Here is a 72089-nt window from a genome sequence, read left to right as displayed (position 1 = left end):
CTTATACTAGAGAATGGGACGAAGGGCTTCTCTAATCATGAAGACAATTTCATATGGGACCAAATGAATGTTTTGAGATATATGAGCTGTGCAATGGGTGGGAACATTTACTCTTCCCCTAACCACTCATGTTCAGAAGCCTGGGTACCTACTTGCTCCATTTAGCTTTATTACTGAATCACTTTGGATGGGCTATTAGACAAACAGATCACCAAAGAGATGATAAGCTTTTTGGATGCTGGCTGCAATTATCAGCTACAGCCAACATGACTACAAGGTGCTTCAAGGTGCTACTCACCATCCATAAAGCCCTCCATGGTAGTGGGTCTGAGTACTTGAGAGACCGCCTTCTGCCGATTACCTCCCTTCGACCCATCAGATCGCACAGATTGGGCCTCCTCCGAGTTCCATCCGCCAGTCAGTGCCGACTGGCGACTACGCGGAGGAGAGCCTTCTCAGTAGCAGCTCCGACCCTTTGGAACGATCTCCCCGTAGAGATTCGCACCCTCACCACCGTCCAGACCTTCCGCGCAGCCCTTAAGATCTGGCTATCCCGTCAGGCCTGGGGATAAGATTTTCATCCGCCCCATCCGAATGTTGAATGAATGTTGTGTTTTGTTTTATTTTATTCACATATTATTTCATGCTTTGTCTTGCACTCCTTTCCCACGAATTGTAAGCCGCCCTGAGTCCCTTCAGGGAAAAGGGCGGCCTATAAATGACAATAAAATCTAAATCTAAAAATCTAAGAGTCTTGCCACACTGTTCAGCCTTATTTGTAATACTTATGAGAAAGTTAAAAGTCAACTTTGGGACTCCAGGGCACTGGAGTAAAAGCCAAACTAAAATGAATTTATAAGGTCCATTCTATTAAGACCACCTAACCTGGCCAGCCACTGGTGGGTTTACCTGTGCAACCCATGCTGTATCAACAGAGCCTCTGCAGTAATTTTTTATGTGTGAACAATTGCCATAATGCTGCAACATTTGTAATTTCAGGACTGTGTCATAAGTACTTGGGTGGGATTAGGCCGTAATCTTTGAATAGACAGGAATGAGGTGCTGTACTGTGCCAAGGAAAGAGACATCTTTGGTACAACACAAACCATCTTACTATCTTTTAAAAGAATTAATGAAGCCATGTTTCTCATACAACATGGGAAGAGAATTCATGGTGGTTTTAGAACCAAAAAGTAACAGAAGAGAGGTGGTCAAATTAATTTTCTCTCCCTTTGCCTAGGATACCACATACAAGACAACAATTAGAGTAATTTGCAAACACAACTGTGAGCAATTCTGGATGTATTTTAAAAATAATTGTTTGAGACTGTGAAATGAAGCACCAATATTTTATGCACATCAATGAAAAAAGAAACCAATGTGATAAAAGTGTTGATTTCTTTCCTCTTTATACCGCAGTCAGTTTCAACATTCTGTTTTCCAGAAATCTTATTAATAAACTAAAGAAAGGAAATACTTTTCAGTGGAAATTCCCTTACAATGGATACCATAATACAATTTGGAATTATCATGGTCATGATAGGTATCCTGGTCAGAAAGGTAATCAGACAATCTTTATCCATGATAACTAACAGCTAGATTATGGCTATTATTGAGTGTGTGTGTGGGGGGGGGGGGATTTACTTGGTTATTAAATCACTCTTTTTTTTTAACAGCAGAAATAAGCCAATAAGCATCTCCAGTGATAGAAACTGGCCATTTAAGGAAAATACCACCTCTTCCAATTAACATCAAGATACAGAGAAAGAAACAACCAATCCAATTGTTCCTCTAATTACAGGTACATCCCATAACAATGATTTAAAAGGCTGAATGGAACAGACCTTCTAGGCCACTTTTGGTGACTGGACTAGAGAAGACTTAAGCAGTTGCTTTGAACTCGCCATAACTATGAAGCCTTGGTTTGTCCTCCTTTTCTTCACCTTTCTGTTTCTTTCTGATCTGGGTAAGTCAATTGTGATGAAACTTTTATACTATCATTCATGTTGAAGCAGCAGGCACTTCAGAAATAAACATTTATTTAATCCAAATAGACCTACCAAACTAAACAAGAAATTGGATACTTTATTTTGCATGCTTTATTCAATACTCTAGGGTTGGCTTTATAAACTGCTTTAATCTACTATATTCTTGGAAGTTTTCTGTATATTTTTTCAAGACTGGGAACCAATACTCAAATGTTTTAACCAGAAAGTAAATAAATAACCAACTTCTTAAACATCATGTAAAGAATCTAAGATTCTAGTTAAAATATTGTCTGGAAAAATATATATTCTATTTTTTTTATTTTTTAACAAGGAGTTCTTTTCTATAAGTGTTCTTCCTAAAACAATACTCTTTAGTGACTACACTTTTTCCTAGGAATTCAGATCTACAAACTTTGAAAAGGGTATGATTAGCTTCTCTTTCTCTTCCTTCTCCAGGGGAAGCAGACGTGATATTGCAATCGAGATCATGCATTAAAGCTAAAGGAACTTGCAGAAAAGGATCATGTAAATCCTCTGAAAAGAAGATAGGCCTTTGTCACGTCAATGAGCCTTGCTGCAAATCGTAAGATGCAGAAACTGAAATATTCGTAGCATTTATTTCATTTTCTCTCATAAAAATCAGACAATTTTTCCATGTTATGTCCATGCCAGTTCTCCTCATAAGCATGTACCTCTTTAGTGTCAAACTCATGTGGCTAAAATGAGTGGCTAAAATAAGCTCCACTTTCTTGGAGCAGCCCCCACAAAATCCTTGTAACAGAAGCATCTATCGGGCTACACTAAGCAAGCCTTTGTGTGTCTACCAGATGAGCATTGCCTTCCATGCAAATTTAAATCCAGTTGCATCAGACATTGAACTTGCGAAGGCCTCTTCAAGGTATATAACTTCACTGAATGAGTGGGTGCCTCTTTTACTGGGAAGTCACAAGTGTGGTTTGGGGCAACTCTCTTCCACCAGCCACCGCCACCTTCGATTTTATTTACATGACATATAAATTCATTTTCCATCAAACAATGTGTGATCTGGGTACAATTGTTTTTAAGAAGTCATAATCAAAATGTTTGCAATAGTATTCATCACAGTAACATTGATAATATAATAGCAATAATATTTAACATTATCTACTTTAACAACTGTCTATTTTAACATTTCCTCTTTATATGTCTCCCATTTCTAAATTGTTTCTGTTATCTAACCATTGATAAAATAAGTCTCATATCAAAAAATATTCAGTTTCTTAATAGTAAGTGTTCTGCACATTCTAATCTTTTCTTAATTATACTCTCATATACACAAATGTTCTTTATATGCATTTGACATAGTCAATTTAACATTTCTATCCCATAGTTTCTGCCATTTATCTAATCTATTGCATATCCAAAAAATTTATCCCAATCATTTTCATCTTTACCAGCTCACTTTCAAGTTTAATACCTAATAAATAACAATATATTTTCTTTATCAATTTCCCATCTGTTACAGTTAATATCTGGGCAACTCTTAACAGGGTGACAATATGCCCAGGATTTTTAGACTTGGGACTAAATGTCCTTATACTCCCCATCATACTTTGCTTTTTGACTCGAGATGAATATCACTGAGAACCAAACAAACACACACACAGACAGTGACACTCACATGCATACAAACAGATATACAACGTACAACAATTTCTCACCCCATAAGTAATTGCCTCTTAAAGGAAACACTGTGGCAATGGTTTGAGTGTACTTGAAACATGATGAATAGAAAAGAAATCTGAAATATTTTCAGATATTGCTGGCATGATTTAATAGGAATTATACTATTAGAAAAGAAGAAAGCATTTGGAGGAAGAAGAAAAATGAAGAGGTTATGGACTTCCTTTCCATTAACACTGGAAGCAAAATGGTCTATGGAGACCCATAGATGCTTTGCCTCTTTACTACCCATATAAAACTATGAGTGGAATGGAGGGACAATGTGCCATAATATTTAACATGTGAACTTGAGGCTGCAGAAAAAAGAATAAGGTGACTTCAGAAACCAACCCTGATGGATTAGAAGTTTTTAGATCCATTCATAGAAACAATGTAAAAGATCCATTCATAGAAACAATGTATAATATTTTGTAGTTATATCTGTAGGGAACAACCAAAAATAATTGAATGATTGCATTATATCAATATATTTTAAACTATTTCCAACCGTTTTTCCAACAGCTAAGAGAAAGTCTTCTGATCAACACATGGAAAACCCATTAATCTTCTACGTGAATGCCTGATGGAATCTGGATTATAGAAGCTTTTAAAAAAATGAGAAAAATCCTTGCTGCTTTGAATTTTTCAAACAATTATTCTTATTAAAATTATCCAGCTTTACAAATGACTATGTGTGCTCCTCTGTGTCTGAAAGTCATTGAAATACATTCTTGGAATATTGAACGTAGTTCAATTTATCTCCAAATCCCAATTGATTAATCTAATCAATGATAATCATGAAACACTCATGGTTTACACAATGACTCACAATTCCTTCTTGTGGATTTGAAGTTGCTGCTGAACAACACAATGACTTCAACTCTAGATGAACCAATAAACTGAGCCCTTCCTATCACTAATATATAGTATGTATTTCAAATGTTGAAACTTAAAAAATGGAACTAGAATTAATAACCAATAAATCTAGATTATTAAAATATATTAGGCTAGCAATCCAAAAGACTTTTCAATATAATTAATAATTTAGAGACTTTAAGCAACAGTTAGGCTAATAGCAATAGCATTTAGAATTGCATATCACTTCACATTGCTTCACATTGCTTTACAGACTTTAGAAAGTGTACAGAGAAGAGCAACAAATATGATTAGGGGACTGGAGGGTAAAACATAAATAACGGTTGCCGGAATTAGGTAGGTCTAGTTTGAGGAAAAGAAGGACTAGGGGTGAGATAATAGCAGTGTTCCAGCTATATCTCAAATTATTGTATTTTATTCCAATTTCATTTTAGACTGTATTTTATCCCATTCCATTTTAAATTGTTTTTATAAAATTTTAGTATTAATTTGTTTCTGGAACTCTGCGTTTTGATATGACCCAAGGGTTAATCAACAAATAAAGGAGTTAGCAGTGTTCCAGTATCTCAGGGGCTGCCACAAAGAAGAGGGAGTCAAGCTATTCTCCAGAGCACCTGAGGGTCAAACAAGAAATAATGGGTGGAAACTAATCAAGGAGAGAGGGAACTAGAACTAAGGAGAAATTTCCTGACAGTTAGAACAATTAATCAGTGGAACAACTTGCCTCCAGAAGTTGTGAATGCTCCAACATTGGAGGTTTTTAAGAAGATGTTGGGTAACCATTTGTCTCAAGTGGTGTAGGGTTTCCTGCCTAGGCAGGGGGTTGGACTAGAAGACCTCCAAGGTGCCTTCCAACTCTGTTATTCTATTCAGCATACAGCCCTATGTAAGATGTTTACAGAGTCAGCATATTGCCCTCAACAATCTGGATCCTTGTTTTACCAACCTTAGAAGGATGAAAGATTGAGTCAACCTTGAGCCACTGAGACTCGAACTGCCAAACTGCTCGCAGTCACTAATCAGCCAAAGTAGCCTGCCAATTGTGCTCTAACTACTGCTCCAACACAGCTCCAATATAGAAACCTTGGGCTATAAGGGTCAAGACTCTAAACTGATTATAGAACTAGTATACATTAAGTAGCTACCAGGACCCTAAAAGGTTCAGAAAAGGAAGATGAAACACTGATTGCAGAAGATGACTCTATGGGGGGAAAGCTAAGAAAAGAACATGCAGAGAAGATAACAACTTTGGATGAATTAAAAAAGGAAACAGTATATATAAATTGGTGACAAAACATATCAGGAGAAATTGGAGGAACTGAGTATGTGCAGCCTGGAAGATGGAAGGCAAAGGGGGGACATTATTGAAACCTTTAAATAACTTAAGGGTGTGACTAAGGTTCCAGAAGATAGTATTCTCAATATTAATCAAAATAAGAAACACCGGGGGGGGGGGGAATAACCTGAAACTGACAGGACGGAATTTCAAAGAAATGTTAGAAAATATCACTTCACAGAAAAGGAGGCAAGGTGACACAGGGGCTCTGTTGCCCAGAGATAGTCAACACTTCAGCAGTTTGAACCCATGGCACTGGATGGTGGAGTGAGTGCTCATCATTTGCCCCTAGCTCTTGCCCACATAGTAAAAATGAAACTAGATAAATAGGCACCACTCTGGTGGGAAAAGCTAGCAGTGTCCCGGATACAAGGCAAGGCCAGTAGAAGAAAATCTTGGAGGGATTGATATCTCCTGACCCCTGCTAGACAGTTGGTGCAAAGCTAGTTCGACTCCTGTAGTGCTCCATGTATACCTCACATGTGTGAATAAACAAAGTAGCAATCTTATGCTGCCAGAACTACTATGTAATAAAAAAAACAACAACCCATGATTGTAGACTTCCCGGCTATGTATGGCATTTTCTAAAAAATACAACTTCACAGAAAAAAATAGTGGAAGCTTGGAATCAATTTCCAGTGGAGGTAGTGGGTCACTCATCATTTTAAATATGCTTGGGATGAAGACATGAGCATCCTCTGACAAACAATTAAAAACAAACAAACAAACAAATTAAAACAGCGTTCAAAAACTCCGTGGATCACTAGGTATTTTTCCGCCATCGGTTTTCTATGTTTCATCTGGTTAAATAGAAGGAAGGAAAAAAAGAGAGGTTTGACAACTTGTTCTTTGCTCCATTACAGTGCAATGTCTTGCATTTCAGATCCATCAAAGCAGAATTTGTGTGGGGTGTGTGTGCGTTAATGAATTGTGTGCACTGGAGACGGAATACTCCATATGAGTTCTGTTCCGTTGATTTTAAGCTTCTTGCGAGACGCTTGCTGAATAACTATGCCTCTTCTTGATAGCTATGTCGCTTAGAATTTTATAAGAATATATTAAGTGACTCTGTTGCAACATGTTATAAATGCCATTATAGTTTATAGAATAGAACACAGAATAACAGAGCTGGAAAGGTCCTTGGAGATCTTTTAGTCCAACATCCTTCTCAATCAGGAGACAATTCCATATACCATTCCAATGGCTGCCCAATCTCTTAAAAACCAGTGATAGAGTAACAATAACTTCTGGAGGAAAACCATTCCACTGATTGTTAATTGATTAATTGTTAACTAATGGATTAATCATTATCACTAACAGGAAATTTCTCCTTAATTCTAGGTTGGATCTCTCTTTGTTAAGCTTCTGTCTTGCCCTCAAGTGTTTGAGATAATAGGTTAACCCCCTCCTCTCTGAGACAGTCTCTCAAATATTGGATGACTGCTATCATGTTACCACTAGCCCTTCTTTTCATTAGCTTAGACATTTCCATTTCCCATTAATTATATGATTTAACCTCCAGTCTCCTGGTCATCTTTGTTATTGTTGTCTGGTCTCTTTCTAGAGTCTCAACATTTTTGTAGTAGTCCAAGTGTGGTCTTACTAGTGCAGTATAAAAGGGTATTATAAATTCAAGTGATCTTGATACTGTCCCTCTGTTGATGTAGCCTATGCCTGCATTGGCATTTTTGGCAGATTCATCACACTATCAGCTCATCCTTAAGTGATTGTCCCTCAGGACTCCTAGATATCTCATAAAGATGTACTCTTGCTTTTCTATGCACATTTTACTTATGTCTGTATTTTCTTGCTTTTATTTATTTTTTAAATAAGAGAGCTGCATTGAAACATTTGGATGTTCTACTAAGCTTGTTGTTTGTTTTATTTAATAGTAATATAGAGGAGAGCTCCTGTGAGAAAAAGGTGATCCAGAGAAAGAGTTCTTTACATTCACACTCTGGTCAAAGTGTGAGTGTGAATGATCACATACTATGAAGTCCTGTAGAGAAACTGAGGGCTACTGTGGGAGAATGGGATATTTGAGTTTCAGGGTCTGTTTGGCCCTATCAAAATACCCCTGAAAATATCATTATTTATCAGCTAGAGCAGTGCCCACCCCCATCCCAATCTTTTGGGAATCAGGGACCAATTCTGTGGAGAGTGGTTTTTCTACAGATTGGAATTGGCGTGCTATTGTAGTCTATGACTACTATGGGATTGAAATTTGGCAAACTTGTGACCCTTTCAATGTTGCCACACTACCATGCAGTCATAGTCGACCACAGTCACATGACAATCATTTCCAATACTCCCTGCCAGCTTCTTACAAGGAAAGTCAATGAGGGAGCCAGCAGGAAGTCAGAAGTTCGCACTGCTTTTTTGTCCTTTCCCTCTCCTTACCCTGGAAATCATTCTTTTTTAAAAAAAATATTACACAGTTTTTTTAAAACAAAAAAGAAACAACTTTAACAGTCTCCTTCTATACAACACTTCCATATCAGTATACATCCATTATATGTGCATTTCCCCCACCACTACTCCAATCTGCCATTATCTATACATTTAATCCCAGTATTTTTATACATACTGTATTTTTATAAGACGCACCTTTTTCCCCCCAAAAAGAAGGTGAAAATCTGGGTGTGTCTTATACACAGAATACAGCACTTTTGGCCTCCTGAAACCCTGCTCCCTTTGCAAAAGTGGATGTGCAGAAGATTTGGGAGGCTTGCAAAGTGCTCCTGGGAGCTTGGGAGGGCAAAAATGAGCAAAAAATGGGCCGTTATTGCTTGTTCCCCCCCAGCCCCCAAGTGCACTCTACAAGTCTCCAAAACCCTCTGCATGCTCTTTTTTGTTTGCAAAAAACAGTCCGTTTTTGCGAAAAACAGTCCGTTTTTATTGTTTTTGCCCCCCCGCCCGAGCTACCAGGAGCATTCTACAAGCCTCCCAAAACTCTACATGCCCTTTTTTTGCAAAAAACAAAAACAAAACAAAACCGCAGAGGTGCACAGAGGCCTGCAGAGTGCAAAAACTTATTTTTAATTTACCTCTTCAATCATGGTGCGTCTTATATTCCAGTGCATCTTATAGTCCAAGAAATATGGTACAAATATATACATTTCTTGAGTCATTCATTGTGTGTTGTTTCCATTTATACATATTTATTGCTAGTTTCTAACTCCTGTATCTTCTTTGTTTAATCTTTTCTTAAGCTTTACACCTCTCTTCTAACCATTTATACCATTCATTCCAGTGGTGGGTTGCAGACAGTACGCCCTGGTACGGGTGTACTGGAACCTACCCGGCCCACCGGATACCGGTACGGTACGGTGCTCCGGAGGGCCCACCCGAGTTCCTTACCAGTCTTTTAAGTCTTCAGTGTTTCCGAAGACTTAAAAGAGAGGCTTGCAGAGCTGCTAAGATGCATGCGAAGCCATGTGGACATCACCGGGCTCATTCCAACCAGTATGGTTGGGATCCAGATCCCATCACTGATTCATTCCATGCCTTATGATAATCTGTTTCTCCTTTATCTTTGATCTAATTTGTGAGGCTATCTATCTCTGCACACTCTAGGACTTTCCTTATCACCTCTTCCTCTGATGGAGCAAAATTATTCTTCCATTTTGTGCATACATAATTCTGGTTGCCCTTATGATATGTAAAATTAGATATTGTAGGGTTTTTTTTCAAATTCCCCTATTGATATTCCCAATAAAAATAGCAGGAACCAGAAGCTTGCATTGCTTTTTTATCCTTTCCCTTTCCATACCCTGGACATCATTCTATTTCATTGTTTTGGTAAAGAAATATCTCTGAAATGATGACTCATAGGCTGTCTAGTCTAATACAATAGTTTACACAATCCTATGCAAAAATACTTTCGATGTATCTTCGCATCTTTTTTTAAACTTACTTTACTGGATACACTTTAAGCTCTCCTTGAGAATAAATACTTGGATCCCCAGTTTTTATGCTTAATTTTTTTTCTATGGTATATCTTATATATACTTCCCTGGCAGTCTTTTTTGAAATTTTGTATATCTACATTTAATTAAAAATAAAATTAAATAATATAAACTGTTGCTATCTGAACACAAACACCTTTCCCTAAAAACATTCCTGAAAAATAGGTGCCATGTATGCTCAGAGTTTTCCTCCAGTAAATACTTCTGAAAGCTTGAAAGGAGACTCAAGTTGCATTCACTGGTATTCTGGACTCCTCCTGTACTAAAATAATTGCCTTTCTCATCCCAATATTCTGACATCTATTGCACAAAAATATTTTGGCTGCCACCTTGTGGCCATCCAAGCTCTTGCAGCCATAGTCAAACCTTTTTTAATATCAGGTCTATAAACCTTTTATGGTAATGTTGACTTGTTGGTGGGATCCAGTGGTGGGTTCTGGATCCCGCTGCAACCGGTACGCCCGCATCCTTACCTGTTGCAATGCCTCTGCAAGCTTCCGTGAACTCCAGCTGCTTGGCAGAGCGTCATGCAGGCGCCTTGCACTCTGTGCGCATGCATAGAAGCGCAGAAGAGCTCAAATACAGGTAAGGAGTTTGGGCGAGTGAGTCGGCCCTCCGGAGTGCCGGACCGGAACAGTAGCCGGTGCTCTGGACAGGCACCGGTACGCCTGTACTGGGGCATACCACCTGCAACCCACCGCTGGTGGGATCCATTGTTTGATACTCTTGTCTCTACCCCTCAGTGTTACTGTGGTGTACCTCGACAAAATATCCACCACATTGTGTCCAAATGTACGGAGCCGAGGTGGCGCAGTGGTTAAATGCAGCACTGCAGGCTACATCAGCTGACTGCAGTTCTGCAGTTCGGCTGTTCAAATCTCACCGGCTCAGGGTTGACTCAGCCTTCCGAGGTGGGTAAAATGAGGACCCGGATTGCTGTTGGGGGCAATATGCTGACTCTGTAAACCGCTTAGAGAGGGCTGAAAGCCCTATGAAGCGGTATATAAGTCTAACTGCTATTGCTATTGCTATGTCCATCAAGAGCTTATACAGGCCCAATGTCTGATTTTTTCAACATAGACCACCCTGTCCTAGAATGGCTGGGTGGCTGGACATTAACATTTGAACTATTATGTCCATGTATTTGCCATATACTAAATAAATAAGTAAGTGAATAATGAATGAATGAATGAATGAATGAATGAATGAATACCTTTTATGCAGTTTATGCCAACCTAGCACTTTGAAAGCATGTAAAAACGCAAGTAGAAAAATAGGGACCACCTTTGGTGGGAAGGTAACAGTGTCCCATGCGTCTTTGGTGTTTAGTCATGCTGGTTGCATGACCATGGAGACTAGAGGTGGGTTGTTCCCAGTTTGGTCCGGATCAGGCGAATCAGTAGTAGCAGCGGAGGGAGGCTCTGCTCATTCACACGGATGCTTCTGCGCATACACAGAAGCATTACAAGCACACGCAGGAGCACACCCAAACAAATAGTAGAAAAATTGGCAACCCACCTCTGATGGAGATGTCTTCAGATAGCACTGGCTCTTCGGCTTTGTAATGGAGATGAGCACCGGCCTCGAGAGTTGGGAACGACAAGCACATATGTGTGAGCGGAACTTTTACCTTTTACCTTTATGTAGTTTATAGTCCATTACATAAACTGGTCCATATGACATCTTTAATACTGGAAACAAAAACTAGAAAATGAGCATAGGTAAGATGCACTGATTATATTCTGAGTTCTGTAATTCCCAAACTATAATTCCAAACCTTTGAATGGCCCAGTAAGAGAAAGTATATTTTTTCTACTAAAGGGGGTGCTGAAGAGCTCCTTTGTAACAGCTGTCTAAAAACCTCAGAAGTTCAATTATCTCTTAACTTTCATTAGCTGTCAACAATATGTGACAAAAAAAATAGAATGAAAAATCATTTTAAATATATCATTAAATGTGCAAGATACAAAATGATGCCATATGGAATCTTCCCTATTTCAGTTTTCCTTCTTCCTAAGGTTTCTATATCTTAGTTCTATAATGTCAGTCAGTATTCTCTATGTATTAAGTACGTTTAGTTTTCACTGGATAGTTTATAACTAGAGTATTTCTTAGATGTATTTCCACTTAAGTGTGATTGATTGATTGATTATGTGCCATCAGGATAGTGTCAACTCCTAGCAACCACATAGATAGATGTTCTCCGTAATAGTCTATACCTAATCTGATCTTTCAAATCTTCAATGCTGCACCTGCTGCCACTGTTAATGAGTCCACCCATCTTCTGCTAGTCCTCCTCTTCTTTTCTTTCCCATCATTAGACCCTTCCACATAAAGGTAAAGGTAAAGGCAAGGTAAAGGTTCCCTTTGCACATCTAGGGGATGGTACTGATCTCCATTTCAAAGCCCGAGTTTTCTGAAGATGTCTCTGTGGTCATTTGGCCGGCATGACTAAATGCCGAAGGCACATGGAACACTGTTACCTTCTCACCAAAGGTGGTTCCTATTTTTCTACTTGCATTTTTACATGCTTTTGAACTGCTAGGTTGGCAGAAGCTGGGACAAGTAATGTGAGCTCTCTCCATTATGCAGCACAAGGGATTTGAACCACTGAACTGCCAACCTTTCTGATTGACAAGCTCAGCATCTTAGCCACTGAGCCACTGCATCCCTTTACAGGAGCTAGGTCTTCAAATAATGTGTTCTGACCCACCTTCCATACCCCGAGGCACTCCGACACAAAAATTACTGCTAGACAATTTATTCATAGTAAATTAATACACTGACAAGACTTTGGCAGCAATCCAGACTTTCAAGATAAGAAATACCCACAAGAGCTTCTCCAGTGTTGGTATATAAGTTGAATCCTGCAAACAGCCTCCTCCCAAAATCTTTCCTTATATACTCTCTTGGGAGGAGCCTAATTACAATCAGTGGGTCCAATTATCTTCTGTATCTGCGTAGTTGCTTTCTGCGTTTATCTGTCCGCCTTTGCCTGGCATCTGGGACCAATTCCCTTATCTCCTCCCCACTGCTCCAAGGCCTGAAGTCATGGGCACACTCCCTTTGGCTTTCACCACTGCTCCATGCCTCAGGCGCCTCCTGGTGGCCAACCAGCCTCTCTGGTCCCTGCTCGGAGTCGGAATCCTGTCCAGAGTCCTCCACATCTTCCAGAGCTGACTCATAGGATCCCTCACTATCGGAGTCTGTTTGCAGCTCCAACGGCTCCTGCTGGGCCACAACATAATGTATCAGGATAATTTGAACCTATCATTTGTGCATTGAGTAGAATTCTGGGTGGAGTTTGTATGTGTATCTCTTGAGTAAGCTCTCATTTTTTCCCCCACATGGGTGCTGCCAATAAAGCAGTATGGCAGGACAATCACCACCTGACACTGGATATTCAACTGACATCCTGCTTATTTTTGGCTATGAAATCTACTCCCATCAATATTGTTTCTCCATTTACCAGGACTTGCAAATTTGGAAAAGGAAGACAAATGCGGCAGCAAAGTATAGAATCCTCATGGCTGAACCGCTGGCAAACTATGATCTTCAGAAAAGATCAGAGAATGTGTGGAGAATGAAATTAGAAACTCTATTTATTAGATGAACATATAGGTGAAATTTATTGAATAGTTTACTTATTAATAAGTAACTGAGTTTAATGATTTGGAACACCTGTTGACGATGGGCTGTTGATTTTATGTTGCAAATACTGACCAATATATTGCATAGTGGTGCATTAAGCTTTCTAGCTATTAAGTAATTTGAATGACATCCAAGTCACATCAAGTCTTTATTTTATTTGTTTAATTATTTGATTATTTATATCCTGCCTTTATTACTTTTATAAATACCTCAAGATGGTAAATATATCCAACACACCTTCCTCCTCCTCCTATTTTACCCACAACAACAACCTTGTTAGGTGAGTCAGGTTGAGAGACCAAGTGGCCCAAAGTCATCAGCTGGCTTTCATGACTAAGGCTTGACTACAACTCCTGGTTTCTTGTTTTCTAGCCTGATGCCTTAATCTTCTTCCAAATTAAGGGAGTTTACAAAAAAGTGCTAGTCATACAGAGAAATTACTCCAATTAAGCCTACTTTATATGAATATTTGAATGTATGGAAGTTTATAACAAATGGAGGCAATGAACGGAACACCATCCATTCTTGGGGTCCCCATTTCCAGAGGTGAATCTGAAGACAAATAGTACTCACATTGACTTGAACATGAGGACAGACCTTTCTAAAATACAAGGCTCAAGCACATGTTCCAATGTCACAAAAAAGCTCTACCTACATTTAGGTAGAACATGAATTCAGCCTTTTTTTTTAGACCTCATCAGTATTTAGAAATCAAGGACCGTAAAGAGCCTCTCTATGTACTTTATTCTCTTAGCAACACTCCACTCATTCAAACCTATGAAACTGGAGGTTTTTTTTATCAAATATTGAGAGGTAAGATATCAGCCTCTATTCAATTCACATTTGAGGTCTGGAATTTAATTTAAAAAAATCTAAAAAAAAAAATTTAAGCAAAGTTGCATTCAAAACCAGTTCCAGATTTCATGCAAATTTAATTTGAAAACAGTAAGAGTTAGTTTGAAGAGATTCAGACTTTTAGATAATTACATAAAAGATTCGACTAGCATAAATAGTGAGAAAAGGGAACAGTGCAGGCTGCAGCTGCTCTTTTTTTCTCTTTATCCTTTTGTCATATTAAGATAAAAATAGGAGGGAGAATAGAATAAAAATAGTAGGAAAGGTAAAGGTTCCCCTCGCACATATGTGCCAGTTGTTCCCGACTCTAGGGGACAGTGCTCATCTCCATTTCCAAGCCAAAGAGCCAGCGCTGTCCAAAGATGTCTCTGTGGTCATATGTCTAGCATAACTAAATGCCGAAGGCGCATGGAACGCTGTTACCTTCCCACCAAAGGTGGTTCCTATTTTTTCTAATTACATTTGTACATGCTTTTGAACTGCTAGATTGTGCATAAGCTGGGACAAGTAACGGGAGCTCACCCTGTTACACGGCAGTAGGGAAACCGCCGAACTGCCGACATTTCTATCAACAAGCTCAGCGTCTTAGCCCCTGAGCCATTATTAGAAAAGATAGATCCTTTTAAACCAAATTTGTCAGATTTCAGATTGCAGAATTAGTCCTTAACTTACATCTATTCATTCAGCAATCATTCAAAGTTATGGCACACTGAGAAAAAAAATGGGCATACGATCAGTCCTCAAGGTCTTTTTATCGCAATACCTCTGCATGATCATGACTGTGATCTGGGCAAGATTGTCACTTGCAACCTTCCCTGCCATCTTCCCACAAGCAAAGTCCATAAAGAAGCTGGCAGGGAAATATGTAGGTCGCTCTGATTATTTACTATTTCTCCTTTCCACAGTGCGCACACCCACTGCCCTTGCTGTCTTTTTCTAGGACTTCTGCCTGCAAAAATTCCATTGAAAATCCAAATCTCTCCCAAGCCAATTTGACTACATGCCTTGAATCAATTCAAACATTTAATTTAAGAATGATTTGGTCAAATTTGCTTTAAACTGAATTTAATCTTCAAAGCCTGAATGTCATTATCTTAATTGTATTAATCTTACATTAAAATGATCATTTTGGTTTGAATTATTCATTGATTTATTCATCTGTATGTCTCATATTGACCATTTCAAATGGACTCCCCTAACATTCTCCTGTTCATTCTTTTCCTAAATGTCTTCACTCTTTTTTAAAACCTCAGCTCATAGATAGATTTTTCCCCATGACATTCTCCTCCTAACCTGGTCTTTCAGATCTTCCAATGGTGCACTCATCACCAATCTAATTGAGTCCATCAATTTTGCTTCTGATCATCATCTTCTTCCTTTTCCCTTCTCCAACGATAGAGCCTTCTTCAGAGTGGTAGGTTTTCACATAACATGCTTGAAGTAACATAATTTGAGCCAGGTCATCTGTACCTGAAATGATTAATCTGTTTTGTTTTGGCTGATCATCCATTTGTTCAGAATTTTTAAAAATAGTTTTACTTAGTTAATTAGCTACTTAGTTTATATGTATACAATTAGCAATACTATCATTTTATTGTAAAGAAAAAGATTTTTAAAGACTTTTAAAACAAATATTAGCCCCTTTTAGCATTAATACTAAAAACTGCACGCAGTAGCACTCTCTTTTCACGTCTTTTACTGGAAATTATTATTATTATGTGGTTAATCTTTGGTGAGATTCACAGCCTTTGGGGCTGGTTGGTAGCTCAACAGCTCAAGTCCTAACCAAGGACCTAGGAACTGTTAAGGTAATGTTGGAGGATATAAGCTGCTCCAAGTAGGGTGGTTTTTTGTACAATCAGAATGTTCAAGTCTGATAAATTTAAATTTTCCAAATAGCGAGGTAGCCCTTTAGATATTGCTCCAAAGGCTCCAATTAAAATTGGGACAACACACAATTTCTTTTTCCACAGTCATTCAACTTCACTTTGCAAGTCCCAGTACTTTGTATTTTTTCTTGCTGTTTATCTTCAATTTGTGCATCTCCAGGTTGTTGTTGTTGTTGTTGTTGTTGTTACTTCTAGAGTGTTTTCTTTATCTAACCTAGATGCTAATGTGACTATCACATTTAAAAAAATCTTTAAAAAAGAAAAAACATAAAAATATCTTATATTTTACGTATATCGGTAATCACTGGTTTACTGATGAAATTAACTAACAATGCAAAATATTGTTGTAAGATATCACAAAACCTGTGCTATGGTAACACATATTCCTGCATTAGTAGAAAATTCTGCCTTTTCCAAAAGAAATACAACACACATTTCCAACAACTATCCCTTGATATTTAGAATAGTCATAGTCACATTTCAAACTATTGGTATATAGCTTAATAATGTACACTGAATACATTATATCAAATATGCCAAATATTGTATCTTTAACATTTAAAGATTCTGCAATATACATTAATAAAGTATCACAAAAAATACTAAATAACTACATGACCATATTATATGGCTCAGTGAGTCTTAACTATTTTACACCTCTAGGATTTTTAGGATAGAAAATCTGTGCTCTATCCTTTCAGCCATGTTTTTTTCCTTGGCTGTTCTTCGCTGTTCATGATGTTCTCCAGTACGAAAATCTAAAATATTTTAGACAAAGATGAAAAATCTCAGTTTCTAATTTCAGTTTAACAAAACTGCAAAGTTTGGACAAGTGCAAATTTCAGATGACAACTTAGCTTTGTTTCTCATTTGGAAAAAAAAAACCTGAAACTAGGTAAGACTGCATTCAAATGAGAATTAAACAAATGTTAGACTCTTTTAGTGTTAGTACTAAAAATTCCATACAGTAGTACTCTCTTTTCTTGTCTTTTACCAGAAATAACTAACATTATTTTTTTCTAGAATGCTTTCTTTACCTAACCTACAAACAAATATGGCCATCACTAAGAATTGACGAAAATGAAGAAAGAGGTAAGGAGAGATGGGTGGGAAGGAGAGAAAGAGAAAGAGAGGAGAGAGAAAGAGAGAAAAAGAGAAGGAGGAAGGAGAAGACAGAGGGTAAGAGTAGGGGAGAAGTAAGGGAAGGAAGAAGGGGAGGGAGAGGAGGGAGGAAGGAAGTAGAGAAGGAATGGAGGGAGGAAAGAAAAGAAAGAGAAAATAAGGTGGTGTCAAAGCAGGTGTGAAGGATGGTAAATAATACATTCCAAATTATATCTTATACCCCTTTTAAATTGAATAATAATAATATAAGAATGGCAAAGAAAAAGAATAACTATGTGAATGTATACTTATAACCGCATGTAAGAGAATAGATGATAGTAAAAATATCAAGCACAATACAGGTAAATAATACTTGATCATAAGTAACTAAGTATAAATAAATAAAGAAATGTATATAAAAATGGATAATGAGTAAAGAGATTACCAACGCAAGATAGAAATGTACAGAAAGGAAAACACTAACTGCAAAGAAAGCAATTTGGAACTGCTGTATGATATACGATGGAACTTATTGTTCCTATGTTGTTTTTAAGTTATGTGGTTATTTTTGTGAATGTGTTTATGTGTTCTGTTGATGTGCTTATGTGTATAAAATTAAAAAATAATAATAAAAAAAAAAGAATTGAGGAAAATTAAAGCCTACATATCTGGAGAATGAGTATGAGCAGGAAGGTTTGGCACTAAATAACTGTTCTCAGAATCTTTGTGCAACATGGTAGTTCAATGTACTTCTGTATCACCTACAAAAAAAATGGCCAATCACAAAATGAAGTATGTCAAAAGAGGAAGGAGGAAAGGTGATAATAAAGACAAAGAAGTCAGCAAGATAGGTATTTTGCCATCAGCAGGAAGGTCAAAATCAGGTTAAGGGATATAAATTACTTGAAATAAGATAATGCAACTTGTGAAACAGTAGGAAAATTCCATGGCTTTACACCATTGGGGACTGAGTGACTGAAGGGATTGCTTAATACCGTATTACACATCAGTTGGGAGGGGGGATGGCTAATGACTTTAGAGCCCATTTATACAGCAGTGCCCTTGGGTTATATGTAAATTCCATTAACAGTTCCAGACAATAAATTATCAAATTGTTCTAAGCCTTCAATCATTTTTTTACAGAAGCTAGTCATTTTGGCTTTTATTTACATAACCAATGGAAGGAAATAAAATCCAGTAAAAGTAAAGAGGGTGCAAGTGTCTTTCTGAATTGATTGTCCAGATCAACTATGCAGCTCTGCAGTAAAGTGCAAAGAGATCTCCAATGTTCAGTTGTGAACATTAATGAAGATGGTCTTTGGGTTTTTGTCAGGATTTGTCTCTCAGTCAGAAAAGAACTACTCAGGCAAATGCAGAAGAAATTTAAGAACTGCTAAGTAATAGTCACTGAAGAAAGGAAGAAGTTATACATATTTTGCACTTTCATATTAAGCCAGGATTCAATGCAGTGCCTTCTTCAGAGTGGATCAGACAAGGTGATCTCTGCACATTTAATATCCATCTCAACTGCCCCTGTGGATCTGCTAGCTTTAAGAAACAGTGCTCAAAAACTCTAAATTTGGTTTTCTTTCCCAGATGATACACTGGGCTGCTTGGCTCCTTCTTTGAATTGTGTTGACTCAGCTTCATCTATCCTTCATGCCTGTAATTGTCAGATTTTCTGTCATGGTATTTTTCACTGACAGCATGAGAACTAAGTCACAATTTTAAGCCTTTTGAAAGATTTAATAAGAAACAGTCCTTTTTAGGTGAATGTTCCTACATGTTTTGCATTTTCTATATATGTTTTTGTGATGAAGGGAGGGAGGAGCATTTTATGAACAATTACACAAGAAAATTATACAATTAGAATATGATAATATCTGTATTGTGGAAGACGTTAACGCAATTGTTGATACAAAATTAGACTACAAAAGTAGCAAAACAAATAAAAAAGCTAGGAGAACATTACCAAAGACCTTTTTCAAAATGACAGAGGAATTAGGAATTAAAGACTCTTGGAGAAATTACAACTAGAGAAAAAACAATATACTTTATATTCAAATATGCATAAATCATGGTTGAGAATTGACATGACATGGATGTCACCAAAATTGCAAGAAAATATACAAGAAGTAGACATCTGGGCAGATCATAAATAAAATGGAAAGGTCATACGAAAAAATCAAGATGGACACTAAAACAGTTAGTATTGGAAGATAAAGAGTTCATACAGAAAATGGAGAAGGAAGTGGAATTCTTTTTCAAAGAAAATAAAAATGGAGAAATGTCTCTGCCAAGGCATATTTCAGGGGGTTAGCGATTTCTTATGTAGGAAGGAAAAATAAGGAGAAGAAGAAAAGAAGAAAGGAACTAGAAGAAGAATATAAAAAACTAGAATTGGAACTACAGAAAGACCCGCAAAAAAGAAATGCCAAATATCAAATGGAATTCGTAAAACATGAATTAAATATCTTAGAAAAAAAGGAAGTAGCACAAAAAATTAAAGCAGCAAAATAAAACTTCTTTGAAAATGCAAATAAGCCGGGGAGATGGTTGGCATTTAGACTCAAAAAAGAGAAAGAAAAGAAACTGATACAAAAGGTACTAGATGGTTACAATTCAACATAAAAATTAAGACCAAAAAATTATGAAAAGCTATAGAGCAAAGAAAACATACCAGAAGATAAAATTAAACAATTTTAGGAAGAAGTCAACCTACCCAAAGTAGGTGGAGTGAAAACAATGTTAAATGAAAGAATTACAATGATGGAGTTAATGGAAGAAATTAAGAGGCAAAAAAATAATAAGACACCAGGACCAGATGGCCTACCGCCAGAATTTTATAAACAAGTGATCTTAGGCACATCCATGCTGGAAATCTACAATGAACAGGGACATGCAGTCAGGGGAGGCAGGGGAAGCAGAGCCTCACCACTGTCATCATGAAAAGAAAAAAAATGTAAAAGGAAAAAGGCAAGAGCTGAGGTCAGGCTGAGCTAGTTGCTGCCAGAATCACCATGGATGACTCTGCTTAGTGCTTAACTGTTTAAAAAATCCTCTAAAAAGTGCCCTCTACAGGAAGCGGCAGGAGAACGAAGTGCCTCATCTAGTCTGACTTTATGATTACTCGAGCAGAACTAAGCAAGGGTTAAAAGCCAAAAAATTCCTGACATATATGAGATATATCGTTCTCCTGCCTTCTGTAGAGGGTGTTTTTTAGAGACTTTTTTAAACAGTTAAGCAGAGTCATCCACATGGTGACACTGGCAGCAACTAGCTCAGCCTGACCTCAGAGTTCATGCCTTTTTCCTTTTACATTTATTTTCTTTTCATGATGGCAGGCAAGAGCAGAGTTGAAATCCTCTCTGAAACAGCTGGAAAAGGTACGTGTGTGGGTCGTAGGGTGGGGGAGGAATTCAAAAAGTTTGATTGCATGCAGAGCCATGTTGCCTTTTCAAACACAACCCCCCCCCCCACACACAGAGAGCTGGATAAAAGTATATAAGCCCAGCTTCACTGATTACAAGTTTGAAAAGGCAACGTGGCTCCACCTGCAATCAAAGGCTCGGATCAGAAGGCAGCAGGGGAATGGGGGGGGTGGGATTTGGCAGAGGAGCTGCTTTCAAGCCACTGGAAAATATATCCAATCCAACTTCTGTGTTTGTGTTTGTGTTTGTTTGAGAGTGAGTGAGTGAGAGAGAGAGGGATCCAACTTCTCTGTTTGCGTGTGTCTGTTTGAGAGACGGGGGAGGGAGGGAGAGAGGAGGAAGGAGTGGGAGGGAGAAGAAAAAGAATGAAGGAAAACTTTTTTGCAAAGGAGAAAAACAAATGTCACTTTAAATCGGAACTGAGCATGCCTGGCTGTGGAATTCTGGGAGTTGAAGTCCACAAGTCTAAAAAACTTTGAAACCCCTGTGTCAGTGCCTGAGCAGCCATAAACCTCACCGCACGACACGGACAATGAAGTATTGTCAAAAGCAAAGAAACCCCAAAGATGGACAGAGGCACTTATAACACTGATACCTAAAGAAGATTCCAATTTATTACAGACTGATATCATTGTTAAAGGTAAATTACAAAATCTATGCCTCCATAATTGCATAAAGACTGAAAATATTTTTAAATGATTTCATTCACACAGACCAGAATGGTTTCCGACCTAAGAGGCAAATTAAAAATAGCATGCAGATGATTCTGAACACACTGGAATATTATGAGACAAATTCGGAAAGCAGATGGCTATGATCTTCCTTGATGCACAGAAAGTGTTTGATAACTTGAGCTGGCAGGTTATGTTTGAACAATGAAAACATATGGACTTCGGAGAGAAATTTACCAACATGTGCGTATTTCAATTCAGGGCAATGTCCAGATGCAACAGGCTAGATAAAAGGCTAACATCTATTCTCCACAGACCACTAGAGAAACTACAAGCTTTGCCTGCCAACTGTTTCTGTTTCCTTGATTGGTTTTCTCAGAGCCAGGCACAGTTGCAGCAATTGGCAGGACATCCAAGAACATTTGGGCAAAATCCTATATGATCTCATATAACACTGTTCTTGTTGTATAACAAGAGCTGACATTTGAAAAATCTCTGGCTTAACCGATCATGTGAAGCAATGATAATATAATAAAATAGAGATCTATAGAAATCCTTCTATTTACTAAGCCATACCAACAATTATGAAACAATTACCACAGCTGAGAACATTTCGTTTTGCTTCCAGAAGCTGCTTTATAAATGTATCTTTTGTGTTGTTTGTGGACTATGCAGAACTGTATTTACAGGAATAGCGCAGTTTCTTACATGAAGTATGCCAACATAAATGAAATATCTGGGGCAAACATTTACAGGAATAAAATTAATATAATATACCAGAAATATAATAGAACTAAAACTTAAATATTCCCACCCATTTCACCCTATATTTCCTTCTTATTTCCTGGTCATTTAATTCATTTATAGAACATTTCATGTTGTGTATTGATTCATGTTTTTAAACTACAGTGTGAGTCATACAGCTACAAACTCTAAAATCATGAGTGATTGTATGTGATTGTCTAAAGCTCAATCATAAGCTACCATCAGTTTACTAGACTTCTGAGTAAATGTTCTTTGCTTTTATCTACCATAGATACCATAGAGAGCCAGTTTGGTCTAAGGTGCTGCCCCAGAAAACAGGAGACTGTGAGTTGTAGTCCCACCATAGATATCAAAGCCAGTTGGGTGACTTTTGCCAGTTACTATTTCTCAGCCCAACCCATCTCACGGGATTGTGGTTGTCCAGAAAATTGGAAGAGAAAAGACTATTATGTATATTCATTACATTGAGATCTCTATAAAGTAGTAAAGCTCGGATAAAAATCTAATATAAATAAATCAATGTAAAATAATGGACCAAACACTCACTTTTGTAAAGATGCACATTTAGTATTTCACAAAGAACAGCAATATTTGCTTTTTCAAGTGAACATTATTTACAGATCTTATAATGTTTTTTGTTAACAAAATTTGCAGAACACATAGGCATACGATAAGAAATAGGTCTCACCCTCTTTGTATAGTCAGATGATTAATAGGATTTGCTAAGCACTTACAAATTACTTAGACTTAAATGGCAAACATATGACTAAGAACTCTGAGAAAAGCAGATAATTTATTTGTAGTTTCTATCAATAAACATCTGTTGAGCTTTCCAGAATAATTCCCAGGACTCCACCAAATGGCTGTTCAATCTCTTCTTAAAATTTTCCAATGTTGGAGCATTCACAACTTTTGGAGGCAAGCAGTTCCACTGATTAATTGTTCTAACTGTCAGGAAATTTCTCCTTAGTTTTAGGTTAATTCCCTCCTTGTATTTTTCTCTTATGTTAATGAATAGGACCAACAGAAGGCATTGTTATTTTTTCTACTTTTAGAGAATCAGTTAAAATTTTAATTTTGCAGCTGCCTAGAAAAATAAACTCAGTTCGGTCCTTGAAATAGTGAATAAGTTCAGAAGCCAATTAAAATGATATATTTGGGTAGCAAATGTGGGGAGGCATAGTGTAGTACCTTCTTTGACTCTATGTGTCTATTGGGAAATGTCTGAAGCACCAGTCCTTTGGACTTCACTTTATGCCAATTAAAGATGCATTTAAAAGAACAAACGCTTTGATTTTGGATCAATCTGTCTCATTTATCACTTTAAGAACAAGAGGGTTCTATATGTGCACAGACTCTCAGTCACATTTACCATAAGTAGTACCTCACACCCAGTGCATTCTGGCATAAGGAAGCTGAGGTCTGCTTTCTTTGTCAAAGCTCATTGAAAGGGTTCTGTCAAGATAAACTACTCTTTTAAAACTCTGCAAACATTTGGTGACTACTTTCTGGTGCAAACAGACCATTCTTCCCAATGTCTCTGAATGCAATTTTCAACCTCTAATGGACCTTCATACTGGTAGGGTAGCATCATTTTATACCCAGTTGTGGGATGGGGGAAAACAGATGAAAGTGGGAGGGATCTGGTAACCCCCTCTAGACAAAAGCAACAACCATCGATGAAATTTGGGCTTTGTTCCACCTATTGGTCTTGGTTAAGGTGAGAATTGGGAGATGGAAACAGACATTCATATGCACTGGGTGCATATTTTAAGGGAATAGCAGTTCTCTTTCTTTGTCTGTTTAGCCTAACCTTCAGTTTTTCATTGTAGAGGGCAAGTTTTATATATTACTTATTTCCTATAAGGGAAGAATAGAATGCTGTATAAAGATGTCAGTACAGGACATGGCATGAGACTTATGGGGGGAAATGGAGATAAGCTTTTTCAAGATGTGGTCTGTTTTTCTTGGATTTTTGGATTATTTTTTCCCAAATTTTGGCAGCAGAAAATTAAGGAGTGCAGGGCACCTGCAACTCATGGATTGTTCATTCTTGCTCAAGAATTAAATATTTCAGTCTTGGATTGACTATTAGAAAGAGACTGATAGTGTTGGGAACAACTTGCACATATGTTCAAGGGGAACCTTTACCTTTACCCTGAATTTATTATCTTTATAAATATATTCTGTGGAAAGAAATGTTGAAATGAAGAGGATGTGATTTCATTCTGGATAAGGGCAACAGTTCTCATTTTTGCTGAAAGAAAGATCTGCCCCATTCACCTTTGTCAATGAGGATACTAACTCTTTATTCCCCAACAGGGATACTTTCTGTCTGTGAGCATTGAACTTTTTACTTCATCCATCAGCCATGAAGCTCTATCATCTTTTCTTTTTGACTCTCTTTGTGAAAACTGTGGTTGGCCCAGGTACAAAAATGAGCAATCTTTAAGCCCATTGCAATGCAATATACATCTGTAGCTACATTAATATAGTCACAATGGATGAGATAGAATTATTCTAGATGTCTTTATGAAATATTTTAGGTCCTTTCAAAGTGATATTGTAGAGGTGCTGAGTAGCCATGTAAATAATATGTAAAGCATCCATATTAGCATTCCATTGTTAAGTATACATTTTAAAAACTTATCTAGACCCACACATACTGGACAGCATCCACTGTTTACACCATACTCATTATAGTTCCATGTTTAATGTAGAATTGTAAACCTACATTCCTGCTGCATCATTTGCTTGCTGGTTTGTTGTTGCATGCATATTTTGACTTTTTTCAGAGGCCTTAATGTGGTTATGCACAGAGATGTCCTCCTTAACAATCTTTATTCTGGAGAATTAATCACCAAATCCATAAATCATGTTAATATTCTTTCAATTTTTAGTAAAAAAAAAAAACAATCCATAAAAAGTTTCTAGACACTAATAAATATCATTGGCTTTTTCCCTAATCAAAAAATTCCATTTTGCATTTCTGCAGATTCTGTTATCGTCACCAACTATATGGGTATTTCAGAACCTTTCCACCTTTTTACAAATAATAGCCTACCAAACTCCCTACCTTTCCAACTCCTCTAGCTCAGCTACCTTGATTAGAGGCAAAAAACTGACATCCAAAAAGCCAGGGGCTGACTCCCTCAACAACAACTCTTGATTTCCCATGGCTCTATGTCACACTTGCAAAGGAGTTCAGACAAGAAGCACACCAATCCTAATTCTGACTTTATTGTAAGGTGACATTAGCAGAATCTTACAAGTCTCACCCACCCATCCCCTTCACAGTAGTAGAATACAATAGAATAACAGAGTTGGAAGGGACCTTGGAGGTCTTCTAATCCAATCCCCTGCCTAGACAGGAAATCCTATACCATTTCAGACAAATGGATATCCAACATCTTCCTGAAAACGTCCAGTGTTGGAGGATTCGGAACTAGACATACCCAGTTCCTGCAATCATTTTTCATATGTTTTAGCCTCCAGTCCCCTAGCCTCCAGTCCCCTACTAGGTAGGGTTTCTTCTGAGGTCATTCCTACATACCATAACATTCCATAGGAGATGGGCAGCTAATAAATTCAAATAATATAATAATTGAGGGATTCTTGGTACTTTCTGAGCTTGTTGTTTTCTTGCCAATGTTTCCCAAACTACATAATACCATTAATTCCAGTACTACCATCATATCAACCCTGAACTACAAATATTTTTCTTGAAAAATAATAATTCAAATCAGCAATAATAACATTTGACTTCAATGGGAACATAATCTCACATATATACATAATCAGAGAATATACATATTTACAGAGAGAAAGAGTCAATACATTACACTGGTTGTTGCTGACTATATTTTGGTATAAATTTGTTAGAGTTTATTTTTTATCCTCCAGAATGTATTATTTACCTGTGAGATGTTTTTATATATTTGCATTTATATATAATGAAATGTGTGTGTGTGTGTGTGTGTGTTTGTGTGTGTGTGTGTGTCTATGTGTATATGTGTGTGTGTGTATGTATGTATGTATATTCATGTAGATATCGCTTATGATTGTCTGACGGATTTTGATGGCTTCTGTTATCCACCCGACCTTCCCTGTCCTGGCTGTTTTATTCCATATGGAAACTGTGAATTTAACCTCCAGTGCTGTGCCAAGTAAGTCCACCCCATCTATTCTCTGCTTCCCAAGTCCTAGCTGATAGGGAGGGAATGAGGATTTTACAGTATCCTTCCTCTGCCACACCCACCAAGCCATGCTCACAATGCCACACCACACCCACCAAACCCCCGGAACTGGTAGTAAAAAAAATTGAATCCCGCCGCTGGACATATTGGAATATGACTTGTTCTACCCTATAAAATTCTATAAGGTACAAGAGCTTGTCCTTGTAATTTTCTGTTAGTAAGCTATATGGCATTGATGGCGAACCTTTTTTACCTCGGGTGCCAAAAGCACAAGTTTGCATGCCCACCCCCATAACCTAATGCCCCCCCACACAGTGCCCCATCTGCATGCGTGCATAACACCCCACCCCCCACTGTCCCGCGCATGCACATTCTGACTTCTGGTGTCCATGTTGGGCTGTTTTTCACCCTCTGGAGGCTTCAGGGAAGCCTCTGGAGGCCCAAAAATGGCCAAAAAGGAAGGCCAAAATTAGCTGGCCAGCGTGTCATGCATGTTGGAGCAGACAGGGCAATGCCTCACGTGCCCTCAGAAATGGCTACAGGTGCCACCTTTGGCACGATGCCATAGGTTCGCCATCACGGCTATATGCTATTGTAAAAAAGGTATGTGATAGTGTGTACATCATTCAGACAAAGCGTTAAAAACTCCTTTTTAAAAAAACAGATCTTGAAAGACCTCCACTGGTAATCCTTAACATTTTATTTTCCTCTTAAGAATTTCATGACAACTTTTAAAAAATCCACTCATGTATCAACCTACAATTAAAAAAATCATCAATTATAAATGTAATTAACATATAGTTTAATCCTTTAGGAGTGGTGGAAGTGGCTCAGCAGTAAAGACACTGGACTTGTTGGCTGGAAAGCCAGCAGCCCAGATTTGTGACCTGAGCAGTGAGCTCTCATCCTTGCCCAGCTCCTGTCAACCTAGAAGTTCGAAAGCATGAAAATGTGAGTAGATAAACAGATAAATAGATAAATTGATAGCACTTTGTGGGAACCTAACAGAGGTCTGTGACATCATGCTTGCCCATAACAATGCAAACCTCAACGCTAGTTCAATGTCCTTGAATCAGAGATGAGCAGTACCCCTACAGTCAGCAGAATTAGTTGAGAAACTCTTTGGGTGAAGCTGACAGGAACTACCTGCCTCATTAACCATGATATTAATTACCAATATTTCATTATTCCCATAGTGGCAGCTATAGAAAAATGGCTACTCATATTGACCAGTTGCTTCCCAAGCTTCAATCTTACCCTTGTCAGTTTTATTTATGCCTATCCTATGTTGTAATTAAGTTATTATCAGAATCTGCTGTTTTTAAACAGTATAACCAACATGACTGTGGTGTTGTCTCATCATAACAGAGTGCTAAAGATTGCACGATATTAAATCATTGAAATAACAATAGATGTGTATGTCTTTGATTTATGTCCTCCTTATTCTCCTCACTGACTCTGTACAAACTCCTCACTAATTCCTAACAAAGTGAGCACAGAATGTTCAGTTCTAACAGGAAGAAATTTCTCGTTCTTCCAGTTGAAGAAACTCAGTGTGAAAAGACATTCTCTCTCATTGTGAGAAGCTCCCTGAACCCAAGCTACCTCAGTGATCCATTTTACTGAGAAACAGGGGGGGGGGTGGAACAAGATGCATAAAAGAACCTTAGTTAGGAGTGGAATAAAAATTTAGCCCTTCGACACTTTTCAACCCAGAATCAGGAGTGGGATTCAGTCAGTTCCGACCAGTTCAGGGGAACTGGATGTTAATTTCAATCTGGTTCGCCTAACCGGTAGTTGTAAGGACTGGCTGACCCTCCACACCCAGGAGTCTCCATATGGCCCATTTTTGATGCAAGGTAAGTGCAGTTCCTGTGCAGGGGCTCTAGGAAGGTGAAAAATGGCCTAATGGAAGTACCAGAAGTCAGAAAACGGGCCTCTTTCCAGCCTCTGGAGAGCCTCCGGAGCCCCGGGAAGGCTGCTTTCACCCTCTCAGAGGCTCAAAAAAAACCTCCGGAATCTGGGGAGAGTGAAAATGGTCCTACTGGAAGTACTGGAAGTCTGAAAATGGTCCTGTTTGTGGCCTCTGGGGAGCCTCTGGAGTCAGGGGAGGCCGTTTTTGCCCTCCTGGAGGCTCAAGGGAAGCCTCTGGAGGGCCAAAAATGGCCAAAAAGGAAGGCCAAAATTAGCTGGCCAGCGTGTCATGCATGTTGGAGCAGACAGGGCAATGCCTCACGTGCCCTCAGAAATGGCTCCAGGTGCCACCTTTGGCACAATGCCATAGGTTCGCCATCACGGCTATATGCTATTGTAAAAAAGGTATGTGATAGTGTGTACATCATTCAGATAAACCTTACTTAAAGAGAGAAACAGAATGTCAACAGTCATGCAAAAGAGCAATGGGAATAGGAGTGACAAATTCCTTATTGAGGAATTTCTTTGGGTGAAGCTGACAGGAACTACCTGCCTCATTAACCATGATATTAATTACCAATATTTCATTATTCCCATAGTGGCAGCTATAGAAAAATGGCTACTCATATTGACCAGTTGCTTCCCAAGCTTCCATCTTACCCTTGTCAGTTTTATTTATGCCTATCCTATGTTGTAATTAAGTTATTATCAGAATCTTCTGTTTTTAAACAGTATAACCAACATGACTGTGGTGTTGTCTCATCATAACAGAGTGCTAAAGATTGCACGATATTAAATCATTGAAATAACAATAGATGTGTATGTCTTTGATTTATGTCCTCCTTACTCTGTACAAACTCCTCACTAATTCCTAACAAAGTGAGCACAGAATGTTCAGTTCTAACAGGAAGAAATTTCTCTTTCTTCCAGTTGAAGAAACTCAGTGTGAAAAGACATTCTCTCTCATTGTGAGAAGCTCCCTGAACCCAAGCTACCTCAGTGATCCATTTTACTGAGAAACAGGGGGGGGGGGACAAGATGCATAAAAAAACCTCAATTAGGAGTGGAATAAAAATTTAGCCCTTCGACACTTTTCAACCCAGAATCAGGGGTGGGATTCAGTCAGTTCGGACCAGTTCAGGTGAACTGGATGTTAATTTCAATCTGGTTCGCCTAACCGGTAGTTGTAAGGACTGGCTGACCCTCCACACCCAGGAGTCTCCATATGGTCCATTTTTGATGCAACATAAGTGCAGTTCCTGTGCAGGGGCTCTAGGAAGGTGAAAAACGGCCTAATGGAAGTACCAGAAGTCAGAAAACGGGCCTCTTTCCAGCCTCTGGAGAGCCTCCGGAGCCCCGGGAAGGCTGCTTTCACCCTCTCAGAGGCTCAAGAAAAACCTCCGGAATCTGGGGAGGGTGAAAATGGTCCTACTGGAAGTACTGGAAGTCTGAAAATGGTCCTGTTTGTGGCCTCTGGGGAGCCTCTGGAGTCAGGGGAGGCCGCTTTTGCCCTCCTGGAGGCTCAAGGAAAACCTCTGGAAGTTGGGATGGGCAAAGAAGCCCCCCTCCCACTATGGTGCAGGAAGCCAACTAGGCCACGCCCACTCAGCAACTGGGCAGAGAACCAGTTGCTAAAAAGTTTCAATCTTGCCCCTGCCCAGAATCCCTTTCTATATGTATCAGACATAGAAAACACCTCACCCACATTCCCCTAACAATACCATGAAGAAGACTTCTTTATCCTCTCTAAAAGTCGTCCTCTTCTGGAAAGACTGGTAGGCAGAATGGAAGGAAACTGATTCACAACTAACAGCAAAGAAACAAAAAGGTCTTTTTTTTTCAGCAGTTCAAAATCAAGAATACAGAGGCGCAATCTTCTAAACATAAAAGATGCAAATCAAGGTTGAAAATGAGGGGTCCTTGGTGTCCCCTGAATTTGGTCATTTTAGGCAGGTAACATTATCACTACTAGTAAGCAGTGAATTCTAGAAGTTGAACTGCAAACATCTTAATTTTCCCAAGTCTGAGAAATATCAATGTAACAAAACATTTAGAAAAGAAACTGCATCTTGAACAGTAAAATAGGGAAATATTTATACATAGAGGAAATCTAACATACTCTGCAGTTAATCCTGTAATTTCTTATATCAGATGCAATGAATGCATTAACAGAGGGATGGAATCATGTTTGTATGAAGTGTTAGTACCACATTATAATACCTGTAAATGCATTTGGAATATTGCATCCAGTGTTGGCTGCCATGATATAAAAAAGCTGTTGAAACTCTAGAACACGGGTGTCAAACTCTCTGGGTCATATTGCCATCATGTGACATTTTCATGATATTTTGCCCTTCACGGAGCTCAGGTGCAAACTAATCAAGGAGAGAACCAACCTAGAACTAAAGAGAAAATTCCTGACTAAGAGAATTAATCATTGGAATCTCTTGCCTCCAAAAGTTATGGATTCTCTACCACTGGAGCAGGGGTGGGTTTCTCGCCCCGTTCCAACCGGATCAGTTGGAACGAGGCCGGTGGCGTCCTCGCGCACGCACGCAGTGCATGCGTGCATGCACGCGGCGCCCTCGCGCACGCACACGGCGTCCTCGCGCACGCACACGACGCGTGTGCACGCACACGGTGCGCGCATGCGTATTAGCGTCTGCGCGATGCTCCAGCTGCTCCTGGAGGATCGCGCAGGCGTTCTGCGCATGCGTGGAAAGCGCAAAATTCAAAAAAAACGGGTAAGGAGCGGGCGCGGGTGTGCGGGCGGGCGCGGGGGGGGCTTCGCCGTTCCCGGAAGTTACTTACTTCCGGGTTCGGCGACCAACCGGATCACAGGGACCGATGCGAACCGGTTGAAACCCAGCCCTGCACTGGAGATTTAAAACCATTTGTCTGGAATTGTCTCTGGTCTCCTGATTGAGCAGGGGATTGGATTAGAATACCTTCAAGGTCCCTTCCAACTCTGTTATGCTGGTATTGGTACTAAAATTCATATTCCTACAATTTTCTTACACTTCACATTTTACATTCTTCTAATCTGTCATGACTTGATATCAATTTAAGGACAAAATGCCATTTAAAGAAAAGAGGGGAAAGTGTGTTTCAGACTGCATCAGAGTTATTTATGGGTTGGAATGAGATGAACACAATATCATGAATATAATAGTATATTTTTCCTTGGAAATCAGATTTGTATCCTGATGGCTACATGGATTTAGTTCATGCAAGTTTCTAAAGGGCACTTTCAGAATTGGTTTGTGACATATCCCTGTAAAAAGTTGGCAGAATATGTTTGTGTCATATTTACATGCAAACAGCAACTCAAAAAAACTTTTTCCATAAATATTCAGCTTCAAGTTGTAAATTCTGGTTTTTCATTTTATTTCCTGGTTGCTTTTCTCAGACCCTCACAGCATTCAGTATAACATCACCAATGCTCCAGACTTACTGTTTTCAATGACTGTTATATCAGGAATGTTACAAATAAATTGCCTACCAGCTTGGATTTTAAAGTCCCATAAGCTCTTAACCCACTCCTTTTCCAAAATCTTCTCAACTTGATGATCCCAGAGGGTCTTGCTAAATTCAAAATCAAACCTCTGGCAAAGTTTCCAATAATATTGGCAAATCAAACTTGACAATTTTATCCATTTGTGAAATTTTAGCCATTGATCAAATGGTCAATTGCTTCATCTTTTTCACTCCAACAGTGACATTTACTATTGTTCTTGATGAATTTTCACTTTCATGCAATTAGTTGACAAAGTTTATTTTTGTGTCACTGAAATAAAGCCTTCCATTTCTTTCTTCATGGCTCCTGATCTTATTATTATTATGTCTTGATGTTCAATCAGTGAGATGTTTAGACTCAAGTATCCTCCTTCTCATTTTTATTGCTAATGACAGAAAAATTTCAAGACGGGATCAAATAGACCAGTAACACATTACATGAAATTTTAGGTCATATTAGGTAGGTCAAGGAAACTGATGAAGCCATGCATGCTGGTGATAGTATTTCAAATGTTGTTAACCTAGACTCGGAAAGTGTATTATTATTTTAAATGACATAAGACTTTCTATGTATCCTTTCTCAACATAGCAAGAAAAATGTCACTAATTTTCACAAAATTGGGTGAGACCCAGAGGCCACAAAAAATGTTTGAGGGCAGCATGAGACTCTTAAGCTACGTCAGTTGTCTCTATTTGAAACTTATAATAGAGATTAGCTATATCATATAAGTATAGTCTTTCTTTTGATTTCACATTCTTCTTATGTAGTTATCATCTAATTTTCTGAGTATTTGTAATGCAAATAAATATCAGCCTGAAAATATCCTCTGTGGAGTGAAGGCCTTTAGAATTGAAATTGTAGCCTCCCATGCTGCCTTCCATGCCTAAGGAATGTCTGGATCTCTTTACTCCTAGTCTAAGGTGACCAGATTTTCAGATTGGAAAAGAGGGACACCCTTGACCGGGGGGGGGGGGGGGGGCTTGATTAAAAAAACTTTTTTTGTCAAAAGGTCACCCCAGGACACTGAAACCAGAATAAATACGAATCTGTTGCCAAACAAAATTTTGATCACGTGACCATGAGGATGCTGCAACGGTCGCTAAGTGTGAAAAATGGTCGCAACGGTCGCTAAGTGTGAAAAATGGTCATCAGTCACTTTTTTCAATGCCATTGTAACTTTGGTCACTAAATGTTTTCCCCCTCCTCGAGACTCCTCACTTCTTCCTTCATTCCTCTTGCTTATCTACCTTCACCTTATCTGTCTTCTGCTCTTTCCCTCTCTTCCTTCCTTCCTCCCTCCTTCCATCCTCTTCTTTCCTCACTCACTCCCTTCGTCCTTTTTTCTCTTCCTTCCTCCTTCCATTCTTTATACGATATAAAATTCAATGAGGGTGAAACACACAAAATCTGGCAAAGCTGCCTTGCACCAACCTGGCCTGCCCATAGAATAGCAGCCACTTTGAGACACATAAACCTGGTTTGAACATATTGCATCACAAAGATGTGCAAAGATCACATTTGCAAAAAGGAACATTTCTTGTAGTAAATACATTTTATAAACAATTTAAAAGTAAAAATCCCCCCAAAATAATAAAAAAGGTATTCTATAAATAAAAGAAATCCTTAAAAACCATTGTTAAGTATTACACCAGCAATAATTTATACTGTCACCATTTCAAACTATCATCAGAAATACGAATCTGTTGCCAAACATCAACATTTTGATCGCGTAACCATGAGGATGCCACAACGGTTGCTAAGTGTGAAAATGGTCGCTAAGTGTGAAAAATGGTCATCAGTCACTTTTTTCAATGCCATTGTAATTTTGGTCACTAAACAGCCATGTTCCTGACTTAACAACCACCATGATTCACTTAACGTGGCAATAAAAGGTCGCAAAATGAGGCAAAAATCATTTAACAAACGTCTCCCTTAGCAACAGAAATTGGGGGATCAATCCTGGTCGTAAGTCGAGGATTACCGGTAGCCAATTGCAAAAGGCAACTTTACTTGGAACAGGTGAGATTGTGCCCGGATCCCTTTCATGCCAACATATCCATCTTCTGCTCTTTCCCTCTCTTCCTTCCTTTCTCCTTCCATCATCTCCTTTCCTCACTCACTCCCTTCTTCCTTTTTTCTCTTCCTTCCTCCTTCCATTCTTTCAGCTTCATTTCTTTTGCCTATCTACCTTCTCTGTCTTTCTGCTCTTTCCATTTCTCCCTTCCTCTTTGCTTTTGTTCCTTTCTCCTTCCCTCCTTTCCTATTTCTTGCTTCTTCCTTCCTTCTGCCTATCTACCTTCACCTTCTCTGTCTTTCTGCTCTTTCCCTGTCTTCCCCTTTCCTCCCTCCTTCCCTTCTTTCCTTTCTAGTTCCATCCTTTCTTCTTTCCTCTCTCCCTCTTTTTTCCCTTCCTTCCCCCTTCCTCTTGCCTATCAACTTCATCCTCTTTGTCTTTCTGCTCTTTCCCTCTCTTCCCCTTTTCTTCCTACCTCCTTCCTTCTCCCTCCCTTCTTCTTTTTCTTCCTTTCTTCTTCCATCTTCCTCCTTCTCCTTCCATTCTTTCTCCTTCCATCCATCTTTTCTCCTTCCATCTTCTCCCCCCTCCCTTCTTCTTTTCCTCCCCCCTCCCTCCTTCCTTCCTCTCCTTCCCTTTCTCACACACAGGAAGGGGAGGGGGGCTATCTAGTCGCTTTCACAGCATAATTTCTTTATCTAACTTTTAAAAAACAGTGTGCAAATCAAACGAGATTTTCGTAACCTGCGAAGCACCAAGTTATTTCATTTCATTTTCATTTATTTCATTTGTATGCCGCCCTTTTCCCCGAGGGGGACTCAGGGCGGCTCACAAGCTAAATTAGCTTAAACCAAGCTAATGCTAAAATGGATTTAGGGAATTCCTGGAAGCTTGGCATTCAGAGAAATCAGCCAGCAGTGAGCACCCAGAAATAAATCACATTTATACACTATTCAAAAACAGACAATAAAAAAGCTAAGAAGAAAATATCATCTCCAGCTACCAAGACTGGGGTAAGCAGGAATTAACTCCAGACAATGAAGCAGAAAACAATAGTCGAATCAACCAAGGAGAAAACCACGCACACACACTCCTCCACCAATATGGAAAGGCAAGCTAATGTATATAAATAGGGAGCAAACCTCGTACTCCCTACCAGTGATGTTATCACCTAGTCGGGGAATGAAAGGTGTGGAAGCAAGCAGCCAAGTTCAGGGAGCACAAGGACTCCACAGACTAGCAAAGTGCACCCATGAACACTAACTACAGTCAGAAGGCGTGACAAAAATTCCTCCATCTTACCACACATGGACAGATTCAGCCATGGGAAACTAATCGTGTTTTAGGTAAACCCGGTCCCAAAATAGTAGGATCTCCTGGAAGTTTGATATTCAGACACAAGACATATGAAGATAAACCACATTTACCTAACTTTCAAAAGACACATAACTTAGGAAACAAAAAGACTACAACGCAACCTCTAAAACTACGATATATAAACAAGGTGCCAACCTCACATTCACTAGCACTGATGTTACCTAGTTGAGCAATGAACCACCTGAAAGAAAACAAACAGATTGCGAGAGGACGTTCAGACCTTTACCCACAAGACTGGTTTCCTCAAATGGTTTATATCTGCAAATAGGATGTTTTTACTATGTATGCCTGAAATTTTGTGGAATTAGAGCAGTGAAAATATTCCTACATAAAACATGTTTTGCTCCCCAGCTCTGCCTCCTTCTCTCCTTCTAGTAAATCATGACCAAGAGGTACAACCTATGAGACTCCTGATGAATAATACAGCGGACTGTTTAAGACCATTTAATGACAATGACAGAACTTGGGGAGGTGTGGTTCAGGCAGGGGCTCGAATGACTCACAGTAAGTGCACTATTTCTCTTTCTGACTGGTCATGCAGCGAAGAATTAAATGAGCCTCAGTCCACTGTCCTGAACATCCAAGAGCAAGGACTGCACAAATATAAGTTTTAAAATGATTGTCCTCTTTGGCATGTACTTTGGCAAAGCACATTCAGTATTATGTAGCATTAAAACAGTGAGAAAACGTATAAATACTTTGAAGGAAATTGAGCAAAAAGTCTGACTTTGAAAATCTATACAATTTCAATTGGTGAGAAGAAGCACTAGGCTGAAAGTGCAGGTTTGGGAGTAGCACGTGCCGCAATCATCTACATCAAATGCTTCGGTCATTGGATAACAAGCATCAGGGAAGATGGAAGGAGGATTCTTAGCCTGGAAATCATGGGGGGGGGGCTGGGGGCTACGTAGTTTTTTAGCCAGCACAGAGCCTGGCTGGGAGCCTTTAGTCTGCCTTCAAATCTGCTTTTGAAAGGATGAAGTTTTTCAAAGGCGGACACGGGTAATGCGGGGGGGGGGGATCTGATTGACGCGCTACCCGGCAAAACCCAGCACTGAACGCGGGGAAAAGGGAGGCAGCAGCGCTCAATGCTTATTGCCGGTGGTGCCAAACTCCCCGTGGAAGGAAGGAGGCCCGGGGGCTCCAGGGGGCTCCTCTCTTCCTGCAGGCACCAGGCGGGGCCCTCGGGGGAAAGGAGGGACGGGGGAGGCTGTCACTCCGGCCTCCAGCGCAGAGCAGCCTTTTCCTCCCCGTTTGGATGGGCGAAAACCCCGCCCGCCTGGCTTCAGGGCCACCCCCGGCAAACACGCCGCCCAGAGGAGAGCGGAGTCACCCGGCCGCCGCCGCTGCCGCCCTGCCCGTTGCCTTTCGCGGCTTGGCCCGCGCGCGAGAGCGGGGCTCTTCAAGCGGGACGGCCGGAAAGCCGAGAGGCTGCGCCGCAACTCTCCCTCCGGGCATCCACCGGCAGCCGCCCAGCTGCCCTCCACGGGGCCGCCACCTGCCCCCGCCTCCCGCCACACGTGCGGCCGCGCGGGAACGGAGCGAGCTCGGCTGGCGGCGTCTCCGAGCAGCAGGAGGAGGAGGAGGAGGAGGCGCGTGGCCGCTCGTTCCCGCGGCGGCGGCGGCACAGGCGAGGAGGGGGCGTGCCCCTTCCCCTTCTCCGTGCCGGGGACGCGGCGGGTCGGCACGAGGGCGGCTCCCGGCCGAGGAAAGCGGCCCCTCCTGCCCCCGGCCCGCCCCCCGGGTCCCGGCCGCCGGCCTCATAAGTTATATTATGTTGTTACAAATTCGCAGCTACTCCATTCTTTCTGATAGGGAACTACATTTCCCAAGATGCCTCAGGTCCTCAAAGCGCTGAACGCAGTTTTCAATTGACTCCAGCGAGGCCCGGTAGCCGCCGGCTGGGGTGGTTGTCAGGGCGATGCGGAGCGGACACGCCGTTTGTTACTGCTTCCAGCAATCAAGACGGACAAGGGAAGCGACTGAAACGGACGCTGGCCGCAGGAGAGAGAGGCTGCTGCCAGCCGTTTCACCTTGAAGGTGAAACGGCCGGCAGCAGCCTTGCTCTCCTGCTGCGGCTTCTGTTTCAGTAGGGAAGAAAACTTCCTTTCGCTTCCCGAATTTGACTGGGTCCCGGGGCTTCTGCCGGGCGGCAGAAGCCCCGGGACCCAGTCAAATTCGCTGCGCAAGGTGAAACGGCTGGCAGCAGCCTTGCTCTCCTGCGGCCAGCGTTCGTTTCAGTAGGGAAGAAAACTTCCTTTCGCTTCCCGAATTTGACTGGGTCCCGGGGCTTCTGCCGGGCGGCAGAAGCCCCGGGACCCAGTCAAATTTGCTGCGCAAGGTGAAACGGCTGGCAGCAGCCTTGCTCTCCTGCGGCCAGCGTTCGTTTCAGTAGGGAAGAAAACTTCCTTTCGCTTCCCGAATTTGACTGGGTCCCGGGGCTTCTGCCGCCCGGCAGAAGCCCTGGGACCCAGTCAAATTCGCTGCGCAAGGTGAAACGGCTGGCAGCAGCCTTGCTCTCCTGCGGCCAGCGTTCGTTTCAGTAGGGAAGAAAACTTCCTTTCGCCTTCCCGGGCTTCTGCCGCCCGGCAGAAGCCCCGGGACCCAGTCAAATTCGCTGCGCACGGTGAAACGGCTGGCAGCAGCCTTGCTCTCCTGCGGCCAGCGTCCGTTTCAGTAGGGAAGAAAACTTCCTTTCGCCTTCCCGGGCTTCTGCCGCCCGGCAGAAGCCCCGGGACCCAGTCAAATTCGCTGCGCACGGTGAAACGGCTGGCAGCAGCCTTGCTCTCCTGCGGCCAGCGTCCGTTTCAGTAGGGAAGAAAACTTCCTTTCGCCTTCCCGGGCTTCTGCCGCCCGGCAGAAGCCCCGGGACCCAGTCAAATTCGCTGCGCACGGTGAAACGGCTGGCAGCAGCCTTGCTCTCCTGCGGCCAGCGTCCGTTTCAGTAGGGAAGAAAACTTCCTTTCGCCTTCCCGGGCTTCTGCCGCCCGGCAGAAGCCCCGGGACCCAGTCAAATTCGCTGCGCAAGGTGAAACGGCTGGCAGCAGCCTTGCTCTCCTGCGGCCAGCGTTCGTTTCAGTAGGGAAGAAAACTTCCTTTCGCTTCCCGAATTTGACTGGGTCCCGGGGCTTCTGCCGGGCGGCAGAAGCCCGGGAAGCGAAAGGATGTTTTCTTCCCTACTGAAACAGAAGCCGCAGCAGGAGAGCGAGGCTGCTGCCGGCCGTTTCACCTCGCGCAGCGAATTTGCACTGGGTCCCGGGGCTTCTGCCGGGCGGCGGGACCCCCGCACGACGTTCTGTGCGGGCGGCAGCCGCTGCGCCCATGCTCTCGGAGGCGGCGATCCCATTCACGAAGAGGCAGCTCCTCGTGGGCGCAGCGCCTGCCGCCCGCACACAGTGAATTTAATTGGGATCGCCTGCGGCCGCGAGGACCCCTGCACAAATGGATTCCTCACGGCCGCAGGCGATCCCAATTCACTCAGCCAGGGCGGGCAATTTCTGCACGAACGGACTACTCCTCGTGGCCGGAGGAGGAGGGGGCAGCCGCCCGCACGCAGTTCAGGGGCTTCTGCCGGGCGGCGGGAGCCCCTGCACCGCGTGGAACTTCTCTGCCGCGGGCGGCTGCAGCTGCCCCCACCCTCTCCTCCTGCCGCGGCGAGCGGAAAATTCGATTAGAATTAGATTACTCACCAGTCAGCGCAGCTGCAACCTCTTTCGTCTTTTGTAGAAAGGAAATGGAAACTCGCGCAAGCGTGCTGAAAATTTCCCATCCCAGCCAGCTCACTGATTGGCTGGAGTCCAGGCCAATCCAATCAGTGAGCGGGAGGCTGGGCTGGCTTAAATTTGTAGGTAGTAGGTAAAAGGCTAAAAGCACGCTTTTTTTTGGAGCTCGCAGCTCCCGCCCATCAGCTGCTAGCTTGCTGGGCTGGCTCATCTGGTAGGATAGAGAACAGAACGATGAGCCAGCCCAGCAAGCTAGCAGCTGATGGGCGGGAGCTGCGAGCGCCAAAAAAAGCGTGCCTTTTAAAAAGGCGGGCGGGACGCGGGAAAATGCATTGGAAGGCGGGTGTGTCCCGCCAAAAGCGGGACGTCTGGTCACCTTATCCTAGTCCAACACTTCAACTACTACCCACAACAGAGGTACGTTGCTGCCAGTTCGGCCTGGTTCAGGTGAACCGGTAGTGGAATTCAGGCCTGGGTCGCAGAACTGGCAGCAACCCAGGCCTGTCACATCCCAAACCAGTACTTGCTGCCACTGGGCCACTGCCATTTTGGATTTTAGTGACTGCACATGCACAGTTCACTGTAAATTGTTCTGCGCATGCACAAAGAACAATTTACATTGAACAGTGCATGCATGTGCAGCACACATCTGGTGCATGGGTTGCGAGCCAGAAGCAACCCACCCCTGACCCACCCTGGCTCCCAGATATGAGTGTGGGAGAGAAGGAAGGAGGGAAACTTTGGTATTTTGGGAAATGTGCTTATTTCAACCCAGGGCAATGTCCAGATGTAAGAGGCTGGATAAAAGACTAACATCTATTCTCCACAAGCTGTTGCCTGCCTGTTTCTGTTTTCTTGGTTGATTTTCTCAGAGCCAGGCACAGTTGCACCAATTGGCAGGACAACCAACAACATTTGAGCAAAGTCCTAAATTATCTAATACAACAATGTTCTTGTTAATATCTGAAAAATCTCTGGCTTAACCGACCATGTGAAGCAATGATAATAAAATAGAGGCATAGAGAAATCCTTCTATTTACTGAGCCACACCAGCATTAACTAAGAAACCATGACCAAAGCTGAGAACATTTTGTTTTGCTTCCAGAAGCTGCTTTATGAATGTATCTTTTGTTTTGTTTGTGCAGAACTGTGTTTATAGGAATAGCATAGTTTCTTGCATAAGTCAAATATCTGAGCCAAGGAATAGAATTAATATTGACCAGAAATATAATAGAACTGAAACTTAAATATCCCCACCCATTTCACCATATATTTTCCTTCTTTACTTCCTGGTTATTTAGTTCATTTGTAGAACATTTGTATATATTTGTATATAGATGATTGATATGATTGGCTAAGCACTTATGTATTACTTAGATTTAAATGACAAATATATGACTAGGAACTCTGAGAAAAGCAGATAATTCATTTTTACTTTCTATGAATAAACACCAGTTCAACTTCCAGAATAATTCTCTAAGTTCCACCATGTTTGTTTGATTTTTTGTCTAATTGAATGTCCCTTTGTATTAGAGGAAGGATTTAACCAATAGCTAACTTGCCATTTTGCAACAAATTCCCAGTGCATTGTATAAAATTTAAAACCAGTCAAGCAATGTCTGAAGCGCTGCTTCTTCAGTTCCTCCCATTCTTATTTTTTTAGTCTCTAAATAGCCCTCTCTATTTTATTTTTCACTTGGCATTTGATGGATTTCCTTCAGATAGTAAAAAAGTGGGTATTAGGAAAACAATACAAAGTCTCCCGATTGCCTTTATTTTCTTGGTTCGTCGATATGAAAAAGATGAATGTTTCTGATACTCTCCTACCTTCCCCCTCTTCTTTGTATAGGAAGGAAGAAAATAAAATTCCCTTAACCAGACTTGACAAACAAGTTTGATGTTTCTCACAACCTCAAAATCTATATGTATAAAGCAAAGAGAATTTCAGTCAGTTAATTTGATTGTGAACCTTACCACCTTTCTCTGAGTTTCTTTATTTATGTTGGAAATCTTGATAGATTGGACTTTGTTTATTACATAATTAATTACTATCAGTATTGACTCCTACTTCAAAATTCAGCATTCTTCAGTAAACTATCTGAAGGTATGGCTACATACCATGTATATATGTAAGTACAAATATGTATTTTTCTGCTTTATTAACAAATAGGACCGACAGAAGGAATAATTTTTCTAGAGAATCAGTTGGAATTTTTATTTTGCAGCTATCTAAAAAGTACACTGAGTTCAATGTTTAAAATACTGAATAAGCTCAGAAGCCATTCAAAATGATATGTTTGGGTAGCAAATGGGGGAGGGGTAGTATAGTATCTTCTTTGACTCTTTATGTCTATTGGGAAATGTCTGGACCACCAGCCCTTTGGACTTCACTTTATGAAAATTAAAGATCCATGTGGAAGAACCAACTCTTTGATTTGGGATCAATCTATCTCGTTCGATCACTTCAAGAACAGGAGGGTTCTATATGCGCACAGACTCTCATTTACAGTTAGGGATACTGCATAACCAGTGGTGGGATTCATCCAGTTGGCACCACGTTGGGAGAACTGGTTGTTAACTTTCTGCGCAGTTTGGTGAACTGGTTGTTGGAAGAAATCATTAGGGCAAAGAACCGGTTGTTAAATTATTTGAATCCAACCACTGAGCATAGCCACTGCATTCTGACATGTGGGAGGGATTAGGTAACATCCCGTATACAAAAGCAACAACCATCGATGAAATTTGGGCATTGTCCACCTATCGGTCCTGATAAAGGTGAGAATTGGGAGATGGAGGGCAGACTTTCATATGTGGTGGGGGCATCTATCAAGGGAATAGCAGTTCTCTTTCTTCATATGTTTAACCTAAGCTTCAGTTTATCATCGTAGAGGGAAAGCTTTTAAATATATATATATATCTTATTTCCTATAAGGGAAGAATAGAATGATGTACAAAGATCTCAATACAGGGCATGGCATAAGACCTATGGAGGGTGGGAATTGAAATAAGCTTTTTCCAGGTATAATAACATTTAATATGTCAGTTTTACTTGGATTTTTGGATTGTTTCTTCCCAAGGTCTGGCTGCATGATTCTGGAGACCACAAAAGAAAATTTAGGGGTTCAGAGCACCTGCAACTCATGGATTCTTCATTCTTGCTCAAGAATTTGATGTTTCAGTCTTAAATAGAAAAAGGCTGATAGATAAAAATAATTTTACAATGTGATACTCAGATAGCCTTAAAGGTATAACCCACAGGAATGGAAAGTGGACATGGTAAAATGCAAGAAATATATCTGAACAGATTGTTTAGAATTTATTTTCTATGCAAGTATCAGTTTGACTTGCAAATGGAATAACATTGTTCTTATTCTAGCTCAATGATTTAAATGCTTTTTTTATTTTCGCACAGTTGTATGTTCATATGTTCATTATTTTATTATTTTATATTATTTTTATAAATATATTATGTGGAGAGAAATGTTTCCACATAAAGTGTAGAAAAGTGGAATTTGCAGGGGATGGTTGCTTAGGCCCCAGCAAGAATGAAGGAAGATCATGGTTGCTTAATCTGCTGCTTAATTCAGCAAGGTTCCGGTTATTTCCAGAGAGCAATATTTCTGCATTTTTTCCTGGTCTTTAAATTTTTGAATATTCTTAGCCACAGTATTTTGAATGTGTAACGTCTGTTAATATGCAGACATATCTCTGTGCTCAATGCATCCTGACCTCTGAATGAATCTGAAAGTAGTCAAGCAGCCTGAATCAATCATAGATGAACTAAATTGGACATTATGCATTGAGACATTGTGAACTATGGGAGCATAAAAACAGGAGATTTTTGATTGCCAGTCAATGGAGTCTCAGTAACTCTAGTTCACAGGTGTCAAACTCGCCACATCACGTTGCTGTCACATGACATTTATGACATTTTCCCCTTTGCAGAGCTGGGATGGGTGTGGCCTGTGCATAACACTTCAGCCCACAGGCTGCCAGATTGACACCCCTGCTCTAGAAAGAATACAGAGAAGAGCAACAAAGATGATTGAGGGCTAAATCATATGAAGAACAATTGCAGGAATTGGGTTTGTCTAGTTCAATGTAAATAAGGCTTAGGAGTGACATGAAAGCAGTGCTCCAATATCTAAGGGGCAGCTACAAAGAAGACATGGTTAACCTATTTCCCGAAGAACTAATCAAGGAGAGAATCAACCTAGAACTAAGGAGAACATTCCTGACTGTGAGAATTAATCAGTGGAATGACTTCCCTCCACCACTGGAGATTTGAAGCCATTTGTCTAGAATTGTATATGGTATGATAGCAGTGTTCCAATAGATGCATTAAGTTCTTTGGGTAGAAGTGAGCATCTTCTCTTGGAGCAATAATTTATTCTCAGCTGTACTTCCAATGACTCAGCAGGAGTAGATGCGGATCTTGGAACTACAACACATAATTTGCATCTGTTCAGTTAATCCTTATTTATATATATGTTCTGCAGAGATTCTCACTCATCCAGGTCATAATTATGTCAAAGATCCTTTTTCAAAAGGCAGCTGGACTGCCGGGGGGGGGGTGGAGTTGGGGTTTTTTTTCTTGAGGCAAAAGAAACTTTTGCTTCTCAATCAAGAAGTTTCAGAACTGATGAATCTTCTTGGAAGAAAAGGGGCATGAATAAGCACATTAACCTGCCTACCATCCCTTTCCTACTGGCCCCACTTATTCGTATCATTTCCTGTATTCATAATCATGTTTATACTTATATCTGTTATCTTATACATGCTTGACAAAATAAAATGAATGACTAAATAAATAAATGTTTTCTTCTCCTTCCTCAAGAAAAAAGCCAGTTGTCTTTTGAAAAAGCACTTTTGAGACATTTTGCATGTATGGTTCCTATGTGAAAATTGGAGAGAGAACGTGGTTTCAGTCTGCATCAGGGCAACAGTTTGCATTTTTGCCGAAAGATCTGCCCTATTCACCTTTGTCAATGAGAATGCTAACTCTTTATTTCCCAACAGGAATACTTTCTGTCCGTGAACATTGAACTTTTGACTTCATCGATCAGCCATGAAGATCTATCATCTTTTCTTTTTGACTCTCTTTTTGAAAGCTGTGGTTGGTCCAGGTACAAAAATGAGCAATCTTTAAGCACACTGCAATGCATTATATGTAGCTACATTAATATAGTCACAGTGGATGAGATGAAATTATGCCAGACATCTATATAAAATATTTTAGGTGCTTTCAAAGTGATATTGTTGTTGTGCTGAATATGCTTGTAAATAATATATAAAGTACCCATATTAGCATTCCATTATTAAGTATACATTTTTAAAAACTCATGTATAAACAAGGCTTACACATACTGGACAGCATCCAATTTTTACACCATACTTGTTATGTAGTTTGATGTTTAATGCAGAGGTATAGGTAAGCCCACATTCCTCCTGCATGATTTGCTTGCTGGTTTTTGCTGCATGTCTATTTTGACTTTTTCAGAGACCTTAATGTGGCTATGCACAGAATAATCTTGTGAAGAAGGTTATGTAGCAAGAGAATTTATGATCCAAACTCACTCAATAAACTATGTAGTGGGAGCATTGGGAAGCAGAAATTGAACCTGGGTCTCTCTAGTTCAGGAAAAACATGTGAACAATTTCAACTACTTTGCAAATTCTGGAGAACTAATCATCAAACCCATAAAACATGTTAATTTATTTTTTAACAAAAAAAATTTACAATAAGTTTTTAGACACTAATAAATGTTGTCATTGGGACTGCAGCCAAGAAATTAAAAGATGCTTGCTCCTGGGGAGTTATAAAGTTATAACAAATCTAGACAGCATACTAAAAAGCAAAGACATCACCCTGCCAACAAAAGGGCATATAGTCAAGACTAATGTTTTCTCAGTTGCAATGTATAGCTGTGAAAGTTGGACTATAAGAAAGGCTGAGCGTCAAAGAATTGAGGCCTTTGAACTATGGTGCTGTAGAAAACTCCTGAGAGTCCCTTGGACTGCGAGGTGATCAAACTGGTCAGTCCTAGAGGAGATCAACCCTGATTGCTCTTTAGAAGGCCAGATCCTGAAGACGAAACTCAAATACTTTGGCACCTAATGAGAAGGAAGGACTCACTGGAGAAGAGCCTAATGCTGGGAATGATTGAGGGCAAAAGAAGAAGGGGACGACAGAGAATGAGGTGGCTGGATGGTGTCATGGAAGCAATAGGCGTGAGCTTAAATGGACTCCAGAGGATGGTAGAGAACAGGAAGTCCTAGAAGAATGTTGTTCATGGGGTTGCGATGGGTCAGACATGACTTCGCAACTAACAACAAGAAAAATGTTGTCATTCAAAAAACTCAATTTTGAATTTCTGCAGATTCTGTTATCTTCATTCGGAATATAATAGGAATATCTTTAATCATTCCTTCCCTGTGGATAATTCAGAACCCTTCCACTTTTGTACATTTAATAATCTGCCAAACTCCCTACCTTTCCAACTTCTCTAGTTCAGCTACCTTCACTAGGGGCATGAACTGGCATCCAGAGAGCCAGGGACTGACTGCCTTAACAACAACTCTTGATTTCCCATGGTTCTATGTCAGCCTTGCAAGTAGTTCAGATGAGCAGCACACCAATACTAACTCTGACTTTATTGTAAAGTGACATTAACAGAATCTTACAAGTCTCACCCACCCATCCACTTCACAGTACTAGGGAGGGTCTCTTCTGAAATATTTGCCTAAGGTCATTCCCACATATCCTAATATTATATTGGAGTTGGACAGCTGATAAAATCAAATAATATAATTATTGCTGGTCCTTGGTGCTCTCTGCGCTTGGTTGTTTTCTTCCAAATGTTTCATTACCCAAACATTATTAATTCTAGTATATCAACCCTGAGCTACAGATATTTCCCTTGAAAATAATAATTCAAACCAACAATAACATTTGAGTTCAAGGGGAAGATAATCTCACATACATACATATATAGAGAATATACATATACTGTATCACAGAGAAAGATTGACTGGTTATTGCTGAATGTATTTCGGTAGATATTTGTTAGAGTTTATTTTGATGGGAAGTGAAACATCCACAGGAGAGAGGTTCAGTTCTTCAGTCTCTTTATCCAACTGCCACTCCAGCTAGCGTAAGACTACAAGAGATATACAATTTTGCAGGGATCCCTCTCCTGGGAATAAGTTCAAGGAAAATACCTCCTTGGAATCCAATCAGTCTTTTGTTTAATAAGTAGATTAACTACTCTTTTGTTTCCTTTGCATTGCTTCTTAATTCATATTTTATACAGAAAATTCACCAATGCGTTTGTAGTTTGGGAGAGAAAAAAACTTCATCCAGAATCATGCTGAGAATGTATTATCTGTGAGATGTTTTTGTATATTTATGTAGATCCTGCTGGAGGTCAGCTTGATTGTCAATATCGTTTTGATGGTTTCTGCTACCCATATAATCTTCCCTGTCCTGACTGTTTTGTTCCATATGGATACTGTGAATTTAACTTCAAATGCTGTGCCAAGTAAGTCAGTTTTCCCTGGGTACAGAACACAGATCTTACGGATCAGAACAACATTTTTATTTGACATTTTCCATTTACAGGTTCCAATCTCAATTTTAGTCTATATTTTCAATTTAGTTGATGGTTATTTCAATTCAGGCATCAATATTCAATATGTAGCAATAAAAATATCCGTATTAATTTAGGTGCTATAATAAACCTGAAAAATGACTATCAATTGTCTATACACTGCATTTACTCCAGATTAATATTAAACAAATACTATTGAAATTTGTGCTTTTTCTTCTTCCTTAGTCTTGGACACAATAGGGACACAACCTGTGTCCCTGTCTATTAGCTTAATAGACATATTGGAATATGACTTGTTCTATCCTATAAAATTCTATAAGGTACAAGAGCTTGTCTTTGTAATTTTCTGTAGTAAGCTGTATGCTATTGTAAAAAAGGTACGTGATAGTGTGTACATAATTCAGATCAAAGGGCTACAAGCTCTTTTTTAAAGAAAAAAAAGACCTCCATTGTTGATCCTTAACATTTTATTTTCCTCTTAATAATTTCATGACAATTTTAAAAAATCACTCATGTATCAACCTACAATCAAACATCAATTACATATTTAATTAACATATAATTTAATCCTTTCTGGGTGGTGGAAGTGGCTCAACAGTAAACCAACAAGCTCAGCACTGGGCTTGTTGGCTGGAAAGTTGGTCATTCTCCCTTGTGGCCTCTAATGATTCAAGATGGATCCAGGGCTGAAAGAAACCCATATTTGAGACTTGAGCAGTGAGCTCCCGTCCTTGCCCCAACTCCTGTCAAACTAGCAGTTCGAAAGCTTGAAAATATGAGGAGATAAATAGATAAGTAGATAAATTGGTACCACTTTTATGGGAAGCTAATAAAGCTCTGTGACCTCATGCTTGCCATATGGCCATGAAAATCCCAGCGCTAGCTCAATGGCCTTGAATCAGAAATGAGCACTATCCTTATAGTCAGCAGAATTAGTGGAGTAACATCCACAAGGACTCCTTTACTTTTACCTAATCTTTTATTTATACTTACAAAATATTTTTCAATGTGAAATAATGTATTTCTTTTCTAATATACAGAGCAACATGGCTTCCAGAGTGTGACTATACAACTTCAACAACTGAAAGTTTTTTTTCCTGAAACAACAACTTCACAATTTTTTAATGATGAAACTGAGGCATCAAAATAAACTGTTGTGACAGTCATTCAGGTAGATTGTAGCTCAAATTACACATAAATATTTTTCTTCCTTAGTTCTGATTAGTATTGTCTACACAAGAGGTGGGTTGCTCCCAGTAGGGCCCAGGCGAACCAGTAGTAGCAGCAGTGGGGGGCTCCCCCCACTCACTCAGATGCTTCTGCGCATGTACATGCCCGAACCAGTAGTAAAAAAAATTGGCAATCCTTCATTGGTCTACACATATTCAACCTAATAATTATAACACTAGCTAAGTTTGACTTGCTGAGTCATCATTTCAAGAGATTTCCTTATCTAAAAAGAGAACCAGAATGTCCACAGTCATGCAAAAGAGAAGTGGGAGCAGGAGTGACTTTTGTCAGTTTCCCTATTGAGAAATTTCTTCCTTCTCTCGTTACCTTCCTCATTAAACATGATATTAATTACCAATATTTCATTATTCCCATAGTGGCATCTATAGAAAAATGGCTACTCAGATTGACCAGTTGCTTCCCAAGTTTCTATCTTGTTTTTGATTGTTTTTGTTAGCTTTATTTATGCTCAAAAATTCAATTCTGACAAGAAGACATTTCTTTTCTCTTTCTTTCCTTTCTTCCAATTGAGAAAAGTCACCGTGGAGGAACATTAGCTGTCATTGTGACAAGCTCCCTGACTCCATTTCAGAGATCCATTTCCCTGAGAGGCAGAAAGGAAACAAGATGCACAGAAAAACCTCAGTTAGGAATAGAATAAAACTTCACTCTTCTGTACTTTTCTACCCAGAATCCTTTTCTATATATTCCAGTCACAAAAAGCTCTCTCTTCACCTACGTTCCCCTAATATTCTGAAGAAGAGTTCTTTATCCACTCTAAAATTCCTCCTTTTCTGTGAAAGACTTTGGTAGACAGAAATTGATTCACAAGTAACAGCAAAGAAACACTGAACTCTCCAGATGTAAAAAATATGCTGCAATTGATTCTCCCTAGACCTTTAAACATTCAGGGTTAGAGGTTGGAAACAAAAGGGTCTTTTTGTTTCAGCAGTTCAAAATCAAGAACACAGAAGAACAATCTTCTAACATAAAAGATGCAAATCAAGGTGGAAAATGAGGGGCCCTTGGTGTCCTCTGAACTTGATAATTTTTATGCAGACATTTCATTACCTCAACTAGGTAACATTATCACTACTAGGAAGTAGTGAATCAGGGATGGGTTCCAGCAGGCACTACTGCCAGTTCCCTCATGGCTGTGCCCCATGTGTGCCTTTTTATTGTTCTATGCATGCACAGAAACCAAAAACAAGATGGCGGGAGAACCAGTTTGGGGGCATGGCAGGCCTGGTTTGTTGCCAGTTCCAGTGACTCAGGCCACCAAACCACTACCGGTTCAACGAACCGGCCAAATTAGTAGGAACCCATCACTGGAGTGAGTGTCTATGAAGATTTTCAGTCATCAAGGTCATGCCTATCCCAAAAGACAGCTGGACTTTGAAAAACAAATGGTATACAGTTTCCTGCCTGAGCAAGGGGTTGGACTACAAGAAATCTAATGTCCCTTCTAACTCTATCATTCTGTTATTTTGTTATCAGTTAGTTTTGCCCTGAATGAGCCCTTTAAAGTATCAGTATTAGTGTACACTAGCAGTTTAATCAATGGATTCTGGCAATATCCAAGTGATTTCCTACAAGCACAAAGAACAGTGTTTCTCAAACATGGCAACTTTAAGAAGGCTGTGGAATTCTAGAAGTTGAACTGCAAACATCTTAATGTCTAAGAAATACCAATGTAACCAAAGAGGTAGAAAAGAAATTGCATCTTGAATGTTAAGGTAGGGAAATATTCATACACATACATAGAGATCAGACCCCTCTAAAGTTAATCCTGTAATTTCTTATCTCAGGTGCAATGAATGCATTAACAGAAGGGTGGAATCTAGTTTATGTGAAGTGTTAATACCACATATAATACCCTGTAAATCCACCTGGAATATTGCATCCAGTTTTGGTTGCCATGATATAAAAAGATATTGACAGTCTAGAACAAGGGTGTCAAACTCACTGCGTCACGTTGCCATCACGTGATGTTTCCATGACATTTTTTCCCTTTGCGGAGCTAGGGTGAGCATGGATTGCACATGATGCATCCAGCCTGTGGTGCCAGTTTGACACCCCAACTCTGGAAAGAGTACAGAGAAGAGCAACAAAGATGATTAGGGGACTGAGGGCTAAATCATATGAAGAACGGTTGCAGGAATTGGGTTTGTCTAGTTTAATGAAAAGAAGGATAGCAGTGTTTCAATATCTCAGGGGCTGCTACAAAGAAGACAGGGTTAATCTATTTCCCAAAGAACCTCAATGGAAACTAATCAAGAAGAGAATCTAAAACTAAGGAGAAAATTCCTGACTGAGAGAATTAATCGTTGGAATCGCTTGCCTCCAGAAGTTGTGGATGCTCCACCACTGGAGATTTAAAGCCATTTGTCTGGAATTGTCTCTGGTCTCCTGATTGAGCAGGGGATTGGATTAGAATATCTTCAAGGTCCCTTCCAACTCTGTTATGCTGGTATTGGTACTAAAATTCATATTCCTACAATTTTCTTACACTTCACATTTTACATTTTTCTAATCTGTCATGACTTGATATCAGTTTAAGGACAAAATGCCATTTAAAGAAAGAGGGGAAAGAGTGTTTCAGACAACCTGATTTATGGGTTGGAATGAGATGAACACAATATCATGAATATAATAGTATATTTTTCTTTGGGAATCAGATTTGTATCCTGTTGGCTACATGGATTAAGTTCATGTAGGTTTCTAAAGGGCACTTTCAGAATTGGTTTGTGACATATCCCTTAAAAAGTTGGCAGAACATGTTTGTGTCATATTTACATATAAACAGCAACTCAAATAAACTTTTTCCATAAATATTCAGCTTCAAGTTGTAAATTCTGGTTTTTCAATTTTTTTTTCCCTGGTTGCTTTTCTCAGACCCTCACAGCATTCAGTATAACATCACCAATGCTCCAGACTTACTGTTTTCAATGACTGTTATATCAGGAGTGTTACAAATAAATTGCCTACCTGCTTGGATTTTAAAGTCCCATGAGATCAAATGGTCAATTGCTTCATCTTTTTCACTACAACAGTGACATTTACTATTGTTCTTGATGAATTTTCACTTTCATGCAATTAGTTGACAAAGTTTATTCTTGAGTGACTAAAGGAAAGCCTTCCATTTCTTTCTTCATGGCTCCTGATATTATGTTGTTGTACAGTCAGTGAGATGTCAAGTACCCTCCTTCTCATTTTCATTGCCAATGACAGCAAGATTTGAAGACAGGGAGCCAAATAGACCAGCAACACTTTACATGAAATTTTATGTCATAGTAGGTAGGTCAAGGAAACTGATGAAGTCATGCATACTGGTGATTGCATTTCAAATGCTATCCTCTGTGGAATGAAGGCCTTTACAATTGAAGACAGTGGCTTGTAGTCTTCCATGTTGATAAAGCGAATGCCAGTGGATAAATGGTTCTAGTCTAGGGTTAGGAGAGGATACTGGCCCAGTATAACTCAGCTGTCCTCCATGCCTAAGAAATGGCCGGATCTCTTTACTCTTAGTCCAACACTTCAACTACTACCCACACCAGGTAAGTTGCTGCTGGTTTGCCCCGGTTCAGCCGAACCTATAGTGAAATTCAGGCCTGGGTCGCAGAACCGGCAGCGGCCCAGACCTGCCACACCCCCAAACCAGTACTTGCTGCCACTGGGCCACTGTCATTCTGGATTTAATGACTGTGCATGCACATGCAGGAAGAACAATTTACATTGAATAGCGAATGCATGTGCAGCAAACATCTGGTTCATGGGTTACAAACTGGCAGTAATGGCAGTAGCAACCCATCCCTGATCCACACTGACTCCCAGATATGAGTGTGGGAGAGAAGGAAGGAGGGAAACTTTGGTATTTTGGGAAATGTGCTTATTTCAACCCAGGGCAATGTCCAGATGTAAGAGGCTGGATAAAAGACTAACATCTATTCTCCACAAGCTGTTGCCTGCCTGTTTCTGTTTTCTTGGTTGGTTTTCTCAGAGCCAGGCACAGTTGCACCAATTGGCAGGACAACCAACAACATTTGAGCAAAGTCCTATATGATCTAATATAACACTGTTCTTGTTGTGTAATAAAGAGCTAACATGTGAAAAATCTCTGGCTTAACCAATCATGTGAAGCAATGATAATAAAATAGAGATATACAGAAATTCCTAATTGTAGGAAACAATGACCAAAGCTGAGAACATTTCATTTTGCTTCCAGAAGCTGCTTTATGAATGTATCTTTTGTGTTGTTTGGCAGAACTGTGTTTATAGGAATAGCATAGTCTCTTCCATTAATCAAATATCTGAGCCAAACATTTACAGGAATAGAATTAATATTGACCAGAAATATAATAGAACTGAAACCTAAATATCCCCACCCATTTCACCATATATTTTCCTTCTTTACTTCCTGGTTATTTAGTTCATTTGTAGAACATTTTATGTTGTGTACAGATTTATTTATATATAGATGATTGATAGGATTGGCTAAACACTTACATATTACTTAAATGACAAATATATGACTAGGAACTCTGAGAAAAGCAGATAATTCATTTTTACTATCTATGAATAAACACCAGTTCAACTTCCAGAATAATTCCCAGGGTTCCACCATGTTTGTTTGTTTGGTTGGTTGGTTGGTTGGTTGTCTAATTGAATGTCCCTTTGTATTAGAGGAAGGATTTAACCAATAGCTGACTTGCCATTTTGCAACAAATTCCCAGTGCATTGTATAAAATTTAAAACCAATCAAGCTTTACCACTCTATTTAATTTTTCACTTGGAATTTGATGGATTTCCTTCAGATAGTTAAAAAAAAGTGGGTATTAGGAAAACAATATGAAGTCTCCAGACTGCCTTCATTTTCTAGGTTCATCTATCTGAAAAAGATGAATGTTTCTGATACTATCCTCCCCCCGCTCTTCTTTGTATAGGAAGGAAGAAAATAAAATTCCCCTAACCAGACTTGACAAACAAGTTTGATGTTTCTCACAAACTCAAAATCTAGGGCAAAGAACTGGTTGTTAAATCATTTGAATCCCACCACTGTGCATAGCCACTGCATTTTGACATGTGGAAGCTGAGGTCTGCTTTCTTTCTCAATGCTCTTTGAAAGAGTTCTGTAAAGGTAAACTGCTCTTTTAAACTCTGCAAACCTTTAGTGACTACCTTCTGATGCAAATAGACCATTCTTCCTAACATCTCTGAATGCAATTTTCAACCTCCTATGGACCTGCTTATTGGTAGGATAACATCCTTTTATACACAGGTGTGGGATGGGGGAAAACAGATGAAAGTGGGAGGGATCAGGTAATATCCTGTAGACAAAAGCAACAGCCATCGATGAAATTTGGGCATTGTCCACCTATCGGTCCTGATAAAGGTGAGAATTGGGAGATGGAGGGCAGACTTTCATATGTGGTGGGGGCATCTATCAAGGGAATAGCTTGATAGTTCTCTTTCTCTTTCTTCATATGTTTATGAAGAGAATAGTTCTCTTTCTTCATATGTTTAACCTAAGCTTCAGTTTATCATCGTAGAGGGAAAGCTTTAATATATATATATATATATATATATATATATATATATATATATATATATATATATATATATATATATATATATATATATATATATATATATATATATATATATATATATATATATATATATATATATAATCTTATTTCCTATAAGGGAAGAATAGAATGATGTACAAAGATTTCAGTACAGGGCATGGCATAAGACCTATGGAGGGTGGGAATTGAAATAAGCTTTTTCCAGGTATAATAACATTTAATATGTCAGTTTTACTTGGATTTTTGGATTGTTTCTTCCCAAGGTCTGGCTGCATGATTCTGGAGACCACAAAAGAAAATTTAGGGGTTCAGAGCACCTGCAACTCATGGATTCTTCATTCTTGCTCAAGAATTGTATGTTTCGGTCTTAAATAGAAAAAGGCTGATAGATAAAAATAATTTTACAATGTGATACTCAGCTAGCCTTAAAGGTATAACCCACAGGAATGGAAAGTGGACATGGTAAAATGCAAGAAATATATCTGAACAGATTGTTTAGAATTTATTTTCTATGCAAGTATCAGTTTGACTTGCAAATGGAATAAGATTGTTGTTACTCTAGTTCAATGATTTAAATGCAATTTTTCAATTTCCATACAACTGTATGTTCTTATGTTCATTATTTTCTTATTTTATATCCTGCTTTTATTATTTTTATAAATATATTATGTGGAAAGAAATGTTTCTACAGAAAGTATAGAAAAGTGGAATTTGCAGGGGAGGGTTGCTTAGGCTCCATTTATGAGCAAGAATGAAGGAAAATCATGGTTGCTTAATCTGCTGTTGAATTCAGCAAGAGTTCCGGTTATTTCCAGATAGCAATATTTCTGCATTTTTTCCTGGTCTTTATACTTTTGAATATTCTTAGCCACAGTATTTTGAATGTGTAACTTCTGTTAATATGCAGACATATCTCTGTGCTCAATGCATCCTGACCTCTGAATGAATCTGAAAGTAGCCAAGCAGCCTGAATCAATCATAGATGAACTAAACTGGACATTATGCATTGAGACATTGTGAACTATGGGAGCATAAAAACAGGAGATTTTTGATTGCCAGTCAATGGAGTCTCAGTAACTCTAGTTCACAGGTGTCAAACTCGCCACATCACATTGCCATCACATATTTCATGACGTTTTCTCCTTCATGGAGTTGAGGTAGACAGGGCCTGCTCATGATGCATCTGACCCGCAGGCCACCAGTTTCCCACCACTGCCCTAGTCCTTAGATGCACTAAATTGTTTGGGTAGAAGTGACCATCTTCTCTTAGAGCAATAATCTATTTATAGTTGTACTTCCAATGATTCAGCTGGAGTAGATGTGGATCTTGGAACTGCACCACAGAATTTTAACATGTTGCAGGGGAATCTGCATCAAATGTTTTGCATCCATGATGTTCCTATATGAGAGTTGGGAAGAAGGCATGGTTTCAGTCTGGACCAGAGAAGCAGTTCTCATTTTTGCTGAAAGAAACATCTGCCTTATTCACTTTTGTCAATGAGAGTGCTAACTCTTTATTTCCAAATAGGAATACTTTCTGTCTGTGAACATCGAACTTTTGACTTCATCCATCAGTCATGAAGATCTATCATCTTTTCTTTTTGACTCTCTTTGTGAAAACTGTGGTTGGTCCAGGTACAAAAATAAGCAATCTTTAAGCCCATTGCGATGCAATATACATATGTAGCTACATTAGTATAGTCACAATGGATGAGATGAGTGGTGGGTTCCGGATCCTGATTTTTTAGGTATTTAGGTATTTATTAGACATTTATAGGCTGCCCTTTTCCCTGAGGGGACTCAGGGCGGCTTACAATCAAAAAGGAAAGGGAGTGTAGGACAATACAAAAAGAAATGTGCACAAAAGTAAATTAAACAGTAAAACTCAACATTCACTGATGCAACTGGTAGAGTGCAACGTGGCCCGGCATCCACCACATAAACATCTGCAGCACATGAAAACACACACTCAGCATGCACATGCATACTTAATGCCTGTGATGCTCTGCAACATCTCCACAATGCTGCAGCTGGTCAGCGAGGCATCGCACAGGTGCCTTATACTCTGAGCATGTGTGTGGAAGCCCCAAAGAGCTCAAATACTGGTAAGGAGCATAGGCTAGTGCTCCCAGCAGGCACCGGTACATCCATACAGGGGTGTACCAGTTGTAATCTCACCACTGGATGAGATAGAATTATGCTAGATATCTTTATGAAATATTTTAGGTCCTTTCAAAGTGATATTGTAGATGTACTGAATATGCTTGTAAATAATACATAAAGTATCTATATTAGCATTCCATTTTTAAGTATACATTTTAAAAACTCATGTATAAACAAGGAGCACACATACTGGACAGCATCCACTTTTTACACCATATTTGTTATAGTTCCATGTTTAATGCAGAGTTGTAGGTAAACCTAATTTTTTGCTGTATAGTTTGCTTTTTGGTTTATTGTTGAATATATTTTTTTCCAGAGGCTTTAATGTGGCTATGCACAGATGTGTCTTCCTTAATAATCTTGTAACAAAGGTTAGGTAGAAAGAGAATTTCTGGTTCAAAGTCACTCAATGAACAATGTAGTCAAGTGGGAATTGAACTTGGCTCTCTCTAGTTCAGGAAAAAACATCTTAACCATTGCAACCACTGTGCAAATTCTGGAGAACAAATCACCCAACCCATAAATCATTAATATTCTTCCAATTTTTAGCAAAAAATATCCATAAAATTTTTCTAGACACTAATAAATGTTGTTATTGACTTTTTCCCTAATCAAACAATTTCATTTTGCATTTCAACAAATTCTGTTATGCTCGCCAACCATTCCTCCTTTGTGGGTATTTCAGAACCTTTTCCATCTTTGTACATATAATAATCTACCAAACTCCATACCTTTCTAATTTCTCTAGTTCACCTACTTTGTTTAGAGGCATGAACTGACATTCAGAGAGCCAGGAACCGACTGCCTCAACTGCTGATTCCCCATGGCTCAATGTCAGCCTTGCAAAGGAGTTCAGACAAGAAGCACACCAATCCTAACTCTAACTTTATTGTAAGGTGACATTAACAGAATCTTACAAGTCTCACCCACCCATCCCCTTCACAGTACTAGGGAGGGTCTCTTCTGAGATATTTGCCTAAGGTCATTCCTACATACCATAATATTCCATAGGAGATGGGCAGCTAGCAAATTCAAATAATATAATAATTGTGGGGTCCTTGGTCCGCTCTGTGCTTGTTGTTTTCATTTCCCAAATTAGATGACATCATTCGTGCTAGTATTAGTATTGATGATGTTACCAAGTTTGGGTAATGAAATGTCAGCAAGGAAACTACCAAGCTCAGGGAGCACCAAGAATCCCTTATATCAACTCTCAGCTACAAATATTCTCCTTTAAAATAATAATTCAAATCATTAACAATAACATTTCTGTTCCATAGAAAGATAATCTCATATGCATATATATATAAATCTACAGAGAATGCATATATATTCTCTCTGTATGTATATATGGGGAGAAAGGGAGGGAAAGAAAATATATTGAAACCTGTATAATTTGGGATAAAATATTTCACCCAGAGTCATGCTTAGGCATGTGTACCTATGAGATAGTTTTATATATGTTTGTATTTCTATACAGTATAATGCACAAAGGGTTTTTAAATATATATTTTTAAATTTTTGATGTAGATCTTGCTGGAGGTAAAAGTGAATGTCAACGGCGTCTTAATGGTTTTTGTTATCCGAAACACCTTTCCTGTCCTGATTGTTTTACTCACTATGGACACTGTGAATTTGACCTCCAGTGCTGTGCAAGGTAAGCCAGTTTTGCCAGGGTACAGAATACAGTTCTTGTGGATGAGATCAAAAATTTTATTAGACATTTACCTTTATAGTTTCCGATCTAAATTTTAGTCTGTGTTTTGAATTTACATTATGGTTATTCAATTCAAGTATTGATATTACTGTGTCATTTGGCCATTTGGCCCCTCCTCTTGTGACACTATGGACTGGGTCATCGGAGTGTGGCCCTGGTGACGGATATGAGTGCGGCTGGCGTGGACAGAGCTTACTTGTTGGAGTTGTTGGAGTTGTTGGAGCAGCCGCTGCTGCCGCCACTGTCCTCACTGCCGCCATCACTGGCTGCTTCACCACCTCGCAATTTATCATCTGCTGCGATTTTGACATCTGACCATTATACCTACATATTGTCCTTAACACTGACCATTGCTATGATGGACATAAGCTTCCTGCTACCCCCTTGAACACTGTTGGCTGCCCCCCCCCCTCGTGGACATGTCATCTCCCTGTTCCATCTCCCCGTGATGTCATCCCGTTTGGTTGATGCCACACTCTCCTCTATGTTATACTGCGACAGAACTTTACTCCCTTCAGGAACTCCCCCTTTCCCAAGGATGGCCTTCTTGCCTATCAAGATGCTTCCTTAATGACGGATCTTGGGATCCCGAGAGGTGGCATGTGAAGAAGAGACTTCTTAGGGCTTTCTTAAAGGGTTTTTTTAATCAAATTTTAAGGGGGGCAGGGGGTTGATCCAGATGGCTCATACAGGCTTTGGGGGGAGTCTGCCAGGGCACAGGCCAGAACTAACTAATGGGTACGGGTCAGGAGTGCTGGGAAGGGTTGGGATTCTGGGGGAGACTTAAGCATTCCATTGGGGGGGTTACCATTTTTACTGTTTGTGGGAGAGGTAGATGTGGTGGGGGCGGAGGGCCAAATTATGTTCGAGGGATGCGGGTTTGCTGTTTAAGAGCAATCGCATGTTCCGACCCTCATCACCCATCTCGCACCCCCAGGTGCTCGGGATTACAGGACCCTGGTATCCAGCTGGTGTCGCTTAATGCCAGGTCCATGGTACATAAGGCTTCCCTCATTTATGACCTCATACAAGAGGGTAGAGCAGACCTGGCATGCATTATGGAGACCTAGTTGGGTCTTCAGGGGGGTGTTCCTCTTAGTGAATTATGCCCAGCAGGCTTCCGGGCATTTCACCAGCCGAGAGCCCAGGGCAGGAGCAGGGGGTAGCGGTGGTTATTAGGGAAAGGCTCAGACCTCAGGAGGTCACTGTGCCTCAGATAGGCAGATGTGAGTCCCTTTTTGTGAAATGGGGCCTTGGAGTTCAGGTGGACCTCTTTGTTACTTACCTATCTCCCTGCTACGTTTCATTGGTCCTGGAGGAGCTGCGAGATGTTTTAGCCAGATTGGTGGTTGATTTCCCCAGGCTTATGATCCTGGGGGATTTCAATCTGCCTTCCATTGGCGAGACATCTGAGACAACTCTGGAGTTCATGGTTTCCATGATGGCTATGGACCTAACTCAGTTAATTCAAGACCCCACCCATAAAAGGGGACACTCGCTCGACCTGATTTTTGTCTCTGGACAGTGGATGAATGATCTAGATTTAGAGGATATTTCTATCCAACCCTTGTCAGGCTTGACTTCCATACTGCTACCCCTTGCCGCAGGGAGGCGGAACCGACTAGATGGTTCCACCCCAGGTGCCTAATGGACCCTGAAAGGTTCCTGATGGAGCTTGGGACTTTTCCTAAATCCCACTTTTCACAGCTTGACTGAAGCCCTAGTGGAAGCCTGGGATAGGGTGGCCACCGGGGCCTTGGATCGCGTTGTGCCTTTGCAGCCTCTGATCCAGTGTCAATCCTGGGTAGCTCCCTGGTTTACCAAGGAGCTCCAGGAGATGAAACACCAGAAAAAATGCCTAGAGAGTGGTTGGAGGGCCAGCCGGTCCGAATCCAATTGAACACTAGTAAGAATTCATATTAAATCCTATGTAGTGGCGATAAAAGCGGAAAAGTGGCAACATTTTTCCACTCTTATCGCATCTGCAGTTAACTGCCCAACCCCCCTGTTTAGGGTGATCCATTCCTTACTTAACCAAGAAACTGGGAATGACTGCTTGCATGGTAGGGCTGAAGAATTTGCTCAGTATCTGCAGGATAAAATTGCTCAGATTCTGACAGGCTAGGACTCTGACTGGGTAGATTTGGGTGAGTCAACAGGGATGAATCTTGGGGAAACTATCTGGGATGAGTTTTCCCTGTCACCCCCGAGGGCATGGACAGGATTATGGAGAAACTCAGTGCTGCCACTTGTGTGCTGGACCCTTGTCCCTCTTGGTTAGTTTCGGCTTCCCGGGAGGTGACACGAGGCTGGCTCCAGGTGATTATCAATGCTTCATTGAAAGAGGGGTTCTTTCCCACTGCCTTAAAGGAGGCAGTGGTGAGGACCCTCCTTAAGAAGCCTTCCCTGGACCCAGCTTCTTTAGCCAACTATCGCCCACTCTCCAACCTTCACTTTGTCAAGAGTGTGGTAGCATGTCAGTTTCCCCAGTACCTGGATGAATCTGCCAACCTGGCATTTAAGATACTAGGCTTATCAAGTGGAAAGCCAGTAGCCCAAGTTTGAGACCTGAGTGTCACAAAGGGGGGTGAGTTCCCATCATTCCCCACCCCCAGCTCCTGCCATCCTAGCAGTTCAAAAGTATGTGAATGCAAAACTTTTATACTATACTTTTATACTATACTATAAAAGTGATACTTTTAATAAGTACCACTTTAGTGGTAAAGTAACAGCACCCCATGTGGTTATGCTGGCCACATAACCACAGAAATGTCTTAAGACAGCACTAGCTCAATGGCTTTGAAACAGAGATGAGCATCGGCTCCTAAAGCTGGCAACAACCAGCAGAGACCTAATCCTCTATACCAGGGGTGTCAAACTGGTGGCCGGCGGGCCAGATGTGTCATGAACAGGCACACCCACCCAGCTCCAGAAAGGGGGGAAATGTCATGATACATCATGGCAACATGACATCACAAGGTTTGATGCTCTATACCTACCAAATAATTGTCTACTTGAAATAATTTATTCTTTTTCTAATGTACAGAATATGGTGGATTCCAGAGTGTGAATATACAACTTCACCAGCTGAAAGTTATTTTCCTGAAACAACAAATTCACAAATGTTTTATGATGAAACTGAGGAACCAAAATAAACTGTTGTGACAGTCATTCAGGTAGCTTGCAGCTCAAATATTGTTCTTCCTTAGTTTTGATTAGGATTGTCTATACATGTCCAGGATAATAACACTCGATAACCTGTGACCTGCTGGGTCATCATTTCAGGGAAATTTCCTTACCTAAAGAGAGAAACAGAATGTCAATAGTCATGCAAAAGAACAGTGGGAGCAGAAGTGTCTTTTGTCAACTTCCTTATTGAGGAATTTCTTTGGATGAAGTTGTCAGAAACTATTGAAATTCCTTCTTTCCTTTTCTCCTTACTTGCCTCATTAACCATGATATCAATTACCAATGTTTCATTATTCCCATAGTAGCAGCTATAGAAAAATAGCTATTCAAATTGACCAGATGCTTCCCAACCTTCCATCTTGCCCTTGTCAGCTTTATTTATGTCTGTCCTATGCTGTTGTTATTATCAGAATCTGCTGTCTTTTGTTTAACCAATATGACTGTGGCTATTCTAACCAACTTTCTTCTACATTATTTTTCAGTTCCTGCTAAGTAAAAACATCTGAGTACCCGCTAACAGTTGATGGAGCATTTGGAGATTATCTAAATTCTGAAAAATGAATTAATGCTTTGCTGATAAAAAGCTGTGTTCTTGTCAAATGCTAAAGCTGATATGCATTAAAACTGATACTTTCCATACTTCATGGCCATGCCTCTGTTCTCCGTTCTTTTTGCTGATGCTTTTTTTTCACATTTTCAGGAATTATTCCTCCAAAATAATCCATGCATTTAAAAAAATGGGTTATATCTGGGTAAGAATGTAATAGCCATGTTAGATTCCTCCCAGGCTCTGCTGTGTTGCTGCATCATGATGGGGTAGGGTACCTGGGCAGGATGACCAAAGGATGCCAGGACTGTATGGCAAGCATGTATATTCCCAGCAGGGCTATCAAAGGCATGAAGGTCATCCAACTATATAGCTAAAACAAATAGGCAACTGTGTTGGGCTGCTACAATATAAGAAAAGACTGGAAGATCATCAATTGTCAGAACGAAAGTTCAATGCTATATAGAAAGGTCAGGTTAAATTGATGTATTGCTAATCATGCCTATGGATAGAAAACTTTTCAACTAACAGTTGGCACCTGCTTGAAGTTAGATGAAGATCAAGAGAATTCAATGGGAGTTAAAATTATGTTGCTTCTGGCTACATAGGAATTTCAGACTGATCCCTCTTTTAACTCCACCACCAGGTTCTACCACTCCTCCTGCTACATCATTTTAGTGAGAATACTGGCCTTAGCCATTAACAGCCAGATGAGTGACCTTTAGCCAGTCATGCTCTCTTAGCCCAATCGACCTCATAGAATTGTTTTTGTGGGGAAATATAGAAGGAGGAAGGTGTGTTCAATATGTTTACCACCTTGAGTTGTTAGTGAAAATAATAAAGGTGGGAAATAAACGAAGAAACAAACAAATACCAAAGACATCCATTCATAGTGTGTATTGTACAAGTAATGGCGATACTGTATTTCTCACCAGGAAAACCACATAGAGAGAAAGTATAAAATGATTAATGATGTGGTGCCAGAGAACAGTGTCAGATGGTACTTAACATGCTACTGAGGAAGAGCTGAGCATCTTTTAGAGTAAATAGTGTTTATAACATGGCTCAATTAAAACTGGTCTCCAGACGCAATTCAAGGTGTTGGTTATTACCTTTAAAGCCCTACATGGCTTAGGGCCAGCGTACCTGCGAGACCGCCTACTGCCACATACCTCCTTGCGGCTGCTGAGATCCCACAGATTGAGCCTCCTTCAGATGCCGTCAGCCAGACAACGTCGGCTGGCAGCTCCCCGGAGGACAGCCTTCTATCTGGCTACTCCGACCCTTTGGAATAGCAATAGCAGTAGACTTATATACCGCTTCATAGGCCTTTCAGGCCTCTCTAAGCGGTTTACAGAGAGTCAGCATATTGCCCCCAACAATCTGGGTCCTCATTTTACCCACCTCGGAAGGATGGAAGGCTGAGTCAACCCTGAGCCGGTGAGATTTGAACCGCTGACCTGCTGATCTAGCAGTAGCCTGCAGTGCTGCATTTAACCACTGCGCCACCTTGGCTCTAATGAGCTTGGAATGAGCTACCCCCAGAGATCTGGATCTTACCCACTCTCATGACCTTCAGAAAAGCTGTTAAAACCTGGCTATTCCGGCAGGCCTTGGGCTGTTGACCTCATTGCTGAGGTCCAGCCCCGATCAGAATGAATGCATGTTTTAATTTTTAACTTGTCCTTTTTATTTTTTTTAATTATTTCTTTTTTCTTCTTTTTGTAAGCCGCCCGGAGTCCTTCAAGATTGGGCAGCCTATAAATTTTATAAATAAATAAATAAATAAATAAATAAATAAATAAATAAATAAATAAATAAATAAATAAATAAATAAATAAATAAAACTTTCGGGGCATACAAATAATACAATACAATACAATACAATACAATACAATACATCTTGTTGCTGATGCTGCCATACAGGAAAAGAAAATCTGAAGCTGCAAAGAAGAATTACAGTGAGAATATGTAACATAAGAATAATGAACAAAAAAAACCACAACACATGAAAGATGAAATGAAATGAAATAACTACAAATAGAGTTCTTACACGCCAGAGAATTAAAATGGACTGGAGTTGGACACTTTTGATCAAAAGATGACACTGTTTATTACTCATGACAGAGTAAGAGACAGAGAAGAAATGGTGTTGCTTTTATAGTTGGGAACTGATTTGTCGCTAATCATGTCCATGCATGGGAATCTTCCAACTAACTTAAGAACAGCTACTTGACTACAGTACAATCAATGACTAAATAATATTAATCAGACTGTGGATAACTCTTTAATATGATGATCATTCATGTTTTTATTCTAATCACAAATGCAGAAGAATAGGTTGATGAGTTTTATGCTCAAGTTCAATTTGAAATAGAAGAACATGCAAGCAAGATGAGCTGCCTGTAATTGGAACTGGAATGTGAAAGCTGGAAACAATAAAGAGAACAATAGGATTTATTTTGTAGCTTAGGAAAATGAAATGAAGCAGGAAATCAATTTTAGCCTCTCCAATGATTACTTCAAACAAACAAAAAGATCCCTTTATACATGGATTGTAGAACATATTGTGAAACTACAGGAACTGGATGAAATACCAATTGAAATATGGCAAGCAACAGAAGAAGAATTATTAAAGTTTCTTAGCAAGCTACGTCAGCGAAACTAGACAATAACATAGTGACCAACTGATTAGAAGAGGTCAATCTACATTCCAATATCAAAAAAGGAAATTTAACAGTATAAATACTATTGTACAATAACTCCAATTTCATGTGATAGCAAAATCATGCACAGAATCTTTTGTAAGTTTTCAGCTCCCTATTATCATTTTTATTTCAAAAATAGCAAGAAAAGCAGTCAACCAATCCATATAAATATGTAAAACTACATTAACATGTTACATCAACATTATCTGATCTATGCATTTCCAAAATTTCTCATAAAATATACCTACTAGGTTAAATTAAAATTCTGTCTGTTAAATATGGAGTAATGTTCCCTATATTTTAATAAAGCAAAAATGATGGTGTTATGTCATATTTCTGCATTTAAGACCTACAGTGAATTATTTTCTCTCTCATATTCAGTGAAATCTATAGAATTGCCATCATTTTGACAAAATGACAAACCCATTTAGTTGGAGATGACGTACTAATTTAAATCTAGTTGACGGGGCAAATGGGATCCCTTCCAGTGGTTAATAAATCAGTAAATTGACTGTGGACAGATCTTTTTTTCTGATGGGGACTTGTCCTTTCCTGGTTCCAGGAGAGATGTACTTTTTTTTCTCATTTTAAGAGGATTTTCAACTTTTATCTTCTTCAGATTCAGCACTGACAATTTAATTTCCTTAATTTGGAAAACTGTTGTCTGCTTTCAATTTTTTCACTGAAGAGATCCCATTCTTTCTCTTTGCTGTCATTGCACATTAGGATTCCATCCAAATGAATTATGGATCTTTAAATAAGTAGTGAGGGACCTGGAGTTGTAAACATGGCTGTGGCAAAAGATATGGAGTTGTCAATGGGGTTAGCAAAGTGGGACATAGCATATACCCAAAATAAATTTTGAATGATTCCTCTCCAAATTCTGGAGAGGATTGGCTGATTAACTTAGTTACCTATCACAAGTAGGAAATACCATGATAATTAACTACAGCTAACTAGTGGAACAGATGAAAGCTATATTGGGGCATTCCATTGATTATTTATCCAATAAGTACATCAAGATGAGAGTTAAACATCAGTCTTTGAACAACATCTTCTTCCAAAATGACAAGGAACATCCAGAAGGACACCTGAAGGACATGTCTCATTGGGTTGTAGAATGCAGAATCCACCCACTGATGCACAAGTAAGTAGAATGGCTTCTATAAATTGGTCTTCTATAAAAAATAAAATGTTTATCAAAACTCTGAAATCTTCTCTTCATGTTATATTTTCAGCATTATTATTACCCAAGCAGTTCAATCATTAGGTGAGTTGGTGCAGCATACATATAACACAAAAGGGCATGAGCTCTTATGGCTAAGCTGGAAATCATGCAATATTGGTAGTCTTCAACTTATAGCAGTTAATTTAGTGACCATTCAAAGTTACAACGGCACTATAAAAGTGACTTACAACCATTTTCCATGCTTATGACCATTGCAGCATGGTCACATGATCAAAATGGATAATTGGCTCATAATTATGATGGCCACAGTGTTGTAGGTAGGGGTGGGTTGCTGCCAGTTTCACTACCGGTTCGCAACCCCCGCGCATACCAGACGTGCACTGTGTGCATGTGCGCTGTTCAATGTAAATTGTTCTTCGTGCATGCACAAAACAATTTAAAGTAAATTGCACAAGCACAGTCATTAAAAACCAAAATGGCAGCAGCCCAGCGGCAGCAAGGGAACCAGTTCAGGGGTGTGGCAGGCCTGGGTCGCTGCCAGTTCTGGGAACTACCCATATAGAAATTTGTCCAATAAAGAAATGCCTGGAGCCTTATAAAATAGCGGGCATATTGCTTAAAAAGATAACTTATACAAACTTTTCTGAAGCCAGCAAGGGTGAGGTCAGGGTATTTTGCTTTCACCTAAAGTGCAGTGGGAAAAACAGCCAGACAAAATTGTATATAGTGCAGTAGTGGCTAGCTATCAGTGGTGGGTTGCAGGCAGTATGCTCTGGTATGGGCATACTGGTGCCTGCCGGGAGCACCGGGTACTGTTCCAGTATGGTCTTCTTGAGTGCCACTTGCCCGCCCACCCTCCTTACCTGTATTTGATCTCTTTGGCGCTTACGTGCACCCACACGGAGCATATGGCACCTGTGCAATGCTCCGCCAAGCAGCTGGAGCTTGCAGAGGTGTCTTGGAGGCGTCGCCGGAGGTAAGGACAAATGTGCATGCTGCCAGTGTATGCACTTATGCTGCACATGTTCTTGTGATGGACGCTGGGCCCCGTTGCATCAAATCGGTTGCAACCAGATCCAGAACCCACCACTGCTAGCTATCAACAGTCCTGGAATTCCTTTCAAACCATAGTTTTACGTTGACTTTCCAGCCTCACATGATAAATGTGACAATGAAATTGATATGCATCAGGATAAAGGGGACAATCTGACCAGGCTAATTTTCCCTTACAAAAATAAAATCCAAGCCCAATTTTTTTAGGGAGGCAGATGGCTACCAGCGTAAAGAATTTCAATGGAGAAGCTTCTCTGAAAGTCAATATACTATTATTCTTTAAAAACAGGACAAATATGATTTCAGTTTTTAAATATCTTTTTTTCTTTCTATTATATGGTGATAAAGTTTTTTCTTATGCTTTTACATAATGAAGACTTAGTTTAACAGCACATAAAATTTACATATAGAAAACATTACATATAGAAATATGATTATATGTAGGTGAGCATAAAATTACAAACAATAAAAGACGAAAGACGAATATTTCTTCAACTCATTCCTTCACATATGAACCAATCTACTAAACTGCTTTTCCAAGCTTAAACCCATGCAGAGCTTATGATCTCTTGAAACTAGCGATTGGACTAAATATTAATATAGTGTTCTCATCAAAATATTTATGATAACAAGATGTTCTTTGTGCAGTATATTATTGAATCATCACTCACCCTGAGCAGCATGGAAGAACAAGAAAATGACAGCAGTGAAACAGTATAAAATGTTCATAGCTGCAAATTGGCTGCAGTTTCTCTATTCTTGAAGGGAAGAAAAGGATCTGGGTTAAGGGAAAAAAGTGATGTCATCTGAGCATTATTAATTCATGCAATGTGAGCAGAAATCTCTTAGGTTGAAACCAGAAAATCATTACTAATACAGCACAAAGGTAGTTTTGAGTTACCTGTCACATATTTTTGTACTCTTCCTTGCTTCAAAAAGCATATGGTGCTGGTTACACAATAGACTGCTATTGTGTTGAGAATGGCAAAGGCAAGGGATTTAAAAAATTAAGATGGATTTAATTTATTAACTTCCCTGTTGCTGTCCTGCACTGTGAAACAACATGTTCCCCTGAGATCCAGATTATACCAACTCTAACAGGAATGCCTTGAAAATGAGTGTCTTTCCCCAGGCCTTGGGCCAGAATAGCAATAGCAATAGAAACAGTACTTAGATTTGTGTATCTATTCACACTGCTTGACATCCCTCTCTAAGCAGTTTACAGTCAGCATATTGCCCCCATCAATCTGGGTCCTCATTTTACCCATTTTGAAAGGATGGAAAGCTGAGTCAACCTTCAGCTGGTGAGAATCGATCTGTCAAACACTGGCAGTCAGCAGGCAGCAGAATTAGCCTACAATACTGCATTCTAACCACTCTGCCACAATGGTTCTGGTATGAACCTGTTTCAGTTGTGTGTTATACAGTTTCTCTCTTGTTCATTCTGCTTTTATTGAAATTTAATCTATATTGCGATGTTCCTTTGTAAATCACCAAGAGTTGCTTGGTAAATGGACAAACTTAAGATATATTTAATGTTAAATAAATAAAAACAACCTATAGACATAATAAGAAAAGATAGTTTGGAACACCTTGAGAGATTGCACTATAGCAGGAATAGGAAATATGACCTGTAGATTGGGCTTGATAGGTTTTGTGTTCTACATAAAAATACACAATTGTCTATTCCAGCATAAAATAGCATTTTCCTATTACTATTTTATTTTTTGTAAGAAATTACTCAGCTGCAGGAAATGCCAGAACACATAAGTATTTCTCTCTCCTAATAAGTCCAGGATGATGAAGCATATGATGAAGTACACGTGATTATTACCCACTTACTGAAGATCATGATATAATGTTCTCATCAACACTTATGATGTAAGGAGGTAAGACAGGGTTAGACCAAAGTGTTTGCATCTGGGTCTTCTCTAAAGCAATTTGTGTAAATACATGAGGGGCATCAGATAAACTGTTAGCATGACAGGAGAGCTGGCTGAAAGGAAACAAATGGTCAGAAGATTTCATTGTTAAGGATCTCCAAGAGGGTACTTCATTCCCTCTCATGCAGCCTAAAAAACAAAGACATCAACAAATGCCCTCTGTTGTTTTTAAAATATTCTGAGGTTCAAACTGAAAGCACACTGCCCAGAATACCTTCTTTTAAAGAGAAAAGAGAGAGAGAATGTTCATCAGGCAGAAAAACCTCAGTTCCTGACGTCTTTATTTAGGGGAAAAAAGCATCCATATTATTATGTACTAATATTATTTACTTGACTGAGGCAATCCGTTCAACAGTAAAGGTTTATTCAACAGCAACTAAGCACAAATCATGACAGAACAGAGAAACTCCGGTTTGACAACTCTTTTATATCGGAGCTGTCAAACCGGCAACCTATCAGGATGATGTTAGCTTTCTTAGGCGCCGCCTACATTGACCGAGCAATCCTGTCATCGGGTGGAGATGATTGACACCTCGCCTTTGCTCAATCTCAGACATAACACATATAAATATCTGTTGTATTGATATGCTTACAATAATGTTTCTTAAATTAGATCTCTTGCAAAGATTTCTCAGCTTCTAATGACTATCCCTTCACTTTTTCAATCTCTCACCTGAATGAGGCTGAAGAATAAGAACCAGGACTACAAAAAAGTACTTGTCTCTAGATTAAAACAAGACCAACTTGGATCTCTGAAATGACTCCTTTAGTTATACAAAATAAGGATTGCATGATATTAAAGCATTGAAGAAATAATAATAGATGTATATGCCTTTGATTGGTCCTTCTTAATCTCCTCACTAACTCCTAACAAACCCCTCACTAATTCCTAGCAAATTGAACAGAGAAAGTTCAATTCTGGATTGACAAGAAAATTATCTTCCCTTTCCAATTGACAAAACTCAGTGTGGTTAGCTGTCATTGTGACAAGCTCCCTGACCACATTCCAGTTATCTATTTCACTGAGAAACAGGAAAGGAACAAGATGCACAGAAAAACCTCAGTTAGGCATGGAATAAAACTTTGCCCTTCTACACTTTTCTACCCAGAATTCCTTTCTATAGGTACCAGGCATAAAAAGTTATCTCTTCACCCATGTTCCACTAACAATAATGTGAAGAGTTCTTTACCCTCTCTAAAATTCATCCTGTACTCTAAATGACTTTGCTAGAGAGAATGGAAGGAAACTGACTCACAGGTAACAGCAGAGAAACATTGTACTCTCCACTTGTAGAAAATCTGATGCAGTTGATTCTTCCTAGATCCTTAAGCATTCAGGGGTTGGAACCTAAAAAGTATTTTTCAAATGTCAGCAGTTTAAAATCAAGAACACAGAAGAACAATCTTCTAACATAAAAGATGCAAATCAAGTGGGAAAATGATGTGGTGTCCTCTGAACTTGGTCATTTTTATGTTCATTACCTGAACTAGGTAACATTATCACTATTAGTATGGAGTGAATGTCTATGAAGATTCTCAGTCATCCAAATCATGGCTATCCTAAAGATGCTTTTTCAAAAGGCAACTGGAAAAATGACCTCTAGTTGCCTTTTAGAAAAAGCATCTTTGGGATAGTAAGGAGTGAGTTTTGCTCTTCGTTTTTATTCTAGCAGCTTGCCATGTCTGTGTTCATGGGAATGGTCTTGGTGGTTCTACTTCTCCAAAGGCAGTTGGTTGAGCCGTTTACTGTTAACTTGATTGGCAGTTTCCTGAATGGAATGTTTGCTTCTTGATTAAGGGTCCGAGCTTAATCTTGGAGATAATCTATGCTCATCTAGGTGTTGATTGTTGATGGGGAAGTGTTTTGGTCTTTTTGGCTTGCTGATTGTCCTTTTGCACAATATGTAGACATTGCTTATGCAGTGTTGCTTCTTTTGTGACTGGGGATCATTTCTCCCACCCTTATTAATCTTTTCATTTGTCTGAACAGGATCTCTTTCGGTTTCTGCCTGGCCTTGTGTGTTCTCTCTGTCTCAGCTGGCCCTTGTTTTCTTTTTCTGCTGCTTGTCCATGTATCTTGAGTGAGTGAGACCTGAAGTTTTCATCTTAGCTATAGTTCTGCATTATGATCTCAATTAGCATTTATGAGCAGAGCAACTCAAGGGCCAATGGAAAATGGTCAGGGACACAAGTAATGATGTCAGGTTCCACTGCAAACACCTCTTTTGTACACTGAATTCCATAATAAAGTTGCTAAGGTATTAATAATCAATTGTTTTTCAATGAGGTAAACAAGAACACATTTTATGTTTCTTGTTAATTCAGTAGAGGGTAAAGCATTCTAAAGGTTCACTCACAGTGAGAGCATATTAAATATCTTTATCTTTTACACAATGTTCTCACTCCTAAGATGCTTGGTGATCATAATTGGAATTTATAGAGCTTATCCTGCCCTTGGATATTACATTACCAAGCCAGAACTTGCTATCAGCACCAGGAAACTGTTTTTATAACTTTGCTTCATTGATGCCAAAGAATATTTTGTCCCCTATATTGATTCCCCATTTTGATGAGCCCTTTCTTAGAGTGAGGCGCTGAGTACACATTGAACAACCTACTTCATCCTACATCCTACATCCTACTTCAGGAAGCAGGTCAATCAGCTAATCCTGAAAGGCACAAACCAGAATAAGCTTAAAAGAAACTGTCATGTATCTTCTATGTATCAAAATGACTATTTAGATTATCTTGCCAAAGCAAAGATCATTGAATTTCCCCAAAGGAATTTAAAATACAAATAAGCCAATATCTCAATAGCAATATTTCCCTCCTTTACGGTTGGATGTGCCCTTTTTTCCTATGGAAGGAAAGTACATAATATAGCCCATTTCTTTCCATCCCCATTAGGTGAGAGCCAGTTTGGTGCAGTGGTTAAAATTTTGGCCCAGAAACCAGGTGATTGTGAGTTATAGCCCTGCTTAGGCATGAAAAATGAGTTGGGTGATTTTGGACCAGTTACACTCTCTCAGCCCAACTTGTCTCACAGGATTGCTTTTGTGGGCAAAAAGGAGGAGGAAAGAGTATGGGTGTGCTTTCTTCCTTGACTTGTATATAAAAAGAAAAAGAAAGGGTAAAAAGTCTGTTCAAAAAGTTCCTTTTTTTCTCTTCCAAGCAATAGTTAAAATTCTGTGTTTAGAACTTACTGGACTCTAAACTCAGAAATTAAACTTATTGGGAGAGCAAACTTAGAAACTGGCTCTACAAATACGTATAAAGGTTGCTTTGACCTTGCAGATTGCTCTCCCTTGTATCTTAAATTACTACTGTAGTTCACTTTCACCACCTGCTTTGTCTTTATAAGATATAGTGACAAACATAACACAGCCGCAATATCACGTACAGAGCTATAATCAATGGTGCAGGTTGAAAACCAGTAATATAGTAATACAATAACTACAGCAGTGGTGGGATTCAAATAATTTAACAACAGTTCCTCTGCCCAGCTAATGACCAGCTGGGTAGGCGTGGCTTGGTGGTCTTGTGACTGGGTGGGTGTGGCCAACTCAATGTCACTCACGCTTTGCCTTAGCTGTTACAATTTAATAAGGGTTAACTGAAGAGGCAGTTTCTGTAAGCAGGGCAATAAAGATTAGGCTAGAAACAACACCAGAATGTTTCCTTCCTGCCTTCCTTACAGGATTAGCCTTGTAAAGTGGGAAAAAACAAACTGAGATATCTTCCAACAACCGGTTCTCCGAACTGCTTAGAAAGTTACCAACCGGTTCTCCCGAATAGGTGCGAACTGGCTGAATCCCACCACTGAACTACAGTCATATAGCATGCTGAACCACAGTATGTATCTTAGTTTCAATTTAGGCTGTGACTGCAACCTAGCCTATGTGGTTTCTAAAATGTGATTTATAGACATGTACTATGTCTATCCAGATTATACTAGCCTTGTCAACAATGTCCAATTAAGCAGATCATAGTTACATACACACTGGGGAAAATAAAATAAAAAACAGCCTAGCTATCAGTCAATCTTATGTTGCCTGGGTCCTTTCATTTATAGCAATAGCAATAGCAATAGTACTTAAACTTATATACCACTTTATAGTGCTTTACAGCCCTCTCTAAATGGTTTTACCCCTAACAATTTGGGTCCTCAATTTACCCACCT

At 39.7% G+C, this 72089-nt stretch overlaps 3 long non-coding RNA genes across 7 annotated transcripts; 2 read left to right on the top strand and 1 right to left on the bottom strand.

Annotated features, from left to right (window-relative positions):
- The first annotated feature begins 23668 nt into the window (after positions 1-23668).
- On the top strand, positions 23669-48359 carry LOC148044915 (uncharacterized). 2 transcript variants are annotated; one of them, XR_015696905.1, is made up of 7 exons: positions 23669-23811; positions 24555-24661; positions 26281-26398; positions 27243-27379; positions 43992-44098; positions 46387-46513; positions 47623-48359. It is a non-coding gene; the product is annotated as an uncharacterized LOC148044915 (long non-coding RNA). The 2 variants fall into 2 exon arrangements; XR_015696906.1 differs by lacking the exon at positions 24555-24661.
- A 4474-nt stretch (positions 48360-52833) lies between these two features.
- LOC148044914 (uncharacterized) lies at positions 52834-61086 on the top strand. 4 transcript variants are annotated; one of them, XR_015696900.1, is made up of 5 exons: positions 52834-52949; positions 54929-55035; positions 57094-57220; positions 60327-60456; positions 60952-61086. It is a non-coding gene; the product is annotated as an uncharacterized LOC148044914 (long non-coding RNA). The 4 variants fall into 4 exon arrangements; XR_015696901.1 differs by having other exon boundaries at positions 52930-53064; XR_015696902.1 differs by lacking the exon at positions 52834-52949 and adding an exon at positions 53130-53204.
- A 2371-nt stretch (positions 61087-63457) lies between these two features.
- Positions 63458-66740, bottom strand: LOC148044913 (uncharacterized). Its single transcript, XR_015696899.1, has 2 exons — positions 66638-66740; positions 63458-64902 (listed from the first exon to the last, which is right to left on the bottom strand). It is a non-coding gene; the product is annotated as an uncharacterized LOC148044913 (long non-coding RNA).
- Between the last annotated feature and the right edge of the window lie 5349 nt (positions 66741-72089).

Source organism: Thamnophis sirtalis, unplaced genomic scaffold, assembly GCF_051295495.1.
Source record: "Thamnophis sirtalis isolate CommonGarterSnake01/CBP01778 unplaced genomic scaffold, rThaSir2_p1.2 scaffold_6, whole genome shotgun sequence".
Taxonomy (NCBI): domain Eukaryota; kingdom Metazoa; phylum Chordata; class Lepidosauria; order Squamata; family Natricidae; genus Thamnophis; species Thamnophis sirtalis.
This window is presented reverse-complemented; position numbering and strand designations above follow the sequence as displayed.